General features: G+C 42.5%; 7 protein-coding genes and 2 long non-coding RNA genes across 11 annotated transcripts; 3 read left to right on the top strand and 6 right to left on the bottom strand.

Moving 5' to 3' along the window:
* Nucleotides 1-8,826: 8,826 nt before the first annotated feature.
* On the bottom strand, nucleotides 8,827-13,775 carry LOC115674836 (quinolinate phosphoribosyltransferase [decarboxylating] 1a). Of its 3 annotated transcripts, none has more exons than XM_030597385.2 (10): nucleotides 13,563-13,774; nucleotides 13,312-13,481; nucleotides 12,723-12,856; nucleotides 12,528-12,591; nucleotides 12,340-12,422; nucleotides 12,052-12,135; nucleotides 11,810-11,962; nucleotides 11,468-11,644; nucleotides 10,810-10,877; nucleotides 8,827-9,175 (listed from the first exon to the last, which is right to left on the bottom strand). In XM_030597385.2, exons 1-10 carry the CDS (start codon nucleotides 13,628-13,630, stop codon nucleotides 9,079-9,081), a joined length of 1,098 nt encoding a protein of 365 aa, XP_030453245.1. In that variant the 5' UTR covers nucleotides 13,631-13,774; the 3' UTR covers nucleotides 8,827-9,078. The 3 variants fall into 3 exon arrangements, with proteins under 3 accessions (XP_030453245.1, XP_056164705.1, XP_056164706.1); XM_056308731.1 differs by having other exon boundaries at nucleotides 9,095-10,710; nucleotides 13,563-13,773; XM_056308730.1 differs by lacking the exon at nucleotides 12,052-12,135 and having other exon boundaries at nucleotides 13,563-13,775.
* An 8,441-nt stretch (nucleotides 13,776-22,216) lies between these two features.
* On the top strand, nucleotides 22,217-23,686 carry LOC115675080 (uncharacterized). The gene is made up of 2 exons (XR_004005009.2): nucleotides 22,217-22,511; nucleotides 22,651-23,686. It is a non-coding gene; the product is annotated as an uncharacterized LOC115675080 (long non-coding RNA).
* Nucleotides 23,687-23,876: 190 nt separating this feature from the next.
* LOC130137433 (uncharacterized) lies at nucleotides 23,877-26,119 on the top strand. Its single transcript, XR_008815875.1, has 2 exons — nucleotides 23,877-25,745; nucleotides 25,880-26,119. It is a non-coding gene; the product is annotated as an uncharacterized LOC130137433 (long non-coding RNA).
* A 1,418-nt stretch (nucleotides 26,120-27,537) lies between these two features.
* Nucleotides 27,538-27,981, top strand: LOC130137316 (extensin-like). The gene has a single exon (XM_056308102.1). It carries the CDS (start codon nucleotides 27,538-27,540, stop codon nucleotides 27,979-27,981), a length of 444 nt encoding a protein of 147 aa, XP_056164077.1.
* Nucleotides 27,982-28,376: 395 nt separating this feature from the next.
* LOC115674752 (protein WVD2-like 7) lies at nucleotides 28,377-33,254 on the bottom strand. The gene is made up of 10 exons (XM_030597287.2): nucleotides 33,169-33,254; nucleotides 32,894-33,056; nucleotides 31,488-32,147; nucleotides 31,140-31,361; nucleotides 30,931-30,974; nucleotides 30,769-30,852; nucleotides 30,593-30,689; nucleotides 30,429-30,500; nucleotides 29,832-29,942; nucleotides 28,377-29,263 (listed from the first exon to the last, which is right to left on the bottom strand). The coding sequence occupies exons 2-10, from the start codon at nucleotides 32,933-32,935 to the stop codon at nucleotides 28,793-28,795; spliced, it is 1,803 nt and encodes a 600-aa protein (XP_030453147.1). The 5' UTR covers nucleotides 32,936-33,056; nucleotides 33,169-33,254; the 3' UTR covers nucleotides 28,377-28,792.
* Nucleotides 33,255-34,593: 1,339 nt separating this feature from the next.
* LOC115674929 (probable aquaporin NIP-type) lies at nucleotides 34,594-36,406 on the bottom strand. Its single transcript, XM_030597491.2, has 4 exons — nucleotides 36,099-36,406; nucleotides 35,801-36,022; nucleotides 35,205-35,402; nucleotides 34,594-35,037 (listed from the first exon to the last, which is right to left on the bottom strand). Exons 1-4 carry the CDS (start codon nucleotides 36,207-36,209, stop codon nucleotides 34,765-34,767), a joined length of 804 nt encoding a protein of 267 aa, XP_030453351.1. The 5' UTR covers nucleotides 36,210-36,406; the 3' UTR covers nucleotides 34,594-34,764.
* A 4,695-nt stretch (nucleotides 36,407-41,101) lies between these two features.
* On the bottom strand, nucleotides 41,102-43,473 carry LOC130137432 (auxin efflux carrier component 3-like). Its single transcript, XM_056308732.1, has 2 exons — nucleotides 43,390-43,473; nucleotides 41,102-42,019 (listed from the first exon to the last, which is right to left on the bottom strand). Exons 1-2 carry the CDS (start codon nucleotides 43,423-43,425, stop codon nucleotides 41,666-41,668), a joined length of 390 nt encoding a protein of 129 aa, XP_056164707.1. The 5' UTR covers nucleotides 43,426-43,473; the 3' UTR covers nucleotides 41,102-41,665.
* A 10,655-nt stretch (nucleotides 43,474-54,128) lies between these two features.
* Nucleotides 54,129-58,865, bottom strand: LOC115674611 (auxin efflux carrier component 3-like). The gene is made up of 7 exons (XM_030597095.2): nucleotides 58,249-58,865; nucleotides 57,279-58,140; nucleotides 56,797-57,103; nucleotides 56,385-56,470; nucleotides 55,514-55,671; nucleotides 54,842-54,918; nucleotides 54,129-54,693 (listed from the first exon to the last, which is right to left on the bottom strand). The coding sequence occupies exons 1-7, from the start codon at nucleotides 58,651-58,653 to the stop codon at nucleotides 54,627-54,629; spliced, it is 1,962 nt and encodes a 653-aa protein (XP_030452955.1). The 5' UTR covers nucleotides 58,654-58,865; the 3' UTR covers nucleotides 54,129-54,626.
* A 3,361-nt stretch (nucleotides 58,866-62,226) lies between these two features.
* LOC115675008 (homeobox-leucine zipper protein HOX3) lies at nucleotides 62,227-67,820 on the bottom strand. Its single transcript, XM_030597617.2, has 4 exons — nucleotides 67,522-67,820; nucleotides 66,652-66,836; nucleotides 66,454-66,533; nucleotides 62,227-62,844 (listed from the first exon to the last, which is right to left on the bottom strand). The coding sequence occupies exons 1-4, from the start codon at nucleotides 67,616-67,618 to the stop codon at nucleotides 62,520-62,522; spliced, it is 687 nt and encodes a 228-aa protein (XP_030453477.1). The 5' UTR covers nucleotides 67,619-67,820; the 3' UTR covers nucleotides 62,227-62,519.
* Between the last annotated feature and the right edge of the window lie 1,252 nt (nucleotides 67,821-69,072).

Here is a 69,072-nt window from a genome sequence, read left to right as displayed (position 1 = left end):
TAATTGTACTTTTTAAAAGTTTTGGAACTCAACTGTATTTTCGTAATAAATTTTAGGACTTTCAATGTACTGATTTCTTTTTCATTTTTTTTTTCTTGGGTGAAATAGAAACGGGTCCAAATTGGAATTTGCCCGGACGGGTGGGGGCGCGGGAAGCTTCTGGGGTTAGCCCCGGGTTTTAATTGCGTTGACTTCTGGTGAGGCTAGGGGTCGGGACCAATTTTTTGGCAAGAGGAGTCGTGGAGGAGGGGGGAGCTTTGAAGAGCTTTAATTACATCCATGTGATTTGGGGGTCATTGAAAGGTTGCAACGACGTGTGAGATGGTATAGTTGCACGAACGCTCCTTAATTAAAAGAAAGCGAAGATGCGTGAGATTGATAAAGAAGAAGGGCCTTCATATAAAAACTTAGAGTTTGGTCTCCCATCATGCGTAGTTGGTACCGTGAATAGTGCAAAAGAACAAAGGTACTATGAATAGTGCGACTCCCCCGTCATTTTTCTTTTCTTTTTTTTTGGGGTCAAGAACTTCCCATCATCTAGTTAATGCAAATTTGGATATGTGCATGACAATTCTCCTGGTAAATGTTTTGATACACTATCTTTAGTTTTGCTTTTCGTTGGAAATCCATATACATGGGTCGAGAAGTTGGTATATTTGAATATCATGTTCGCTCAATTGCACCCCTCCCCCCCTTCCCCCCTAGGATTTTGTTTTCCTTTTCCTTTTTCTCTTTTGCTTTATTTTATCGATTTTCTAACGCGGCACTTATTCAGCGCTACATGCCCTTTATATGCCACATTAGCGATGTCAGATTATCAATTCAACGATATCGGCAATAAGATTAATGGAAGGACTTGATTAAAAATAAATAAAGTTAGAGGACCAAATGTCTCGAATAATAAAAACTAGAGCACTAAAATTATGCTTCATCGGCCTTATTATTTATACAAGATCCTAAATATACGAGACATGAAAAGATTTTGCATTACCATCAAACGCAGCATATAAGATCCGGATAAACTATACTTAACAACCTTATCAATATTGTCACATAAAACGAGCATCTAATACGACACGAAGATGCGAACCGTTATCTCTAAAAATGAACATTCGATAAAATTCTCTAAAATTACACACGCACAATATAGTATAAGCAACCAAATCTATGTACATGTAAAATGCGAAATCTTTCTTGCATTTGAAGCAAAGAGAAAAAGGCAAAAAAGAGAAAAATAAAAAGCTAGAAATTACTTTCCCCACAAACTAAGCCAAACCAATCCCGCTTAAACCAGGACAAGTGTCAGCATGTCATAGCACTATAAGACTTCTTTTCTTCATTAGTAAGATACGATAATCATATGAACCATCCATTAATAAATCCGCCGTACGAGTAACAACATAAGGTACTCAGATACATGCGTGCATGAATCATAAGTACTCATCTAGGTCTTCTAAATCGAACGCAAACTTAGAGACCATTAGCAAAACACAGGTCTTCGATTCATATCTGCCTTGATGGTGAACGTAAGTATGAATATTCACGTCAGAAATCGGATCTTCCGAAAGAATGGCGGTCTCCCAACTCATGCACAAGCTCATGCTACAAAGTAGAGGGATTGCTACCATCTTGGGAACTCCAATTTTTTCCCCCCTCGAAACCCTCGATTCCCCCCCCAAGCACGAAAAATCAAATTGATCACTGATTTGCTGTCTAATCAAGAGCGCAAATGGGATCCGGATAGCCTCGGATCCCAGTAGGGTAGCTTATGATCCCAAGAAAAGAAAAAAAAGAGAGGAAAAAAACACTCATAGATCAACCGATCTTCTTATGAGATTATGACCATTCGGAGGCTTCTGTTCTTTGAGAAACTAATGCCAAGCGACTACGCGCCACGCTTCAAGTGTCCCACCCAATGAACATCCTCGAAATGTTGAAGCAATGCCATGAACCTAACTATAGTTATGTATGCCATTACGATCTCTCAAATGGTGACTCAAATTTAAGATTGTGTAATGACCCAAATAGTTCCGCACGAAACAAAAGACCTAGCTCAAGCTCGTCGATCATACAAATAGTCGAGTTCTGGCCAAGTTTATTTCATGCGTATGGCTTTTCGTTTGTCAAATCCCACGTATCGTTCTTAATCCAATTTGCTCATGAAAAAAGGCATTAAAGTATACTATATCGTTTGTCTATGGAGTTTATACTCTCTTCATATAAATGGAGTCTTCCTTCATTTCTAAATTTAAGCTTTCAAGTTGGGTTTTCCCAAATAGTTCGCTTCATTTCGGCAATCCTAACATGTGGGGTGTCCCCTACATTTGATGTATGGTAAGTGAATAGGGTAATTGAAAGTAAGGTGGCATGTCCCAATGCTAACCTGATCGGTAAGGTTGTGTTTGGTAGCATCAGCTTTGCCAAATTGGTTTGGTGAGAAGGCAACGTCTGCAACTTTTGTGCGCGTGCGGGTGGCTGCTTCTCCGGGTTTTTTCATTTTTCCTTCTTTCTTTGCCGAAAGATGCGTCCTTTCTGCCCATTTTTCTCATCAACCTTTTTTTTTTGTCCAAAGATAGAGAAATACTGATCCACATGCTTTCCTCTCCCTTGGCGTCTTCTTCTGCTGGAAATAATAATAATTCTTCAAGATTCCCTCCTTTTTTGGGAAAACTGGTTTATGAACGTAGACTTCAATAATTCCGCTCTGGCCATTACCACCATGAACAGATTTGCATCATACCCTTAACATATACAGTGGAGAAGAGATAAGAGTGTGGTAGGGAGAGAGAGAGAGAGAGAGAGAGCGCCGTCCACCTTAGACAAATTGTGATCAGCATCATCACCGGTGACTCATATCCCATGTGTTGGATATCAGCACATCATTCTTTAATTTATTTTGTTCAGTTGCTTTTGGGTTTCCAATAATGCGTCCATCACTACTTTATGAAACATAATTTAGTCGATAACCCTCCAAGATGGACTCGTCCTAATTGCCTCGCTTCTCAGTGCAGGTTAAGGTCGAATTTCTCTACTTTAATTCCTCTTTATAGGCCCGTAATTGCGTGGACAAGATTGTTGCCAGACCTCCACAAGAACAAACTGTCGTGTCTGATAATTCACTCGCCGATCCATTGTCATTCATCTGTAAAAAACGTTGATAAAGATGAAACGAAGTCTGCATTATTGTAAGGTCCGATGGGCGTAGCGGAAAACATGCAAGCTTTGCCTGCCCTACCATGCATATGCCAAAAAGCTCAGTCTAGCCTCGTCAATGTAATCTAGATATACTTTTGGATTTGAGTTGGACAAGAAAGTCCGTGTTTAGGTGCTATAATTAGTGGGAAAAGGAGGAAGTATACATCTAAATAATTCAAGTCGATAACTTATTTTAAGATGCAAATTGCATGTGATGCAACGGAGAAAACAAAGGGCTACTTCGCAGTATGATAATCAAAAGAGGTTTACCAATACAGTCCTCGAAGACAAGCAAACTGGAAAAAAGGAATTTGAATGTGGCGTTGCTCGACTTTGTTGTGAGAGAGAGAGAGACCCAAAATCTCATGCTAATAAAATGGAGAAATATATGCATGAAAATGTGGCTTAACACTTGACATTATGCAATGGACGAGCATTAGACTCCATCGGATCGTTTTCCACCATGCACACATCCATATATGCACACTGTAGTTGTACATATTCTTATCCGTGAGAGAGTCCTCAATGCCCGTTTTCCCAGTCTTTTAGGGCATCAATGGATATGGCGAAGAACCCACGTTATGATGCTGTCATGGAGTCATCTCCCACACAAGAAAGCAAAGACAGAACCTAGCAAAAGAGATGTTCAAAAGAGAGTCCAAGGGATGGCCAAAAAGCCTTCTCAAAGACCATGATTCCATACCGAGAAAGAAGAGGAGAAAACAACAGAGAGAGGCATATAATTCACCTTCGTGCGTAGTGTGGTCGGCTGCAATTTTAGACCTACGACATGACAGTCGCCACTAAAACATGGGCGTGTCTTGTCAAAGTTCTTCAAGTTTTTATCCATTTGTTTTCGTCCATGATCAGTTTGGTGAACATCTCAATCATGCCGTGATGAAAATTGCTGGAATGCCCATGCAATGCTGATCAGCCCTCCTTTTTCTGTTCTTCGTGGATTTTTACCTAGTCAATGACAAAACCAATCCATTAGTCACACGGGATGGAGCTAGGGGGACAGGATGTTGACTTTCTTTACATGGGATGAGATAAAAAGGTGATGTTAGGGTTGGTTTTGCCTTTCGGAAAAAGGCTCCCAACCTCCTTTTAACTACCGGTCAGCGGCTTTTTCCACTAGTTTCAAATGCCACGGCTGACAGTATTTGTCAAGAGTTTTAGCTATTAGAAAACGAGTGGATGATGGACATACGATCTTTACTTAATGATCCCTCTCGCGTGCGAGCCAGTTCCTAACATGGGCAATACTTGACTATTTTGTGCAAGCAAGTTGAGAACCCACCACGATCAATGAGTCTAATATGAAGTTGTGGGATTCGAACTCTGGATCTATGCTCTAAATGCTAAGTATAAAATATAGACAGTTATGTAAAATTTTATGTAAATACAAAACAGCGAACATTACCTCCTCCATTAATCTCTTCCTCCCCTCGTTTTCAATCGAGAGTTGGAAAAATTCCACTTGATCAACTCCTATATGCAATTCAAGTCAAGCTTGATCTTTCAATTGATTGAGTGGGAAGTCAAGGGGGTTCAATCCCTAGCCCTAACCTCAAGAGGTTAAGACTTACCATCATCATATTCCATTGAAGATAACTCAACTAGGAAGCCACAAAATTCATCAATTTCTGTTTTTTTTTTGTTTCACGGCAAGAGGGGGTATAGACATTCTCATTTCATACTGAGTAAAGACACTTAAAGTGTCTCCGCCCTTCGAAAAATAAACATTAGATATCCGGCCTGAATAAGTTCATATAATCGCAATCAACGCAAAAGAAGAAAAAAAAAATCACCATGCGTTTGCACCTTACACGTGATTGGATGCACCTTACACGTGATTGGATGTTCAATCTCACATTCTTTTGAGATATGTGAATAATCTATCCAACTTCTTTTAGCTGCAATAGAGTTATCGTGAACCGACTAGTAAATCAATCGTATCATCATACTCAAAATAAAAGGAAAAAAAAAAAAAGAAAGCAAGCTATCCACACCAGAGTTGGTTAAAAGTTCGAAGAGTAAAGCTGTCTCGCGATTTGACCCCGCAAGACACCAAATCAGGTAAAGCTTCAATTCGCGACTTTGACGTTTCTCAAGTCGCATGGGTCACGGTCGCCCCTTGTTAGCACATTTGAACTTAAGGAAGACCGAGGCAAAATGCCTTGTGATTTTCAACAAAGCGCAAACGTCAGAGACAGCTCTTGCTTTCTCGTTCCACTTTCCGCTAGGAGGGCGGCCAGGCAAACGAGGTTGCGTCTCCTGCCCAACTCTTTCTACAAACAATGTATTTGTACTCCCCTTTCGAGAGTCTCGTGATATCGTGACATTTGATCGTGAGATGACGATGCACGGAAAAATTATCAAAAAAATCTTAAATTCATTGTATTTGTGTCGATTTAATCATAATTTTTTTTTCGCGTTTTACCAAATAAACCGGAAATCGCCGACTTTGACATTTTTAAATAAATTTTGATTTTTTTATAACTTTTTATTTTATTTTATTTTTTCTTTTAAACTCACGACGCTCTCGCCTAGCTTAGATCTGGGCGAGGGGCCGCACGCCCTCGCTTTGGCCAGCGAGGGCCCGCGAGGCATTGCGGCCCTCACCTAGTGCCAGTGCCCGCTCTTGGTAAAAAAAATGTAAAGAAAAGAAAAGAAAAGAAAAAGAAAAAGAAATTATAAAATTTTCAAAACATTGTCGAAAATTTATTAAAAAATGTTTACGTTAACGCCGGCCGTGTTACGTAGGAAGCCCGTCCATGTCAATGATTCCTGGTCAAAATTGGTCGGATGGATTCAATTGGCAAAATGTGAAAATGTTTAGGATTAAATTGGCACAATTAAAATGTTTAGAACTGAATTGGTATAAGTGTAATAGGTTTAGGACTTTTTTGGTAATTATCCCGATGATGCGCTAATTTTATGGTTTGTTGAATGTAAGTGTGTGTTTCGTTTGTAAGTTGCTGAAGCTAGCTAAGATGGCATTTTTTTTTTTGGAGTGTCAATTCTTCTTAGTTCAATTAGCAAGTGACACTTATCTTCAGGTAAATCAATATTCCATATTTTAATTGGATTATTACCATTATAAATTCCAAAGTGGTACACTTGTGTCACATGTATCCCAAATCATATGAAAGAAAATTTTCAAACCGGTGCACTTGGGATAAATTTACCGTCTATTAGGTTCCATCCATTATCCTCGTTAAATTGACAAAATGGAAACAAAATTTCGGGAGTACTATTTATACTGCGGCTAGGTTTTCTCATTGACATAGAGAGAGAATTTTATTTTCAGAGAGTTTTGTAAGCCATGAGCTTTTGTTGTTGTTTCGACTTCTGAAAACTGTACTCTCTTTGATTATAGTAGAATCTTGTCTTGCCTCGCCCGTGGACGTAGATCACGTTGTGATTGAACCACGTAAATTCTCGTGTTCTGTGTTTGCTTTTCCGCGTTTGCTACAACAGAATGAATCGAGATTGAGAAATCTGCTAATTTGGCTGTAAAGTTCCCTTACATTTTAAAAATCTGCTCAAATTCCTAATTCTATCTCAATTTTGCCTTAAAATTTTGATAGATTTGTCGCGGGTGTACAGTTTGAGATTTTCCGTGACATGAAAATTAATTTGAGATAAATGTAGTATAGGTAGGCTGGTTTGAGATCTCTGACGGTATTGACCTTTTTATTTATAGGTTTCATGGCAAAATTGTAAAGAATCAATACTTTAAGTGCTTCCATACCATAGCAAATCATGCTATAGAAAACTCTGCGGTTATATATTAGAAGTGTGTAGGACAAGAGATGACATTCTCATGTGTTAATGATCAAAATGTACTTTCAAGTTGTGGAAATTAATTTTTTAATCTATAGTGCAGGGACAGGGTCCGCCGAACCTGCTGAAAAATCCTCCCACCTCGAAAAAGTTATCTTATGCTATTTAACTTTTGTTGTTGTTGTTGTTGAAACTTTGTTTTTCTATAGTAGCGCAACGCAGACTCCAAAAATAATATCTTAATTATTGGCTGAAAGTTTCAAGAGAACCTTTGGAATCGAACAAAAAGAAAAGAAAAGAGAAAAAATCCAATTTTTTAGAATGTAAAACTATAAAGACAGAGATTTGACGGGACGGATTTTGATGATGAACGAAGGGAAATTGAGTTTCTTGTTTGACCAGCAACATCTTCTCGAAGCAAAAATCCCCCAATCCCCATCAAAGGTCAAGCCAGTTACCTAAACACATGGTGCTTAGAAAAGGGGGCCAAAGATGGGGAAACCTTTGAATTGAAATTTGGTGTCGGTAACCTGCAAGAGGAGACCATTTCATTTTTACTCCTCTTCCTTCTCTTCCTTCGACCTAAGAGATCGAGGTATGTATTTGAACATTTTGTACGCACCTAACATGACCCAAAGGAATGGTGGTTGATCGTGTGACCTTGCATGCCCACATTCAAAGGAGCAGATTTGTCTTCAGATCGAAATCAATGCCCACCGTCGTAAATGCAAAGTCACGGTTGATGACTCACGGAATTTTGAAATTAACAATTGGTTTGATACGACTTTACTTCTGGTATTGGCCCCAAAAGAATAAAAAAAAATGAAGACTATAATAAGTCATCCATCCCAGGGGAAAAATAATGCAAATTTCGAAATTAACTCTCTGCACCGCCCAAGTACCATAAAAGGCGAAGCCAGCACAAGTTCTGACCCCTGTTGTTCAATAAAGAGAAAATGGCACAAATAGTCTTTTAAATTTGGTCCAACGTGCAATGTCTTATTTTGACTTTTTAATTTACACAATATAGTCTCCCGAAATAATATTTCTAAATGTTCGGTCTAGTCTCTAAACTTTCAATTTGTTCATTTTGATCTCTCACAAAGTCAGATTAGTCCCTCCCTACTATTCATAAGCTTTCCTAATTACACTATTGCCTAGGTTTTAGAATATATTTTCATTTCGATCCATTTCCTAAATCTAACTCCTCCTTTCTCTTTAATCTCTAGAAACATTACGGTAGTCCAATTCAAGTACATTTTATCTTACAATCTCTATAACAGTAACGGTAGATCCTTATGTAGAGTTATATCGATTGATACTCCTGCTAATTTAAGAATAAGTGTAAAAAAAATGATATTAATTCATCAAAAGATAATCGTACTTCTATTAATCTAAATCTCGTTCCTAATCTATTATATAGATAAAATTTACAAGCTTGTGCATTGCGTTTTAATTAAAATTTTAAATTAGGATATTAAAAATTGTACGAATATCAACCCAATACAACTTTAAATGAGATTCTACTTTTATCTGAAGCTAAAAAAATACTTAAATGAAACTATCATACTAATTTTAAAGACCAAAAAGGTAAAAAAAAAAGTAGAAAAAAGATAGGATATTTTTCGATGATTTATAAAATAGATTATGATGAAAACGTATCTTAGAATCTGGCAAATAGACTAGGAATCGAAAGACCAATTTGACTCTGTTATCAAAAGTTGAGGGACTGAATTAAATAAATTAAAAATTTAGGAATTATATTGAACATTCGAGAATAGTTCAAGGAAAATATTGAATAAATTAAAATTTTAAGGATGACGTTGCAAATTGAACCAAAAGTTTGAGGACTATTAATGTCATTTTGATAGATTGGTGAACTTATATATTTCATCCCCCACTCGTTAATTGAACTTTAATTAACTTTCCGCCTTCCGATTTCTGCCCCAACAACTTTATTGGCAGTCATCAATGGAAAAAAGCCGAAAGAAAAGTGGTCTAGTAGGAATTAGGAAGCACATCACATCTCACGGAAAAGAAAGATCATCCATTTCTGGGCAGATTCCTTATAGGAATGAGGTATAGAGCGACGAGTCACGCTCTCTTCGTACGCCTTCCGACTTCGAGAGCCAAGTCCGTATCGATCTTCAGGGAGATGTCGAGCGCTTTAACAGAATGCGTGAGGGCACCACTGCAAAAAATAACAAAAAGTCATCCAGGGGAAAAGTTGGTGCCCACGAGTCATCCCACATGCCAGCATGGTTGTCTAACTTTCTTCACCACGAAGAAAGACATCATCTGCCCGCAAAACTTGTCAAAAGCGAACCATATATAGCTGTCTGCCAGATGGGATACGAAAACTAGCTGTTTCTCGGTGCAATTCTTACTTAGAACATACGTTAGAGTTAGCGAATCTAACTATTACAAGTTCAAATAGCAGGATTTAACTTTATCAGAAGAATAAGCCCTCCCTAACCAATACAACTAGCATTGCCAGAATGGTGCACTGCACAGATCTTATGAGTTACCAAAACCAGCAACTGCCATTAAACCCTGAACACGGTACAAAGTGAGTATGGTCCTATCTCATCTTCTCCATCCAGAGTCGCATATGACAAAAAGACTAGAACATTTGGAAGAAACGATAATCGCAAAATAGTTACCCATGAATGAAGAAGATCAAATCAGGCTTCTCAATTACTTGACAAACAAATAAGAACACCTTAACTGCTGACAAGGGAACAAAGCATCCCCCTCACAGAGCAAATAGATTCCGCATAATTTAAACCCTCAGACTCCTCTCTATTGTCTGCTTCACCACTAAGAAAAAATGGGAACAGTGATCCACTTAATTCAACCGGTGAAACTCCTCACACTCACTTGATTGTGATCGGAACCTGTGATGTTTGGAACATCTGAATGTTTATTTTGTATTGGACAGAACCTCTTCTGTTTTGGGGATTGATTGGTATTCGTGCTTGGATGGCGGCTCAAGATCAGCCTTATGAAAAACTTATATTCCCTGAGGAGGTTCTACCCCATGGAGGCACTCTTTAATGGAACTTTAGCTTTAGCTGGTCGATTCTTTTGGCGAAGTATCAACACTACATTAGAATTAAGGGAACGAGATTCCGACATGAGAAGAGCTATTCTTTTCTGAATTTAGCATAAAGAAGGAACATGGACAAAGACATCAACTGTTTAGGCTTTTTCGCAAAGAAAAGTAACTATAGGAATTTTACATTCTTTTCACTAATCAAAAGAACATAACGTTTATTACCCAGCCAAAATAAGAAAAACGAAAATCATGTTTTATCCTTTAACGCAGACAAATTGGTCAATGCAAAGTCTTCTGCTAATGAATAAAAAGTGCATATTCAAATTCTTAAAATTGAAACCTGTCAATTGTCACCTATCACCAAGGGGGTTCCTACAGCTACGAAGGGTTTTACAGTTGCCACTGACCAGCAGCCGCCACTATTTGGCCAGCCTGCTGTGGCCAACAGAAGCACCTCCAACAGTTGGTTATTGTCACTGCCACTACAGTCGCTTACTTGTTCATGAACCGCGACTCTGACAATTTAGCAAGAAAATCCTTCATAGTGAGCACCAAACATGGAATGTCATTATCCAAGTTGTTTTCCTGAAAATGGATTCTGCTACAAACTTCTTTTCTGGATGAAAAGTTGCTTATTTGAAACAAACACACTTGAGTTCTTCTACAGGCTACAGATTCATGGAGATTTGTTACCAGAATTCGACATTTATCAAAACAAGTCCTATAAAAATTGCTGAGGGCCATGAATAGAGTCAAAAACAAATTACCTTGAGATATATGTCACACCGGTTTGTCCAATTTTATGCACTGTTTCAAGAGTAACATTTCCAGATGCCTGCCATAGCAAAGTACTACTGTCAGGTTTAAATCAGTTCACTCGGAATGCCACACTACATCAGAATCATCTGCGAAGCCCATATTACCCATTAATACGACATTATAACAAGACAGGTTATCGTGGCTACTGTGGAAAATGAGCACCTAAAATTTGCCAAGAAACAAATTGATTTAAAATAGAAGCAATTTCAGCTGACTTCACCTGACTACACGGGCTTACTTAAAGATGCAACATTGCTACATTGAAATCTACGCAAGCCCAATGCAAAGTTGCAGGTACGAGATTTGATGGGTACTAGAAGACAGTAATGCATGGTTTTGTTATGAATAAGAAGCTGGGAATACTACCTAAGAAAGACAATGTCATTAAAATGATCTCACATGTCAATCAATTTCCATCCACATTGAATACCTGGTACCTTAATTTTCTTCACATCACTTTTCTAACAGATGCAGAATAAAGAGGGAAAGCAGAGACAACAACTCTGTAACTGCAGCACCCAACTAAACAACTCAATGCATAAGCCAACTAAAGAGTGAGATAACTACAATTGATGATTATAGCATCACAGAATTTCTAAAACGTACTTCTGTCTCAAACTTCCCATTGATCAATCCCACAGCCTCTTGAAGCATAGAAACATCAACATCACCATTTGATAAGGGTATGACCATATTATCCAGCATTATCCGAGTCAATGAGGTATTGGTCTCAGATGCATAGTTTAATACTTCCTTAACTTCCTCCAGTGTCCTTGTCTCAACCTGAGAGAGAGAGAGAGAGAGAGAGAGAGAGAGAGATGATGATGTTGTAAACATCCTGAGTTACAAATTTCAAATCGAAAAGACCAGGGCCAAAGACAGCTTATTTTACTGGTCATGAGGCCAACAGGTTGAACATTCAAAAAGTAAAGTGCCAAATTCAAGTACCTCGACCTCCATTTGGAGGTTTCTTTGTTCCAAATACACGTCAACAGATCTAATGGCATTTGTGACACCCCCAGCTATAGATATATGATTGTCCTTTATCATAACCATATCAAATAAACCCATCCTGTGATTTTTCCCTCCACCAATGAGAACCTATAGAAAGATACATCACAAGGTCAACTGATGAACTTGAATATGAGACAAAGGAAGCAGGAGCTGTAAGTCCAGGAAGTAGTATAGACCGCCCACTTATCCACCAAACGCAAAACTGGAGCAGTTTTCCTTGTCTCTAGAATGCGTGCTGGGTGTGCGGCATCTGCCATTGCCTGCAGAAATAATCAACCACGTCTCATCTCACCTTTAACCAGAGTGGCAACTAAGGAACTGATTACAAGCAAGTTCTAGCTCTGTAATGGAGCATACCCTAGATTACACTTCCAGAATCATTTGCAAGGACAGTTAAAAGTTCTGGTTGCAACATCAAAGCATTATTCCATTCATTTCTACCTTCTTCAGGAAAATGAAAGTACCTTAGTTAGAGTTGCAATGCCACTCATTCTTTGCATAAAATTCAGCACTACCCTTTCAGCTACAACAACACTGTATGCTCGTCCTGCATATCCAAGCTCTTAATGGGAAGAACAAACTTGCTAAAATTGAAGTGCAAATTAAAAGTCTGTATACTTATATAATGCCGATATCAACATTGTGTATCTACCAGAAACTCTTCCAAACTGAAGACCCTTATGTATATAATCTCCATCCTTCTTAGACCAGTCTACCTGCATCATATTGAACATGAACAATCCATTGCACACAAAGAAATGAGAAGCTCCATAACATGAGAGAGAGAGAGAGAGAGAGAGAGAGAGAGAGAGAGAGAGAGAGAGAGAGAGAGAGAGAGAGGAAATACCGTGAGAGAAGGATCAACCTCATGGAATACCATCTCCGCAAGAGCAATTCCTGCCACAACACCATCCTCTTTCGCCAAGAAATGGGCCTCCACTTCCACGTCCGCAGGGATAGTGGCCATACAAGTCACATCTCCTAAAATTCCATGAATTATGCAACCCATGAGACGCCCAAGGTGAAAACAGAGTGAATGGATCACTAAATCCCCAAGCTTTATTAGGAACTGATGATCACCACAGTCACACACCGGAAAAAACAAAACATTGCAACGACACTAGCACATGTCATAATAATAAGCCTTTTAATCGCGTCCAGGTACATTCACACACTCCGAGTTCTTAACTACCTCCAGAGCAGCAGCATCCATGTCACCGCGGAAGCATAAATTCGCCAACAAACTTCAAGTAAATGATCTACGAATGCACAGATTCCCAATACAATTCGTCACTGGGTGTCGGCCCATTCACTATCTAATACACGAAAACGCCACGCTATGACCCTTGCACCCAATACTTTCTCAACAAAACGAGGAACAGCAATCACAGCAACGCAGCAAAATCGAAAGAGAACTAGGGAGGCTCATGCCAAACCTCGATCCCCAGCGTCCTCGGCCAGGGCGAGCTTGATCACGCCCTTCAGATCATACGTCGGGTGCGAAGGCGGTTTCACGGCCATCCTCTCGAAAGACAGCGCGGGGCTGTCCGTCGCAGCCGCGGACATCCTCACAACCCGCCCGCGAGAGATCGCGGAACAGCGAAGGCTGTCGAACGAACGACAGCAGCATCATTCTCCACCCGAAGCCCAAAAAGAAAGAGCGAGAAAGAAGCCCAAAAACTCGAACCTTTGAGACGGAGCCGCGCGCAAGCGATGCGAGATCGGGGAAGAAGACAGCGAGACAGTCCCCGACATCAAAACGACCGGCTCCTCGTTTCCGGTCAAGGATTCCTCCTCGTGTTCCGGTGAGCCGCGATGGAGAGAGAGTCGAACGAAGGCGCGCCACGGAAGAAACCGTCCGGATGAAGGAGCTGAGAATCAGCAAGGCTCCATAGCCCAAATAGAGAGAAAACAGATAAGAACTTTGCAACTTTGCACAGAGAGAGAGAGAGTGGGGGAAGTAGCAGGGCGGTGACTGCGATGATGTTCTTGGGTGTGCAAGAGAGAGAAGCTTTACCAGACAAACCGCCTGAATATGGGCCAATTCATGGTGTCCCGTCCACCATGCCCGTTCTTGAGGCCCATTGGGCCTCTCTCTCTGGGCCTTGCGGCAATCCATCTTCGGACATTTGGGCCGGCCCGTTTGGCTTTGTAGTGACCAAAAAAAAATTAAATTTAGGCAGGGATAAGTGCACTACAAGTCCTAAAACTTGTCACAAAAATGCATTTGAGTCCTAAAACTTGTCAAAATGGTTCATTTGAGTCCTAAAGTTAACACCGTTAGATTTACTAACGGAAAACGCTGATGTGTCATTTTTAATTATTTTTCTTGAGACACGTGGCGCCACGTCAGCAAAAATAAAAATAGAAAAAGCTGTAAAAAAAACAGAAAAAAACCAAAAAAAGGAAAAAAAATAGAACCGGCAGAGGTCGCCTGGGCCTTCCCGAAGGCCGGCGACCCTCGACGGCCCCGGGCGAGTCCCCGGCGAGGGCCGGCGACCCTCGCTCAGATCTGGGGCGAGGGTCGCGCCCTCCCCCAGATCGAGGGTCGCCGGCCCTCGCCGGGGACTCGCCCGGGGCCGGCGAGGGTCGCCGGGCTTCGGGAAGGCCCAGGCGACCTCCGCCGGTCCTTCCCGGTGGCTGTGGCGGCGGCCACCGCCGGTTCTGTTTTTTTTTTTTTTTTTTTACAGCTTTTTCTATTTTTATTTTTATTTTTATTTTTGCTGACGTGGCGCCACGTGTCTCAAGAAAAATAATTAAAACTGACACGTCAGTGCTACATCAGCGTTTTCCGTTAATAAATCTAACAGTGTTAATTTTAGGACTCAAATGAACAATTTTGACAAGTTTTAGGACTCAAATGAACTTTTTGCAAGTTTTAGGACTCAAATGAACTTTTTGCAAGTTTTAGAACTCAAATGCACTTTTGTGACAAGTTTTAGGACTTGTGGTGCACTTGTCCCAATTTAGGCACGGAGAGGGGGATGAGGATCGATGTTCGGCCCAGTACGGTACAGCTTTTTTTTCGCAACAAAAGGCGTTTGCTGCTCTCATAAAGTGGTTGGCCGGACGCCTTACGGCTGCAACGCCCTCCCCCGAACTCGGGCAGCTTTTAGGAAGCTGCGTCGTGTGGTTTTTGGGTTTTTACGGCGTAAAGCGTGTGTTGCCGAACATGTAAAAATGTGACAAGTCGGAGGCTCGGTTACGGTGCAAAGAAAGCTATGGCAAGCATATTGGTATGATTGGGTATCGCGTAGTTGTTGTTGTTGCATGTGTTTAAAATTTACAGAATCTCGAACATAGACGAGACGGCTTCCTAAATGCCGGTATAATAGCAGGCTTAATCTGTGCCAAACTCTATCGGATAATTTGACACGAATGTAACTTAAATAAGCATATTTGTAACTCTCCAAAAAGCTGAGACTTTCGTTAGTACACTGTCAAATCAAAGTGAATGTTAATATTGACTCTTAAAAACGAAGGTCGGCTCCCGACAGACAAACCTTTCAGATTAGGGAAAATGACACAAATAGTCCCTGAACTTTAACCCAATGTAAAATTTGGTCCCTGAATTTTTGATTTGTTCAATGTGGTCCCTGAACTTTTAATATGTATTCAATTTAGTCCTTGAACTATTTGAAAATGTTCAATATAGTCCTTCCATTAATTCAAGTGCAGGGACTATATTGAACATTTTCATATAGTTCGGGGACTAAATTGAACACATATTAAAAGTTCAGAGACCATATTGAATAAATTAAAAGTTCAGGGATCAAATTGAACATTATGTTAAAGTTCAGGAACTATATTGAACAAATTAAAAGTTCAGGGATCAAATTGCACATTAAGTCAAAGTTCAGGGACTATTTGTGTCATTATCCCTTCAGATTAGTATCTCCCATTAATGATAAAAGTCGACTTCGACGAAAATTGACATGCGGTGAAAACAACGCGGCATCCATTTGTCGATCAAAAGTAACGAAGACAAAAATGCTAGAATTGCCGGACCTTTGTTTTTATTAGGACCCCCGAAAACTTTCTCCGTTGGCACTTCACGAGCCGGAACGGAAACTCGCAATTCGCGCTCGGGGGTCGTATATACTAACCCAGCGAAACCCCTCCGCCGATTCGCGTGGGCCCCACGCGGGACCCATCTGATCCGACGGGCCGCCATCGGGTCGGGGCCCGTGCGCGCGCGGGGGTGCATCCCGTTCGCTCGCTCGCCCGAGGTTTTATCCTCGCCCGAATCGGTGGGGGATTCTCTGCGGAACAAAACAAAACTGTTCCATTCACCCCCACCCCCACCTCCCCGCGATCAAATGAAAAGGGATGGCCGTGCGCGCGCCACCCGCCCGTCAACGGAAAAAAACAGCCCGCGCGAAAACGGTTTGTCGTTGGGCAAAACGACACAGCACCCATCCCGCCAATCCTCGTCGGTGACAAGTTGGAAATGGTCGGACGGCCCCAGATCGTCCTCGGTTCTTCCTGCGCTCCCCCTCCTTTTCAGATATCGAAACGACAGGTGGTGGGGGAGATCGCGTCGGTCGCTCGTGATTTCTTCGCTCTGCCCCTTTGCCTTTTGGACCGTTCGAAAAGGACGAGGGGGCATCATGCGAAAGTCCCACCGCCACTGATTGTCCATGTCGAGCCGGAAAAAGCGTCCCGTCGTCCCCCTTCAGCCAATGGAAGAGCGCCTCCGCTCCCGGAACTTTCGTCGATTGTTCAAATTCGGATCCTTTTTACGTGTTCAATTCAGTCCCGTAACGTAATCGACTTACTTTAATTAATGAAGGAGGGCCGGCACTTATCTCGACTTAAGTGTTACCTGGATTGCCCGGCACTTATTTCGACTTGGCATTATCCTCTCTTGGATAGTGCTAGAAAGTTAAACAAAAAAAATTAAGGCAACAACTTGAACAAAAATGTCGTTCGATTCGTCGATCCTCAAGAAAAGACATAAGCAATCCGCTGTTGAGTGAGACATGGAAAATTCATGGAAAGTTACAATCCTTACCGCATAATAGTGTGCTTACATGTCTTCATTGATGTTTTTTGATCGAAAGACCGAGCTGATAAGTTGAGAGAGACCACATATATATAAAAAGCATTTACGACCCATAGTAGAGCGATGTTGGATAATATTTTCAACACCCCCTCTCACGTGCATGTCGGATTACGAGTGGCCCGTAGAATTTTTTAGCACGGCATGTGAAATTCGTCTGATGGCGATGGAGACACAATTGCAAAAGAGATAACATTGATTCTGATACCATGTTAGAAAATCTAATCCAAAATCTTAAACTGATAGGTGAAGGGAGACCATATGAATATAAAGACAAATAGATAGGTAGCATGAAAAGAAAAGAAACCTAGCTACGTGTCGTCCAGCTTCAAACGGTTCATTTTGGTCCCTGTTGACGGCGGATTCGACCGGATCGCCGATGATTTGTTGCGAGCTTACAACAACGTGATCTGTGAGGTGATGGAGCGGATTTAGTGGGACACGAGCCTCTTCGCTCGCGTCAATTGTAACTACGAGTTTCGTAGTAGCGATTTGGGAATGTTTTTCGGGCTCTCTCAGACTTCCATATGGGGATCTCTCCTTTGCTTATTGTGTTCTTCGCGGTGCATTTCGGGCAATGTATCGATGAATTTGTCATTGGATAAATAATGTTCATTTTAAGCGATCCTATCGCCGCTGCATCATAGGACATTGGAATAAGATCGCGATCGATGCTTTTGGCGTACAAGCCAAACCTATATCATGGACAAATTAGGATTTTCCGAGATCAAGAAGCAACCAGGAGATTCAAGCTTATGACTAATGGCGGCTCCTTACCAATTGAAAGTAACTCCTAACCAACTTGGTCAGTCACCTCGATGGTTTTGAGACTTGTCACTTTTCACCATTCTTCATGGATTTGTCTCGTCTAAGACGTCCGGAACTTCTATAAAATTTTCACTCATGAGTAGTGAGTCCGCATGTCATGCTTTTATCATCTCACTAGATTTCATGAGAAGACTTCCTGAGAAAACAATATATTCTTTATGATTTTTGCTTGTTACAGTTTTGATTTTAAAAAGATGAAAGTACACATTTTAGCATATCAATGGGATAATTTTTTTTAATCATGTTACCATATCAATTGGGTGGTTAGTTGTTACGTTTCCACACTCGAAAATAACCTTTTGGAATCAAGTTTTCCACCCGGCAATCCAGATTTATCTTTCGATTTAATTCGAAAATGCAAAAATCGAAAAGAATAACAGAAATGAAATTTCGAAAAACTGTCCCGTAGTCTATGGCTACAGTCTACCATCCCCTAGGTTAGGGGTAAGCTACTGTAATTTAAATGCCTAAATAGTTCTATGGGTCGCCATCAATCATTTCTTAAGTTGATGGGAAATTTAAAATTGTAGGTGTTAGGAGGAAGTCAAATCACCTAAATATGGGATAACTTTTCGAAACAAAAAATTCGAATTACGTCAATATCGGTCGTGTCCTGTAAGATGACCGGCGTTTACGTTAGTGATTTCCGATCAAGATTGATCGGATGGATTTAATTGGCAAATCCTAAAAACATATATTATTCAATTGATATAATTAAAAAGTTTAAGACTGAATTAAAGTAAAATGAATTTAAGATTTTTTGGATAATTTTGTGGCAGGAGGGAGAGGACAAAGACTTCATGATTCCGTGAAGTTATTGGCTCTGCCAAATGCCCTCTTAGGATGGTCTTATAAACCTTCCAACTCATGTTGGCGCTACCCAAAACTTTATAAGCTGTCACTTCTTTAACTTTTTGGTCCTAAAAACATCAAAATCGGCAAGCCGAATAAAATTTTATGTGGAGAGAGATAATACCGGTGAGATTGGGGGCACTTCAAACCACCAAAATGCCTTGCAAAGAAGAGAGTCCACCCCTGAGTAGATCTTGTATTAATGTGTTGCTTGGCTTTATTGGCATGATATCACTGGCTACTGAAATATTCTTCTTTATTTCACATTTTTCCATAATAATATACACACATTTTGAAATTAAGAATACTTAATTAAGTGGTTTCATGATACTACATCGTCATGCCATATGATTTAAGTTATGAAAGTTACATGGAATTGCTATATATAAGAGACAAGAAAAAATATTGAATTTTCCTAATTTTTATGAAGCAAAATAAACCCATTTCTGTTAATGTTTCTGGCAATAAACTCACAAACTCATACCCCGAAGCAAGTAACCACATTATGGACAAGGGCTTACATGAACAGACAACAAACACAAAAGGAAATGAGAAAGAAAGATTAAAATCGCTCATTTGAAGGGTTTTTATCCCGTCACTTGTAGGGTTTTTATGATTGCCTAACTGACTCATCCATCGTCTTAAAAATGAGGAAAATTGTCCAAAAAATCATAAATTTATTGTACTTTTTGCTAATTTAGTCCTAAATCTTTTAATCGTGCTAAATTTTTTCTGGTCTAAATTTATACCAATTGAGTCTATCCGGCTAATTTTGGCCGAAAATCGTTGACATAGATAATTTTTAATAATATTTTTATATTTTTTGAATTTTTTCTTTTTTTTTTCTTTTCTTCACTTTTCCTTCATGACTTTTTTCTTTTGTTCCTTTTCTCTTCTCTTCTTTTTTTTTCTTTTCTTTTTTTCCTTTTCTCTTTTCTGGCCTTAGATGAAGGCAGCCCTCCCATGCCGGCCTAGGTTTCCCTCACCTAAGGTCAGCAACCTCCGTCGGCCATTGATGAGGCCCAGGGGAGGGAAAAAGAAAAAAAGAAGAATAAAAAGTAAAGAAGGAAAAATGAAGAAAAGCTAGGGAAAAAAAGGAAAAATGAAAAAATCGAAAAACTATTAAAACATTATTAAAAAATTATCACGTCAGTATCGGCCGTGCCACGTAGGACAGCCAGCATCCATGCCAGCGATTATCGGCCAAAATTGGCCAGATTGACTCAATTGGCACAATTAAAAAGTTTAGGACCAAATTAACAAAAATGTAATAGGTTTATGACTTTTTGGATAAGTTTTTCGGAATCAAATGAATAATGATTATCGCTATGATGCTACGCCTTTCCACCCCGCGATCCAGATCTATCTTTTGATTTAATTCGAAAATGCAAAAATAGAAAATAATACAAAAAAATGCAGTTTTGAAAAACTGTCCCATAGTCTATGGCCTATAGTCTTCCATCCCATAGGTCGGGGGTAAGCTATTTTGATTTAAATGCCTAAATCGTTCTATGAGTCGCCACTAATCATTTCTTATGTCGATTGTAAATTTAAAATTCTAGGCGTTAGGTGAAAGTCAAATCACCCAGAGGTTAACCGATCTACAAAAATAAAATAGATCCGAAGGTTCGATTATGCGTGGAGACGGGTTAGTACGGCCACATCGCCCTTTTGGTGTATAAAATGAAGTGCTATCAGATTTCTTTGTATATACGTGTGTGTATTGTTCTCTTTGGGGTTTTGAAAACTGAAGATGTCCTTATTCACTGCCGGTAAGATTGTTACATCATGAGACGAACAACGACAAGACTACATTGTGTGGGGTGTGCTTCGTGTTCGTTTCAAATGCGCAATGCATTGTAAAGCGAATCAAATTATGGATGAATTTAATCCACCACAAACACGACATCGAGAATAATATAGCAAAGGTAGTCTTGAACCCATGGAACGTGTGGGCATATTCAATCTAAGCGGGTTGAATAAAACAAGTATACGTCCAATGAAAGTCATAATTTCCAGATTGTAGTATGATGTTGACCTTCGAAATTAATACAAAATTTCCTAAATTTGTGGAATCCAAGAAGAGATTTGAGAGAGAGAAAGTCAGAGAGAGAGAGAGCAAATGGCTCCCAAATCTTGGCAACCAACAATATTTTGTCATCTGCTGGTCACGGTAGCTAAAGATATTTTTCTCATATTGCGCTCGTGAGAAGGACTGTTTGATATGATGTTTCCATTTCCCATTCAAGAGGAGATGACCAAAGGGAAACAGAGAGAGAGAGAGGTGTGTTTCGCAAAGAATAATGGTAGATGGGAGTGGGATCATGCGTGGTTGGATGCCATAGGATCCGTTCGTTTTCGTGGTTAAATTCTTTCAGCATTTCAAGAAATCACACCAGAGCACCAGCTAAACTTCACCATCAACTGGCTCCTCCTCTCTGCTGCTTTTCAAACCCTTCTCTTGAGTCTTCCTCTCTCTCTCTCTCTCTCTCTCTCTCTCTCTCTACATGCACGCCAGTAAAAGTTGATGGTAAAATAATGCGTGTGCTCGTCAAAAGCACGAGTTGGGAGCTGGTGTGTTTGTGTTATCGAGGTGGTGCCCTGACATGAATGTCAGTACTTTTTCTGGACATGTCATGATCTAATCCGGTTAAAATAATCTAGATACTAGTAAAGTAATCTCTTGAGTGTCCTCTTCATAGTAGCAACAAATTAACTTCGGTATATAAGCATTTCCATGATGATATAATTTGGAGGAAGTCATGGGCGTGCTTTTGAAGACTATCCCGTGCTCATGTGCGAATAATTTGTACATGCACAAATTCTCTCCACGCGAGTCCATATAATTACTACCTGTGCACTTGGAAATTTTTTTTTAGAACCATATAGCTAGTGTTATAGAATGCCCGGCTGATGATTAGGCAAGACATTTATCACAAAAACAACGTATATGGAAAATTAGACCTTGCACCGCCAGTGTAAAAAAAACTTTACACAAACAGCCTTATCCATCGTTGACTTTAGGGTTTTAAGTACTAACTCTCTCACTAACCATTAAATTCATAATGGATAAGACCGCTTGTATAAAAATAATGTACACTAGCAGTTTATGCTATAATTACTCATTTTTATTTAAAATGGCTTAATAATGTTCGAAATTCCGTACCCATTATGCACAAAGGTTGAGAACATTCCATTACTGGCTGTGCACAACCTAGCGATTCCAAGTAGGAAGTCGCTTGAGATTAGTGACTTTGGATATGAGGTCGCGCTTGAGAGAGAGAGAGAGAGAGAGAGAGAGAGAGAGAGAGAGAGAGAGAGAGGCGATGACGGAGTGGGGAGAGATGGATGACGTAGGTAGTGGTGTTGAGCGGCGAAACAGAGAACGGGTCGATGATGGTGAAAAGAAGGGTTGAAGGGGAAAGAAGAAAAGTAAACAGAAGAAGATAAAAAAGAGAAGAAAGAGAGAAAATAAATAAACTTAGGCCGTCCTAATTCTTAACTGTGCCGATATTTCCTTTCCATCTTTAGAAAAGTAAATTAAAAGATGCCAATAATTTCTCCCCCCCTAAATTGCGCGGACTCCAATCCATAAACAATTGCTTACTTGTTAAATACTCTTTCTAGTTTCATCTGGGCAATAGATATCTCCTAGTTGTAGTAAAGGTTGTTAAGGTTCGTTTGCACATGCTACTTTGTCGTTCACGTATCTACCATCCGTGGGTCAAAGCTTCCTCTTCACTTGCCATGTGAATGGAGTCGGACATTTTTACAGACTACTTGCCTTTGGCTCCTTAGCATATCTCTCTCTCTCTCTATAAAATCAGGCAGGCCCTTCAAATCAAGAACCCACTTCATCAACTGAGTACCCACTTCCACCAAGGAGAGACCCGGGTACTTCGTTTCTTTCTTTTCTCTCAATACATAGATTTCTTTGGTTTAGAAATTAATTATACATGCATATGCTTTTTTGTTTCTTTGGTTTGCTGGTGTCTGAATTCAAAGGTACTAACTATAATTTGAAATTTTACAGATTTCCAAGGTGGAAGAGGAGGTGATTTCATGGACATGCACACACGGGTGAGTGTATTTCCATGCTATTCATGCCAAGTGAGCAGTCTTTTGTTTTTTAACCTTTGCTTCGTTGTCTGTTCGACCTTGAAACTGTTGTTAGGGCTTCGTGAACCCTAGGTAGTTGAGTCTCTGTCTCTCTCTCCGTCTCTAGGAGAGTAGAGAGATCGTGAAAGCATAACGATAACAAACGTCTGTTGGAGCAAGTGTGAGCTCTACAAGCAAAATCACCAGCTGGGTCATTTTGGTTTGTCTTGAAAGTGTCATACAATGGTGCAACCAGAAGTTATTGCGCTACCAAATTAGAGTTACACCTAACACACAAATAGAAAGTATATATGTTATCTTCATAGCGTAAACCAGCCTAACACTTCCTATATTTAACATATGGAACACAGCTGACTTGCGGATGTGTTAAGGTCGACCTAGAAAAGAAAGCGAATTGAGGAAACTTTTAAATCCTAGAGATAAAGAACAAGTATATACAAGTCTCAAGAGTCCTTCTACTTTGTTTGCTTCTCTGCTGGGGAAAAATTCCAGGGGGTGATTTTTGTGAACAAGTACATAGGTATACCATTATCTCAATGCAATTAAGCCTTGATTTTTGTACATACCCCGACCTTCACGTAACAAAGCACAAATTGCTTTTGGGTTCTGTTGAATCTGTTCGTTTGATAGAAAATTAGAAAGTTGGTTGGTGATGATTTTCTCACTGGTTTGCATGTGAATAGGTGATACATCAGTAGGATGATCTCTATATAATAGTAGCAGCCACGACAATTTCTAGGAACTCCTACTTGATCATTATGTCATGATTTACTAAATGAGATTGTTCAACTTATTTAGCATATTTAGAGATCCTTTTGGCTGGAGACTAAAATTATGTCTACTTGAGCTTGAGGGCGTGTTAACTAGTTGAGGCGAGTATTAACATTTGTAGGTTAAGAAGATCTCATCAAAGTGTCCCCGATATATATCATGCAAAACGATAGTTCATATGCCAAGAAAGAAACAAATAGACAACGTTCAATAAGACCTTGATTATTCTGCATTGCGGTTGAACACTTCTGCTGATTAAGTTAAAAGTCAAGTGAATCTTATAGGAAGTTTTTTCTTTTGAATTTTTTTTATTTCAATTTATATAGGGTGAAACATTTGTCTAGACTCACCTTACCAAAAAAAAAACATTTGTCTAGACTCAGATTGTAAAGAGAACAGAGTGAATAGATCACAACAGTAGATGATGATGAATTGTCATGTGATCTACCGTGACTGTCCACAAAATCTAATGGTTGTCATATCACTTCGTCCTCATATCCTGTCCATGCAACTGTTTATCAGTTAGTGTGAAGATCAGGACAAAATCCAGGGTAGGTTGTGTACTAGACATCATGATTTAGAACCTTGAATTATCAAGAATGCGACAATGAATCTGCACCATTAACTCTATAAAGTTAGCTGGACTTAAGACAATCTGTGTCCTAGAGACTTGGAGATTTGACTAAGTAGTAAAAAGTATGACGATGACCAGAAGGTAAACTAACTAAGGGGCCACACACGTGTGTCCATGTGTAAGAAATTGCAGTACAGACGAAAAAGCGTCATTCTCTGGGAAAGACTAGCCAATTGAGGTTAGAACAGAAAGGTCGGTGAACCTGGCGCGAGAACCCACTCTGCCCATTTTTCTGATTTTGGGCATCTCACCTATTTTGGGAGTTTCATCGAGTGATGCATCAAGCAGGTGTATCAAGATAATAAGATTAGAGATGAGAAGTTTTTATATTAATGTGGTATGTGTAATAAACTGAATGCGAATTATGAAAATGATGTCGATCCCACTTGAGTCCATCAAATTTGACGGTCCAAATTCAGTTCAACACATTTATTAAGTTCACCGGATAGTTTCTCAACTAAAGAAAACTCGATTTTGACATATAGGGGGGACTTTTTATTTACCAATATGATATGACCAATAGTTGGACATAAGCTAACCGTCGTTGTACCCTAACATTGTGCACACAAGCCAATGTCTAGGAAATACTTACATATATTAATTGGATAGACTGTGCATTAGGTGAAAAGCCTATATAGGTAGCCTATATATATTGAAGGTTGAGTCAATGGTCGTAACTATATTCAATATACATTTGCCGTTGGTTAGATAAAAGAAAACCCTTATCCCCTATCCTATTGGAGAAGTAAGCACCGAACAAGAAGCACCTACCAGTCTAACCGTACGTTGGTGCTTTGGTAAATCAACTCCTTGGTCAAATAAGTGGTAAAAAAAACAGATTATACTAGCTGCTAACTGGAGATAAAATCTAAAGCCTTAGTAAGGCTGACTCGCATAGTCCAGAGACATAGGTAGGCGTTGCCGACTCCTAAACTACAAAGGACAAGACTTACATTTCATAGTGACAAATGCTAAAAGATGGAGAAAAGATGAGGTACTTTCCTTGTCGTTCCTTGTAAGTCCGAATTTTCGAAGCTAAGCATGCCGGGTTTACGTGATTACAGCGCAAAAGTCTGCAAGTGTAAGGGCTGCGGTCGACTGTTAGGCTCACAAGAAGCTGGTGCACCTAAAAAAAGCATTACCAAACCTTGGTACTGCCTTAAAAAGGAAATTTGCTTGTCTGTCTGTTCCCATGGGTGTCTAAGGAGACTTTGCACATGTATTTCTTGGGATAATACTCAAGGGTAACGTGCATGCGTGAATGTTTGCAAAGAGCCGTCAACTACTTTCCCATGCGCTGCTTAAAGGGTAGCTTTAAAATGGTTAGACGTTGCATGTTAGAGCTAGGCTGGGGCGTCTTAAGGTTAGGGTTTCGCAAATGTAGAGTTTGAAGGTCGAACAGTCAACGAATGTGAGGTTATGAACGGAAGGACTGGTCATTTGGCATGGCATTGCATGGAAGTCAACACCTACTGTCTCTCTCTCTCTCTCGACCATTCTGTCGTCATCGTCACCAGCTGCAAGATCAGCACAAAGCTCGCTTGTTTGAAGACCAGCGTGGAAAGAAACGTGAGAGAGTCATTACGGACTCCGCGGCGATTAAGGTAATAAAACAACCTTGAATTCGAAAGATTTCATTTTCAACGAATGCATTTCGCCTTCATTTCGATACTTGTTCCGACTGTATGTACCAATATAATCACTAGACTGTGGTCTTCATCCATATTTTCTTCTTCAGTTTGGAGGGTGCGAGGAATGAGTAGAAATATGTTGCTTTCCACATGAGCAAGGACAACCTTACCTTATGTTTTCTAAACATTGGAGATCCCACGAGTACATCTTCTCGAGTCCTACTTCATCGACTCATTGCAAAATGCAACATCGGGTCACCTTCAACATCACGTGGCATGTGACCTACAAGTACATATACTAATTGTCATGTTATTTGTTAAAAGCAGAGCTGCAGATTATAGGGAAATTATCAAAAAAAGTTCTAAACTTATTGTAGACGGCCAATTCAGTCTTAAACTTTTTAATTGTGCCAATTTAGTCATGAATCTTTCAATTATGCCAATTTAGCCATAAACCTTTCAATTATGCAAATTTAATCCTAAACTTTTTGACGACTTGTTAATTTAGTCTTTCCGGCTAATTTTGGTTGGAAATTGTTGATGTGGACGTGGGCTGGCCGTCGGCCAAACTCTGTGGCATGGTCGATGCTGACATAAATAATTTTTGCATTTTTTAAAAAAATAATTCATCTTTTTCCTTTTCTTTCCCTTTGGCTTATGGCTAGCGACCGACCACAAGTGAGGGTCGCCCTCACCTAATCTAGCAAGGATGGCCCTCGTCAAAGGTCGTGACGCTCTCGCCAGTCCTCACCTGCGGCGGGTTGTTGGCCCTCGTCAGATTTGGGCTTTAGAAATTCCAATTGCCAACACGCACATTATAAGGCTGGTTGCGGAAACTTTTGCTGACCAAATTTGGCATGGATGGTTCCCCAAAACTTTCCCTTGATGTTCAATTTGGTTCATGAATTTTCTTTCGTCCGGTTTAGTCCCCCAAACTCTTTAAGATCGAGTTGATCAAATCCTCTTTCGTGCATGTAACAGAAAGCAAACATAATCAAGACATTTATGTTATGGAGATCGATCCCATCAGCATCCGACTTGTCCGACGGAACGTCTCTTATAGCTCCACGTCGTCCTGCCTTTCAACAAGGGTACAAAAGAAATCGATTTGCTAGATCTCCATTTGATTTGGTAATAAGCTATGCAATGTCTCTCAATGATTTTCGGTCAAAAATGACATAATGACTATTTTGAGAAATCATCAAAAGGTTTAAAACTTAATAAGCTAGATCTCCTCTCTTATTTGGTCGCTTGATGTCCACGTCATTGTATGAAGAGCAAGGAAAAATGGATTAGGATAACTAATCCTAGTTAAGCTAATTAGTAATCTCCACGTGGGGGAAGCTTTTGCCAAGGATAATGATCGAAGTAACAGCTTGGTTAAAGAAATTCATTACTTGACTTCTACATCTTATCTTAGGACAATTATATATAATAAATAATGCTATACTCAAAGATCGAATGGACCCACATAGGCTGCATATGTCTTATGTATGTACAGCCTCGTACGTTAGGTATCGGTTGTTTATATAGCCGTGTGACTTCACAGATATTCACGACCGTCCCACTGCATGCGGTGCCTATTTTGCGCTGATTGAGGGGGACGCTCGTTGATCAACACATTGGCATAACTTTAAAGAGACGTCCGAAACCACCTTGTTAGATCTTTGTTTTATCGCTCGCCGTCGCGTAATCTTGTACACTCTTCTTCCGGCCTCTTCGTCTTCCTTGAGCTGATTTTCTTAATCATCTATCGCATATTTACATGGCCGATGCTAAACTAGGACAAGCTCTTTTGACCCTGGTCTTGGCTTTCGCGATCCTGAACATCGTTGAGACCACAAGTTCTCAAGGGTCTTGCCCGGACCCATCGTGCACTAGGAATCCGCCGCCCGCATCCGCCGGTAATCCGGCATCACCCTCGGCAGCGATGACCACTCTGACTCAAACGGGATCGTACCCGGGACAGCCCGGCGCTATCTATCCTCCGCCGGTGGGGTACTTCTCTTACAGCCCGCCTCCGCCGAGAGGCAGTTTTTATGCCGCTTCTCCGCCACCCGATCCAATCTTGCCCTACTTCCCTTACTACTACCAGAGGCCTCCCCGGACGAAGACGGAGGAGTCGTCGGCCGCGGGTCTCTGGAGATCGACGGTCATGATTATTGGGGTGGTGGGTAGTTTGGGTCACTGGTGTTGTGGCATTATCTAATGTAAGGCGGTGAAAATGATGTAAAAAACGTAGAGCTGTTTTCATTTGCTTGGTATGTAGCTGTTGGAGAGTACTTCAGGTTCATAATTTTATGTTAAAGAGTCTAGCTAGACAAATAGACAATTAGATAGACGCACAACAGATGCTTATAGTGTATTTTGATGTCTGGAGGAAGGAATGCAACTGAGTTTTCCTTTTTTACCTTTTTCAAATTTCGTGCTTGTTTTTTTGGCTAAGCAAATAAAGCTTATGTTGATGATCGAACATAATACACCAAGAACGAATTAACGAGGTTCATCCTCGATCGACATGTTGTGCATCCTTTCCGTATGCAAGGAGCGAATTACTTTCAAGGGACATGCAAGAAAAGCAGCAATTAGTGGACGAGCAAGATGTTGAACATCAACAGCAGAATGAAATTATTCATTGTTCTCACTTCTCAAGAGGATCATTATACAGACAAGACTCTGCATAAAGATATGTCCCTCGGATTATTCACGAGAAATTATGATTATCCTTCCATATACAGGTATCCATCCGATAATCTATGTTGGAGAGACGAATTTCGCCACATTTCAGTTGCATTTATGGTACATGAACATGCATAAAAAGACATTCTCCGGCCTTGATAGAGAATGAATGTACTCTGATACATGAGCAGACTTGCCTTTTTGGCCATGTAAGATCTACGGGAGCCGGCTTTACCTTATTTTTCTCTACTTCCTCAGCCATCTTCTATTCAAGTGATGTGGAGGCAGATGAGTAGTAATGATACAATGACGAATTTAGGGAAGATTTTACGGAAGTGCTCTCAGGAGGTGACACTGACAGCGACACGGCCCGTCCTGCTCATGCCGACACTTTTAGTATCCTTTCTCATCATTTGATGGTTGTCTCTTTTAACTCCTGCTTTCTGCTTCCCCTCAACTCTCAGGCCTTTCACTGTCTTCGCAGTTGCCGATGCTTTTGATTTCTGCTTATTGGTATTCCCGTCGTCATGTTCTCTTCCCTTTCTTGAAGTTTCATTTGCGGTTACATCTCCTGCAGATTCAGCTTTGTTTGATGATGGTATTGAAGAGACCGCATTCAAGCCCCAGGTCTTGCTGATTGATTTGTGATCCAGCGAGGCTTCAGGTGGATTGGTTGTGTTTGGAGATACACTCGCAGCAACAACTTGGCAATTTCCAGCCTTGGAATGAATTCGGGACCTTGAAGCATCTTGCTTTGGAGAACTGGGACATCTCATAGATGAAATGCTTGACCTGACTTTGGTAGATGAAGCCTAAGACATGGAAAAGCTGCCCTGAATTAGGATGGCTGGTTTATTAAGTAAAACACAACAGAAGTGTAGTAAAAGTATAGAGGAAATTCACTCAAAATGAGGAAAAGGTGAAATTTCGAGATTCATGAAGAGGAGCACATGTGACTTTATACTTTGTTCTTCAAATTCTTATGTTATAAAATGCTTCATAATCAACTGGCTTGTCTGATATAGAAGCACAAATTCTCCTATGACCTTCATGTTAAGATGTTAAATACAATTGGTCTTGGCTGTTTGCTCAGCTTCAAGTTTGAAGTAGGAATTACAAGAAGACGCATTAATAATTTCATTAAGTGGAACTGGCTTTTATGAACCATCATAAGAAGAAGCAGACATGGAAAAGCTTTTCCCTGGTCCAGGTTGCAGAGTACCACGATTAGTGCAGGTAAAGGCTTCAGAAGATAGAAAGCCACTCCAATTCACTAAAAAAATAATTTCACGATAACTAAATTATTTCCCCAAGTGGAACTCACTCTTATCGACCATCATAAAAAGAGGAAAACATGGAAAAGCTATTGTGTTAATGCACCTTGTTGCCATCTGACCCAGATGGCAGAGTTGCGCGATAGAAAGAAGGCATAGGCGTTGCTTTGAAATTAAGGCTCTTCCGGAGTAGCTTGATATCAGCTTGTGTCTCTTCCTGCAATAATAAGAATGACATTGTCTATAGCTACAACAAAGGAAAACTAAGTGCGATAAATCATGCTACCTTTTTTATTACATACAAAGTGGTTTCCAGGCTCTTTGAGCAAAGAGAGATCATATACTATTCAATCAACTAAATCATCATTTATAGAAAAGAATGATACAATAATTGCTTATCAGGACAAGAAATGGTGATTCACGAAATAAAAGTGCAACGATTGTTTCCCTTCTGAATACATCAATCATTTGGTATCCGCCTTGCCTTGCATGACTGAAGTATTCTCAATGAAGATAAATGATATATATTAGAATAAGACTTGTCTCCCAAATTAATACAGGTGGACCATTCCACCATCCAATAAGAGTCTGCCACATCACTTTGTATAAAAATCTTGTAAACCATCCTTGATGTACCTATTATTATTCTTTGGACAATTCAGCATACCTACATAACGAAAAAAATAATAATAATTCAGCATACCTGTGCTTTTGCTTGAACCTCATGTATCTCAGCGTCCTTAGCATGCATCTTTTCGTCCAGCCTCATAAAAAACTAAATCAAGCAAATTGCAAAACCAAATTATCAAGCAGATATACCAACCGTGAATATTACCATTGTACCCCATTCTCATTTCTAACACTTACCTCTTTCCTCCTTTCTGCTCGCTGGTCACTCAGAAAATTAAAACCTTTAGAGGTGGACTTTGTTTCTGGCTTCTGTGACTGAGCGATCTGCTTTAGCCTGTATTTCAGGTCAAGGAAATAAGTCAGAAGATTCGAAGACTGATCTCCTCGAGGAATTCCGAATTTTCTTTTCAGACCTGCTTCTAGTAGAATCTGCGCTCGATTCAAGCTTCATCATTGACATGGATTGAGGTTCAGAAATCTTTTTTCCTCCTCTTTTGCTGTTAGAAATGACAGTATGAGGCCTCTATAGAATGGAAATAATATATCACGTTTCATGTAAAAGAGGCAAGAAGTACCTATTGTCTTCACGCATTGGTTTCATCACCAGCTTTTCCCTTTGCTGAGCATAATTGAGCATGCATCAACAATTAGAAGAACATATTCAGCAAAGAAGAAAGTCAAAGCATTGGACTTTGACATGATTGTTGATGTAATCATGCAAGTCATACTTCTCAATTCAATGCATCAAGTTTGGCATTGTCAGCCATCATAAACCAACCGTTACCTCTGAGTTCGAAGATTTATGTACTAAACGGGAAGCTTGGACTGCAGACAAGGTAGAATCTTTCTGTCTATTTGTTCTCGATGGAGATCCTCTTATCCTTCCACCCAAAGTTTTGTTCAAATCTTTGGATGATTCAGCAGAAATGTTTCTCTTGTCATCAGCCACTGAGAACTGAGACTTAGCTGTGGCCTCGGTGAGCTTAGTTTCTGATGCTGATGCCAACTGAAATGAGGATATAACGACAAATCAGCAACACGAAAGGGAACCAGTACTTAGCTTGGTTATTTTAACACGTTAAAATGCATTACGCGTGACGCAAGAAGCCAATTACATGAAAGCATCCCATACCTTTGGAGAAAGATGAGATGTTTCCGAACAATTCTTTTCAACCATTTGATTAGTCTCGCACTTTATATATGAGTAGATGGCCTCAGAACAATTTTCTGCTTCTCTCTCATCATAGTCAGAACTCAGTTTTGCACCTATCTGTGTCTCAGCGCAACCTATTGGCAAGTCATCATGCCCATCCTCTAAATAAATTGGCATCCCTGCATCATACTCTATAGGAATAAAATCCATGGAAAGATCATCTACTACATCTTTTTCACGGGATGGGAATGACGAAACACCTGGATCTTCTCTTTCACCAGCTCTTACTTTGTACTCTCCACTACACCCTGATCTTGCTGGACTCTCGTCAAAGCGACCAAAATAATCATCCTCGATTGCAAGCTCGAATCCTTCCCTGCTCGTACTATCTGATGTGTCATATTCATCACGCCGATGGTCCCTTCCAGTCTGCGACTCGGATGAACTCTGATGCAGAAGCGGTTTCTTCTTGAAATGGGCTTCGAGTAAAGCTTTCTTCTCGTTCACCGAACCTGGTCTGGAGAATTTCTCAACCTCTTCAAGATACCTGTTGTGCGAGAAAGAAGACCTCCTCTCCCATGCTAAAGGTTCTTTCTCAAACCTCCCAAATGAAATGGAGCCAGAGTGAATTGAATCAGCCTGCCCATAGGAATGAATGCACATTAGAAAGGTTAAAAAGAAAGAGGACCAGTTATCTGCAGGGATGGGATAAAAAGTCAAAGCTAGTACATACTATCATCTTAAAACAGAGATCCTCCTGGTAACCTTCCGCGTTGACAATCTTCCGGAAAATTTATTGGAGATCATTAAGACTCGAATTCTTAAGGAGATAGCTCTCTGTTCATACTCGCTTCCAGATTTGAGAACGAAATTGCCAACAATTTCAGGGAGATGCTACGGGCAAAATCCCAAAGCCAGTGACCCTTTTCACGTCAAGGGTGGAATAGACCATAGAAGAATTCCGAGCTATTAATTCATTCACATTGCTCTAACCTCGCGAAATCGCACTTTTACTCAGTTTCTGAATCCGGTTATTCGGGTAGTAGATAGCACAAACTAACTGGGCAACTATGGATCTATACAATGCTCTGATCCCGCGATCCTAATCGAATAAGAATGGATGCTCGAACAATATCATCTAGTAATCACAGCGGACTTGCGATAACAACTGCAGCACCTTCCTCTTATCGGATCCTCACCGCCGAAATCTCACCCCTCGCATCCCACACACACACACACACACACACGGAGCAGAGTACGAATGACTAGACTACGCGCGAGTAAGCGGAAACTGTTAATATCTAGATCAGGTCACACGGCGTCAAATCCGGCGTCGGATCCTCAGAATTCCCACAGAGAGAGAGAGAGAGAGTCGCAATGCTGACCTGAAAACCAACGCCGAACGTCTCTCCGACTTCTCCAGCCATGGGGAATCCCCCCGGCCAAAACCAACCAGAGCAGAGAGCGCCCCCGGGAACTACTACTACTCCTCAGCCTGCGCGAACGAGCATCGCGATCCGATCAGCATCTCCGCCCGCGTCACTCCCCCTTAACAACGAAAAGAGAGAAAGCATTATGTAGAAGCAGGAGCTGCTGGAGGAGGAGGAGGAGGAGGAGGTGTGCGGCGGAAGCGAAGTCCAGCGGAAGAAACGAATGATACCTGCCGATCACACGCATTCGAGGGGAGCGGCAGGATTGCGCCCGAAGCAAACCGGCGGGGAAGGACTTTGGCCCCGAAGCCGCGCCCGTCCCCTCCCCCGAAGAAGCCGCCTTCGTCCGGAAGGAAGACGCGAACGAAGCGAGAGTTGCAGAGACGAAGACGAAGAAGAAGAAGGAGAAGAAGAAGGAAGACGAGGAAGAGGAGAGGTCAGTTGCTATTATGGGACTGTTGTTGCTTTGATTCAGTGCACCGTCGGAGCTTTTCTTTTCTTTTATTTTTTTTGGGGGGGGGGGGGGGAATCCATCCCGGGTTAAATCTAAATCTGAATCTAATGGATGGAGCGCTCGTGAGAGAGAGAGAGAGAGAGAGAGTCATGTGCGCACTCTTTTGTCTTTATCGTCGTCGTCTGATCACCGATCCCCCCACCGCTCCCCCCTCCATCACGTGGATTCCTAACGTGCTCCTTTTTTTTTTTTTTTTAATAAGTACATTCAAAGTCCTAAAACTTATCACGAAAGTATAATTGAGTTTTAAAACTTTCATAATATATAATTAAATTCTAAAACTTGTTAAAAAAGTCCAATTGAGTCCTAAAACTTATCACGAAAGTCCAAATAAGTCCTAAAACTTATCACAAAAGTGCAATCGAGCCCTAAAACTTTCAAAAAATACAATTAATGGAAGGACTTGATTGAACCAATTTGACAAGTTTTAGGACTTATTTGCACTTTCGCGACAAGTTATAGGACTTGTTTGCACTTTTTGAAAGTTTTAGGACTTGATTGCACTTTCGTGACAAGTTTTAGGACTCTATCGCATTTTCTTGAAAGTTTTAGGACTCGATTGCACTTTCTTGATAAGTTTTAGGACTTCTAGTGTACTTATCCCTTTTTTTTTGGTGTGGGTCCGATCCTGTCGAATTAATAATAATCAGCGATATCAATCCCGGACATTTTCGCGTCGAGTCGAGCCGGTACAATCGAGTCCTGACCCGAGTCATCGAAAGCCTGTAATTGGATACATAGTTTGTTAGGATCGAAAGTCTTTAGGCCGATCTATTTCGAGACGATTCGGACCGGATCGATCCGTTTTGGCACGGCCCGCATGCAAACGAGCCCGGCCAAGAACTGTTTTGCTTCCCGACGGGGTGGACATAAACTCTGTTTTCGCAATTAAATTGAGGGTGCCTTTATTCCGGGGGGGAGGGAAACTACGTGACAGAGGAAAATGCTTTTCCACGGAAATGTTTCCCCCTGTTTTTTCAAGTCGAGAATTCATTTTCCCTATTTTAAGCATGCATGTTTTCCTCGACCGTTAGTGATTTTCCACCGACTAATCATTTTCAGCGAATTAAACACGCGAAAGTCCGAAAAGTCAATGCGCGGGATTTTATTTTTTTTCACTCAAATAAACACGCCCTAAACGTAACATACCGACAAGATAAGTTGCTGGGGCATCAATTCTCTCCGCCACAAAAAAAAAAATCCAAGAAAATTCAACCCCCCCCAAAACAAAGGTACTCTATATTTTCATTCTGTTCTATATATATGCAGCATAAAGACGAGCCTTCGGCAATGGATCCTATTTCCAAAATATTTACACTTCTGACTTGCTCTTCAGAAAAGACCCGCTCTTGGTCAACTCCCCGAGGGACTTATCGGTTGACCTGATCAGATTATACGCGAAGCCACCCAAGATGGTGCCGGCGAACGGCCCGACCACGTACACCCAGAGCCCCTTGTAGACGTGCATCGTGATGGCCGGCCCGATGCTCCTCGCCGGGTTCATGGATGCCCCGGAAACCGGCCCGGCGACGAACACGTTAAGCATGATCGTCATCCCGATCGCGATTCCCGCCAGTTCGCCGGTCTGCACAGGATACGATTGAACACAAGCTTAGCATCCGTGTTGATCCGGCCACTTAAGCATTTAAGCGAATCCGAATGTTTTTCCCTTTCGTTTCCAAAGCTTTCCCGTTGTTCCATCTCTTTTGTGCAGAGAGAAAGAAAATAATTCTCTCGATCGAAATCACTCACCGATCTATTATCCGTCGCGACTCCGGATACGACGAACATCAACAGGAAGGATATGATGATCTCGATCACCAGGGACCGGACATGGGAACCCGTCGGCACGGTCCCGAAGAATGATTGGGTGTCCACATCAAAGAGTAGGTAAAGCGTGCCGCTCGCAAGAATCGATCCCAGCAGTTGTGCCGCAATGTACAAAGGAACCTGCGAGGAGCTCAAACTTTACTACCAACCTTGAAACTATTTATAATAAGCAAAGACCGCATGACTGTGCAACATGACTATCAACTTTGCTTGATCAATCACATTGTTCACATTGCATATCTGCGTTAGACTTGATCTCGAACCCGAAAGCCTAGCCGATGCCAGACGGGTTCAAAGATAGATATGGACGGGGCATGGTGAAGAGCTTCTAGTTACAAAACCGGGCTCGGTTCGGTTGCTCCCCATCTAAACCCGTCCCTAGGTCGACGTGAACACGTTAGGCTTGGCTCGAAAGGCCGGCCTAGTCCGAGCTGGTCGAATGGTTCTCCTTTTAGTATGCATACCAGGGATGGAAAAAGATGGCAAGAATCTGCAAGAGAAAGATGTCAAGAACTCGCCTGCTTGTAAGGGAAATGTCTGAAGAAGGCAAAAGTGACGGTGACCGCAGGGTTGAAATGGGCACCCGAGATATGACCCACCGAATAGATCATGACCATCACGATCAACCCCCAGACCACGCAGATCCCGGGAAACGAGACCGACCCGTATATCTTGTTCACCACCACCGACCCGCACCCTGCAAACATCACGAAGTACGTCCCGACCACCTCGGCAATCACCTGCAGAAGGAGGAAGATGAGAAGCGAGCAGAAAAGAAGAAGAGCGTGCAGGAAAGAAAGCGTGCGTGTTTTTTACCTTCTGGGCGAGGGAGACGACCTCGGGGGAGGAACAGCAGTCCATGCTCAAGTGAGCGTCCGGCGAGACACCGCTCGATTCGCCAATCTCCGTGACCGAAGCTTTCGGCATCGTCTCGTGGATGTTATGTGCGGATCGGATGTTCTTGACAGTCGATTCTCGGGGGGAAAATAAGGAACGAGAGAGGAGAGAATGATTGTGGAGGAGTTTGAACGGGGCCTTGTATTCTACCTGAGAGTGTATAAATGGAGGTCAAAGCAACGGCGGTGTGGATATTGACTATTTTGAGGGCCTTTCTTTAGCCTAAAGATGGAGGAACGGAGGAAGAGGATAGCTTCTATTTATGTTGACGGTAGATCTTCCAAAAGGGGGGGACGTCCTTCTGTTTTTCTTTCTTTTTTAGGAGAAGACACAGATCGCAACGATTTCCTTACGGGGACGAAACCTATCCTGGATTGATTAACATCGGGCCATGAATTACCTCACTAATAGGGTCGACTACTAAAGAGCAGAAGATATTTTGAATGGATCAGGTGCCTAATTTACTTACCCTTGTCGATTTCTCAGTCGATAAGTCGATCTTATATGTGTGGGGTCTTGAATGTCGATTAGTACTCAACCCCTCTCTCTCTCTCTCTCTCTCTCTCTCTCGAAGTAATCTAAGTATTGTTAAAGATCACGGGGTACGCTTTTTAGCTCCGATGATGATTAGACCTGATCAATGGGCGGATTTGGGTACACCCATCTTCATTTTCATAAATCCATCTTTTATCTGGATCTAGCAAAGGGTTGGACCGAGCAGAGTCCATTGAACATGGGCTCGGCCCGATCCACTCCAGTCTTCTCAGGCCCGTCAGCTTTGGTGAGCATTTTCAGCCCAGCCCAACCCAACTTGAGGTCCAGCTGAGCTTTAGCCCGTGAAACATATGGCCCGGAGTTCAGCTCCAACCGAGCACATCGGCGATGTCCGTAACTTGTCACCCACCAATCGTGGCCATCAACTGTCGGGGTTGGATGAAAATAAAGCCCGTGTCATTATCCGCGCAGTCACGTGCCGAGCAAAGAGCGAACTATTCCTTCGCCTTTTTGCCGGTGTCCATATCTCTTTCGCAATTTCTTTCAGGGTAAAGAAACTCACGCCGCGACTCCATGGTCCCTCGACGCTGCTGGTCCATGCTTCTCTCGGCTTTTGCCGGTGGTTCACCGTACATCTCTCTGTGGCATTGATGGGAGATGCATCAGTTTATTCTCCCATCTGAATCATGCAGGACTCTTAAATATATATGCTTCTAGTTCTAGTGCAGAAGGTCCAATCATGTTGCAAGGGGTACTAATGCTGCCCCTATTGACAGAGAAGTCATGGACAAATTTGGTACGAACATAACTCTGAGATCTGTTCATGGACAAATTGCGCGACAGAGAAGTCATCGAATTACAAAACCGACTATATTAAGGTAGGAAGGCATTTCGAGTAGAAAAAAAAGGGTGCGTGGCGTGTTGGTGCCGGACCACTCTTCGTGAGCACGACCCGGGAACAATTCCCGAGAGACGACAAGACGTTAGCCGACCGTGGGCCGACCTCCGGGTTCGAGGGGGCAAGAAAGCAAGATAGAAGAGCCGAGAAGAAAACTTAATGTCAAAAAAAAGCCGGGGTCTCCATCCGCTTGTACTTTTTTTTTTTTATCCGCTTGTACTTCAAAAGAGGAAAAAGCCTAAAGGAATCGATCAAATAGGAGAAAGTCCTGAAAAGAAAACACACGCATCCTCAGTTTTCGTCAAGGTCCCAACCCCCATGCACATGCAACGTTTGGTTCCGATCACTGTTTTTGACCAGATGGAAAAAGAGAGAGAAAAATCCCCACATCACATGAGTCCATAACCAAGGGACAATCGATCACGGACCCATCGAACGCCCTTGTCGAAGCGAAAGCGTGCCCGCCCGAACATCCGAAATTCGAAAATTTCCCGACCCGTCGATGTCACGCGACGAAACGATAGTCGGATAAGAATTTTTCGCACCCCCCCTTCATGCGTGATTGCTAGATGGACACAAAACGACGTGAAATTTTCCATGCTTCCGAAGTAGATGGGTCAGATAGATTCCGGGTCAAATCGGGAGACCCCCAGTTTGGCTTCTAGCTTGTGCGTCAAAGGAGGAAGATGGAGTCGCTGTCGCTCGCTCCTGCACGACGACGACACAGTACAGTCAAATTTTACGGTTGTTTCGTCACGACCTTGACATCTTTGACCAACCGGGGGTATGGTTTGATTGACCCCGCTTACGTTGTTGCTAATCAAGAAAACAGTTCTCTCCTCCTCCTCCTCCTCCACCACTTGATCGACACCGCCCAAAAAGGTCGGTCGTCCCCTCTCGCCACGTGTCGATTCCGGAGTGGTCAAATGGCCATCTCGGTCGAATCGTGTGGGGGGAGCTCTCTTTTGCTCCCAATCAGTCACGGCAGTGGAGAGAACGTGAGGAGAACATGGCATTCGATTCCCTAATTGCATGCATTTTCCTAAAATATGATAATTAATTAATGAAAAGTATTTTTACTATCGAACTACAGTTTATATTCAAACATTTTAGGTTTGCGAGTGATATGCCATGTTAAATGCATGGGAAGGAACTGTGTACATTTATAAAGACTGATCGAACTGAAATTTCGATATCCTGTGATGTAAAAAAAAAAAAAACATAAAAAAGGCCTTTTTGCGTGGTTTGGGATTCGAAGAAGGTTGGGGACCTTGCCTTTTATTTCAAGATCCGGCATGAGGGAATGTCGGTTCTTCGATTTTTGATGTGAAGAGTGCTTCTTTTGCTTTATGGCCATAATTTAAATTTTCATTCAAACATTCCAAAAAATTACGAAAAAAAACGAAATCCCCATTTACGTGTTGAAATTCAAATCTCGGGCCTTTTGGATAACGAAAATTACAATAAGCGAACATAAATCTTTTATAAACGGAAAATTAAATGGGAAAAAAGTAATTCCAGACATATCCCAAAATCACGAGCTTTGTAAGATTAATCTCTTTTCAGAAGAATGGAAAGGAAAGAATAAGAATGTCACCAGAAAATTTACCGAAAAATAAATTAAGATATGCCATAATAATTGGATTAACTGAAACCTAGTATATATTTATATTATCACAATACACAAATTTTTATCTCGAAAATTGTCTTCCCCCACTTTTCCTTTGAAGAGAGCATATATATAAAACAAAAAATAGGTCCTGTTTTTTCAGCACGAAGCAAGTCTATCTTGCGCGAAATTCACCGCCCTCAAACACCACCTTTTCGAAAGAGGCGGTGGGGTAGGCTAGCCGGCCGAATCAAAAGCGGAAAAAGCAGAAGAAAAGCACGCTTCCCCTTTCCTTTCTTTTGACTCCTGGAGCCTTTGTAAAAGCTTTTCATCATACTTCCCTATCATTAAGCTTCTCATGAAAGCCTTTCCAAAACTTCCCCCAAGTCTTTGTCAAATAATTTCTGCCAGGACAGATATCCCGAGCCCCCACCGGGATGCGTTTCGGTACGTTCTCGTAAAAGCAACTTTTAAAATAAGGTAAAACTGAGAAAGAGGGAGAAGGGGCCGGGAGGGCAAGCACGGCAGGATTCGACGGGCGGCGTCGGCCAGAGGCGATCTTGCAGATCCGAGGAGTGGCGAGACAACAAAAGGTGGGGCAAGGCGATGCCGAGGTCTGAGACCCTAGGCGACAGGCGCCGATCAGATCTGAGCTTTACTTGAGCACTTGCGTCAATGCCCTTGTCTGTCGGTAAAATTTGAGATTTATATAGCTTGATGAGGGCAAAATTGAAAGAAAGGACATTTATCAAATCCATGAAGAAGCATCTTCATAATGCTAAAAACCCAAAACAGGTCCTGAGGTGTCTTAAATAGCGAGCGACGTACACAGAACCACAAATCAGAAAGACCGATCACCGTCGATAACTGCGACAATCCAATCAAATGCATCGATGGGGCAATAAAGAAGACAAACCAAAGAGAGAGGAGCGAGCCAAATTCCTCGTTCATCTTCTTCGTTTATTCAATGGAGGAAACTTTAGGAATCGGAATAACATAAAGAAAGCATATCGCATCTAGAACCTCCTTCCACTCCCTAATGTCTCCATTAAACAAAGTCTAACCTATAGCTAGGTCTCTGTTTTTTCTTTAATGGAGACAATGATCCTATTCTACAGGGATTAAGGTTTGGATTGCAATCTCTATAGCTCTAAACACTTCGGATTATTGAGGAACAAAACTTCTCTTTGTCGCTCAATTGTTTTCCCATGAAAATCCTCGCAAGTGCTTCCCGAATCGACCCATTTGTCGACCATGAGATCGTGAAATATGCTTCGATTGACTCCTTTTGCGACTTTGTCGGCAGGGAATAATCTAGGAGGATGCTTTGTAATTCGAGAAGAATGTAATAGACAAGCGCGATTGGCAGGTCTATCAGCATCCCGTATATGATCCCGCGAAAAAAAGTTTTTGCATGATTTGAAAAGAACATCAGGTGCTCGGCCGCAATGGAAAAGAAAGAATATTTGATGCGTTCAATGTCTTTGAAAAGTTCAATGGTTTTAGGACTGTTACGCGGTGCTGAGAATGGTTGGATGAACATTGTACTCCTTCGCGAACACGAATGGGACAACTATTCCTTGTGGAAGTGCCGCCTGTTATCATTTGACGATCGTGAGAAATCATTTTCGCGTGAATTGATCTCATGACGGTGCGTTGAACGGGAATTGAGTGCGAGATCTCGCGCTTCTAGATGCGCAAAACCCTGTTCTTTGAATTCCTCGATAGATCGATGAGGGGGGTCAGAAACACACTCCGGTCGGGCCGGCTCATGGGTCTCCGGGGTAGGGTTTGGTTTGGTTTGGTTTGGTTTGGTTTGGGTGGTGGCCACAGAATATATGGCTGTGCACTGTGAGCTGCTGTTTGCAGAACTACTCCCACTTAATGTTCCAAAAAATGGAGAGAGAGAGAGAAAAGAAGTGGAAGAAGAGAGTGCGATTCATTAAAGGTCAATGTCCCACACACATGCTTTCACACAACCTAAACATGGGCCAAGACAGTAGAGGAGGAACAATCATTGTTTCTCTCGATCGTGAACTATTCTCTCTGTCGTGGCTAATCAAATGGAGACGAGTTTGGTTCAGTGAATGATCTGGTTGCGGAACGGCCAAGACATCATTCAATTTGCTGAAGTTATGTATCAATATGGCCGAGAATATGCCCAGGAAAAAAGTACCAAACAAAGAATGTTGATGGAGATATCTAAGAGAGAAGAAGATAAATGAAAGAAAGACTCACCTAAGCTGCACATGGCCATTCCCAGCCCAGCATCGGACAGTGTGGAGATTGACTCGAAAGTCCCATCTCTCTTCAATCATACAACAGTATCCGTCTACAGCACCGACGTGCTAAAAGATAAATCATAGTACTTCCATACGATGACTATGTTAATGTGTATTATGAATTTTCTATGTAGGTCTAGTGATTTATTACCGATTAGTGTGATGAATTGGCGATTTTAATCATCCTGGGACGACAAGAAAATCATCGCGAAAATATAATCCAGGAGTAGACATTGGATAATTCGGTATGTACTAACCGGAAGGCAATCAAGGACCATGCGAGGCCGACGAGGCTTGAGTAGGTGTTGGGGTTCCTAATCAGCTTCCTCCACACCATGATCAAGATCAGGCAGTGGTCATCACGCTCATCGACGGCATCTGCTGGTTGTTTCCCGGCGTCGCTGTACCCCGACTCTCCGGTGGTGGAGCTCGGGCCGAGCTTTGTTGGGCCGTGCGGGCCCCACCGCCTCCTCTTTGATTCCCTGGTCCCTCTCATCTTCTTTGCCCACAAAGTTGAACTGATTTTGCCCCGTAAATCCCACTGTTTCCGGACCACCTTGCACCCAAAAAACAAAGCTCAGAAAATCGGATAAGATTGAGGTGTCTCATCAAAGAAGTCTTGGAAGGGAAACTATGAAAAGACGTCTAATAATTATCTAATGACAATAACTCCATTGCGGAAAATTTAAAGGTACTGGAAAATGACAATATTATTTAATATTTAATTGAAATTTAAAAATGAATTGGAAATTATCGTTGGTAAAAGGAAAATCATATTTTTTTCTAAATAGACATATAGCAATCGAGTGCTAATGACTTGTGCGTGGATAGTTGGGGAACCACGCTAGAGGCCCCGGCTCCTGGGCACAAGCACCAATCACAAGTCCACGGAAGCTAGGCCAAAAAACTCAGTGCTCGTGATCGGCTCCTAGGCACCTCGGCCCTAGTCCATAGAGGTTAGACTCGAGGTGTAGGTGCCCGTGCCCGATGCCTTGGTGCTCGTAATTGGATCCAGGACCGAGCATTGGCACTGGGGTCCTTGAGCCCGGCCTATGGATCCCCAAGATCTCGGCACCTAGGTAGATCGAGGTTGAGCCTTAGAACCTAGCGCCCGAGTCCACAGAGGCCGGGCTTGAAGACCCCAGTGCCCGTGCTTGGGCCTAGTCGCCAAGGTCCTCGACTCGCCCCTGATGGATTCGGGCACGAGCATTAGAGACCCGGGTATAAGCACCAGGGTTTCGGGCCCAACATGGATGGACTCGGGCCTGAGCGTCGAGGACCTAGGCACGGGGGCCAGGGACCCTGGCCCGGCCATGATAAACCTGAGGCCGAGCACTGAGGACCTAGGGGACGGCACTAGGGTCTCGAGCTTGGCCTCGATGACTCGGGCTTGGCCTCGATGGACGTGGGCTTGCCCTCAATGGACCTCGGTAGACCCGACCCCGGCCCCAGCCTCTAGACCCGTGTCCACTGCCAAAGGCCTAGGAACGATCGTTGGGGTTCCTATGCACAAGCACGTAGTTTCTAGGCCAAATGCTGACATCTTATTTCCAATTTTTTAAAAAGGCATGAGATTTCCATTGACACTTTTTCTAGGTAATTTTTTTTTTGTCTGTCCTATTCTAACTCTCAACTCACTCTCAGAATTTTGTCCTGCCTCTTTGCAGAGCGTGGGAGTCGAAACCTACATTTAAAACTAAACGTCCCAACTCCTAATCCCCCTAAAAAGGTAGGGAATCGAACTCCTCACCTCTCCCTTCCCAAGTACGAAGGGTGGCTACTGGAGCAAACTCCAATGGTTATTTTTCTAGGCAATTTAAATGTCAAAAAATGAGAAAAATATTTTCCACAAAACAAATGGAATTAACTCTGGATTAATTTGATGGTGGAAAAGGGTTGAGTCGTTAGACTAGAATATATATATACTTTTGGTTTCGCCATTAGGCTAGTAATTGTTGGCATCTATCATCCGGATCTCCTAGACGCATTGATCGAACGGTCCGAAATGATGATCCGGAGCCCCAAAACCCCTACCGCTAAACACGCCACGCCCACCCACTTCTGTTGCTGGTGAAGCGCCGGAGCTCCTCATGAATATGTGGAGGGTCGAGCCACGAAAGGACCGGACCAAGTGCACATCAGAGGGTCCAAAGTTGGACCCCCCTCGGAGTCAATTCATGTTGTGAGCTCAGGCTGTAGATCTCCACTCCGGTGAGGTTCGAAGGCCTTGGCATCATCCCTAAGAACAAGCCACTGCCAGGCCCTAGGCTGAAGGACTGCCTCGACGCGTTCGGCTTCCTCACGGTGACGTGTAGCTTCCTGCCATTGTCAACCTCCGGTATGGGCCTCGAGGAGGTCCCGACTGTCGAGCGAGATAGACGTCCGGCTCGACATTGAACGACACTATGGACGCTGCAGTCTCGGGGAACTGCTCCAGGATGATGAGGATCTTTGCACCCTGTAACGACGCACTGCAGCACGACGAAGCGGTGAAGCGGAGAGGTTCATGGCAAACGAGTTGTTGGTGGAGATGAAGTGGAAGGAGAGGAGCGGGACGGCAAAGGTGGCAACGCGGCAGTCAATGCCGCAACATTGGTCTGAGGAGAAGATCCTCGACCACTGCACAGAGTCGTAGGTCAGGGTCACCGCCGCGTACGGCGGCGCCACCATGGCCGGCACCAAGTAAAGTACAAAATGGAGGCCCGATGCTAGAGAATGAAGCCACATTAAGAGAGACAGTAACCATCATCCCATTTTATACTGTGGATCGGCGACACGACACATCATTTTTCTTGATGCTCAAATCATAGTTTTATTCGATCAACCTAATAATTTGAGGATCTCAAATCATAATTTGAGGAGGGAGCGCGAGTTCTCAGAGTGCAAAGGCGTAGGCGTCGGAGGCGGCACGTCTGGGAGAAGAGAGAAGTTGGGAGCGCGAGCGCGTAGAGGAGCGTCGGCATCGGCGTTGGCATCGGCGTCGGCGTCGTCGGCGGAGGCGGAGGCGCCGGCGTCGGAAGAATCGGAGGGAGCGCCAAGTTCTGAGCCGGGAGGAGAGAGAGGGGTTGGGGCGCGCGAGTCTGAGAGATGAGAGGAGAGAGGCGCTATATTTTCAAAATATTGGAGGTCTGACCGGGTGGGGCCCGTGCGACACGTGTCGCACGCTGGGATACTCGTTTTTTGCCACGGTGGAATACGAGTCCTACCTAATATTTTCTCTAGAGTCTGGGTCAAGAAAGTTAAATAGAAGAGTCAAAAGAAAGGTCACGTCAAAAAACAAAAAACCGGGTCCATCCATTTGTGCTAATAATAAGGAAAGAAACGAAGGGACTCGATTGATCGAATAGATTACCATGCACACGCGACTTTTGGTTTCGATCACTCACGTGAGTCCATAACCGAGGGACGTGTGATCATGGACCCGACGATGCTTTTGTCAAAGCGAAAGCGTGTCAACCTGAAATTTGAAAATTTCCCGACTTATCGATGTTGCGCGACGAAAAGGTAATTGGATAAGAATTTTTTGGACAGTCAAATTGGGAGGAATCTTGCCAGGTCGTTCAAACGCGAGGGACCGACACCTTTGACTTTGGAGATCGCTTGCGAGGATGCATGACAAGGAAATCCCAATTTGGTTTCTAGCAAGTGCGTCAATGGAGGAAGCGAGTCGTTGTTGCTCACCCCTACACGACACGGTCAAGTTTTGCAAGATTTGTACAACCTTCACATCTATTTTGACCCGCTTATGTTATCACTAATCAAAGATAGTCTCTCTGTTATTCGCTCCACTTGATCGATATGTTAGTGGTCTGCCCTAAGAATCAATCAAGGTTGATACTCTAATATTAGTTGTGGATTAGGTTGTGTCGGAAAACCGATCTTCACTATACTTAGGTAGTCATAATGTCTTGCTAGAGACCGCTTATGACTTGTGGGCCAAAAGAGTTTTGGGCACATTGCTAATGTTTAGTGAACCTACAGGGTCGCACACAATAGCGAACGGACTTAATATTGTCTATGCGCCTTGAACTATTTAAGAAGTAGATTTTAATTTATTCTCCTATTTAAATTATCTATGCGGTCATGCGCGTTATGAGATAACGATTAAACGTACGATTGAAGGTGGACGGTTTGGCGAGCCCAAATAGCCCGGCCCACTTCTTTTAATTCCGCTAGATAATGAGGCTGTATAAATAGATAGAGAATCGTTCTCTGTCTAGGGTTTTTCGATAGAGTATCGAAAATCAAAAGGCGTTCAAGAAAAAGGAACTTCAAGATCTTTCGCTAGCACGTGGATCGTTGGAGAATTCCGTTCGTGTGTGTGGATACCGGTAGAGGCGCAACACTTGGGGCGTTCATCCAGACACAATCAGTTGCTGATTTATCTTCGATCTGCAAAAGGTACGTATCGAAATTCCTTTTCGATTTCAATATACACATGAATCCTGTCTAGGGTTCTATATTCCGCTGCGTTGTTTTTCGTTGATGAACCCTTCACGATACCCACCAAAAGAGCCGGTCCTCGTCATCACGTGTCGACTTCAGAGTGGTTAGATAGCAATCTAGGTCGAATCATGTCGAGGCCTCTCTTTTTCCTCGAGAGAATTACTGAATCGGTCATGAATCTATTATACGGATGCCAATTCAATCTTAAACCTTTTCGATTTTATCAATTTAGTCCTATACCTTTATGGGAAATTCTAAGATAATCCTTTTTGTCAATTCTCTTTGGAAATCGTTGACATAGGCGGTCCGGTCATCGTCGGCCATCCTACTTGATACACCGTTATGTCAGTAATTTTATGCGAAAATTTGGCCTGAAGGATTACATTGGAATTACGTGCAAAGATTTATAATTTAATTGACAAAATTGAAAAGTTTAAAACTGAATTGGCATTCGTACAATAGGTTTATGATTGATCGGACAATTCCCCTTTTTTGTTCCGATCAGTTGCAACATTAGATGCCCTATACATGCAAATTTCTATATAGTATGCATAAAGAAAACGTACGGAGAATCTAATTGCAATGATCTTTCGAGCAAGCTGGACAGTATTACCTGTCTATCATCTTGGAAAAAAGGGCTAATTGCTTATGCATCGATTGCGGATCATTGCTCCTTCATTATGCATAAGTTTCACACAGAGTGAGGGAACTTGAACTATTCAAATCATAACGTCATTCATTTAGATTAAAAGTAACTTTGAAGGCCGCCTCGGTCGCTCTGCGAGCGATATGCCTTACTGAATGCATGGGAAAGGAATTGTTCACATTTATAAAGAATAATTGATCTGAAATTTCGATATCTTGTGGTGTAAAAAAAAAAGCAAATAACGTGGAAAAGGCCTTTTTATGTGGTTTAGAATTCGAAGAAGGTCGGGGACCTTGCCTTTTTTATTTCAAGATCTATTACGAAATAAAATAAAATCCCAACTTGCGTGTCGAAATTCAATTTTCGGGCATTTTGGATTACGAAAATTACAATACGCGAACCATAAAATAAAAAAAAATGAAAGTAGGTTATCAAACGGATTTCTGTTTCAAATATTTTCTCGGAAATAGAACCCTATCTTTCGAATTCCTCGATAGATTGACAAGGGGGGTCGGAACCACATGTCCGGTTGGGCCCGCTCATGGGTCCCCGGGGTCAGGTTTGGTTTGGGTGGCGGTGGCAGAATATATGGCTCTGAACTGCGAGCCGCAGCTTGCGGGACTACTCCCACTTTATGTTTCCAAAATTGAACATAGAAGAAGATGAGGAAGAAGAGAGAGTGCGTATCATTAAAGGTCAATGTCCCACACACATGCTTTCCCACAACCTAGACATGGGCCGACACTGTAGAGGAGGAACAATCATTGTTTCTCTCGATCGTGAACTATTCTCTCTGTCGTGGCTAATCAAATGGAGACGAGTTTGGTTCAGTGAATGAACTGGTTGCGGATCGGCCAAGACAGCATTCAATTTGCTGAAGTTATGTATCAATATGGCCGAGAATATGCCCGAGAATATGCACCAAACAAAGAATGTTGATGGAGATATCTAAGAGAGAAGAAGATAAATGAAAAAAAGACTCACCTAGCTGCACATGGCCATTCCCAGCCCAGCAGCGGACGGTGTGGAGATTGACTCGAAAGTCCAATCTCTCTTCAATCGTACAAGAGTGTCCGTCTACAGCACCGATATGCTAAAAGATAGCCCAGAGTACTTCCATATGATAACTATGCTAATGTGTATTATGGATTTTCTATGTACGTCTTGTGATTTAGTGCAGATTAGTGTGATGAATTAGCAATTTTAACCATCATGGGAGGACAAGAAAACCGTCGCGAAAACATAATCCAGGAGTAGTCTTTGGATAATTCGGTATGTACTAACCGGAAGGCAATCGAGTACCATGTGAGGTTGATGAGGCTCGAGTAGGTGTTGGGATTCCTGATCAGCTTCCTCCACACCATGATCAAGATAAGGCGGGGGTCATCACGCTCGCCGGCAGCATCTGCTTGTTGTTCCCGTCGTCGTTGTACCCTGACTCTCCGGTGGAGGAGCTCTGGCCGAGCTTGTTGGGTCGTGCGGGCCCCACCGCCTCCTCTTTGGTTCCCTGGTCCCTCTCATCTTCTTTGCCCATAAAGTTGAACTGATCTTGCCCAGTAAATCCCATTGTTTCCGAAGCACGTTGCACCCTAAAAAAAAACTCAGAAAATCGGATAAGATTGAGGTGTCTCATCAAAGAAGTCTTGGAAGGGAAACTATCAAAAGGCGTCTAATAATCATAACTCCATCGAGGAAAATTTAATGGTCCCGAAAAATGACAATATTTTTTAATATTTAATTGAAATTTGAAAATAAGCTGAAAATTATCTTTCGTTATTTGAAAAGGAAAATCATATTTTCCTAAATATATCTATAGTAATCGAGTGTTAATGACTTGTGGGTGGACAGTCGAGGAACTAGGCACGAGCATCGGGATCTGGGCTAGAGCCCCAGCTCCTTGGCACCCTTGTCTTGGTCCATAGAGGTTAGACCTGAGGTGCAGGTGCTCGTGCCCGATGCCTTGGTGCTCGTAGTTGGATCCAGGTCTGAGCATGGGCACTGGGGTCCCCGAGCCCGGCCTATGGATCCCCAAGACGTCGGCGCCTAAGTAGATCGAGGTCAGGCCCTAGAACCTAGCGCCCGGCCCAGGGGGCGAGCTCGAGGACCTAAGTGCCCTTGCCCGGACCTGGTCGCCAAGGTCCCCGGCTTGGCCTCGATGGATTCGGGCACGAGAGTTAGAGACCCAGGCATAAGCACCAGGGTTCCGGGCCTAACATGGATGGACACAGGACCGAGCACCAAGGACCTAGGCACGAGGGCCAGGGACCTTGGTCCAGCCTCGATAAACTCGGGGCCGGGCACTGAGGACCTAGGGGACGGCACTAGGTTTTCAAGCTTGGCCTTGATGACTCGGCCCGACCTCAATGGACGTGGGCTTGCCCTCGATGGACCTTGGTAAACGTAGCCCCACCCTCTAGACTCATGTCCGCTGGCAAAGACCCAGGAACGAGCGTTGGGGTTCATGTGCCCAAGCTCAGAGTTTTTGGGCCAAATGCTGACATCTTATTTCCGATTTTTTAAAAAGGAAATTATTTTCTTTGAAGTATAAGGTTTCCATTAATTTATTTTTCTAGGCAATTTAAACGTCGAAAAATGATAAAAATATTTTCCACGAAACAAATGGAATTAACTCTCGACTAATATGGTGGAAAAGGGTTGAGTAGTTAGACTAGAATATATATATATATATATATATATATATATATATATATATATATATATATATATATATATAGATACTTTTGGTTTCGCCATTAGGCTGGTTATTATTGGCATCTATCATCCGGATCTCCTTGACGCTATGATCAAACGGTCCGGAATGATGATCCGGAGCCTCGAAGCCCTTGCCGCTAAACACGCCACACCCACCCACTTCTATCGTCGGTGAAGCGTTGGAGCTCCACACGAACATGTGGAGGGTCGGGCCACGAAAGGACCGGACCAAGTGCACGTCAAAGGGTCCAAAGTTGGAGTGTCGGGGCACTCCCATCACCGTGCAGAAATCCAAGTTGTTGAAGTTGGACCCCCCTCGGACTCGGAGTCAATTCACATTGTGAGCTTAGGCTATAGATCTCCACTCCATTGAGGTTCGAAGGCCTTGGCGTCATCCTTGAGAACGAGCCGCTGCCGGGCCCTAGGTTGAAGGATCCCCTCGACGAGTTCGGCTTCCTCACGGTGACATGTAGCTTCCCGTCATTGCCGACCTTCAGTATGAGCCTCGAGGAGGTCCCCCGACTGTTGAGTGAGACAGACGTCCGGCTCGACATTGAACGACACTATGGACGCTGCAATCTCGGGGAACTGCTCTAGGATGATGAGGATCTTCGCGCCCTGTAACGACGCACTGGAGCACGTCAAAGCGGTGAAGCAGAGAGGTTCATGGCAAACGGGTTGTTGGTGGAGATGAAGTGGAAGGAGAGGAGCCGGACGGCAAAGGTGGCGACGCAGCGGTCAATGCCGCAGCACTGGTCTGGGGAGAAGATCCTCAACCACTGCACAGAGCCTTAGGCCAGGATCACCGCCGCGTACGGCGGCGCCACCGCGGCTGGCACCAAGTAAAGTACAAAATGGAGGCCCGATGCTAGAGACTGAAGCCACATTAAGAGAGACAACAACCATCATCCCATTTTATACCGTGGACCGGCGACACGACACATCATTTTTCTTGATGCTCAAATCATAGTTTTATTCGATCAACCGAATAATTTGAGGATCTCGTTAGTGAATGTTTTCAATTACTATATAAGATAATGGAAAATTAGAAGAAACGATGGTCCAGACACTTTTAGACAATGAAAGCGCAATAATTGTTAATGAGAGAGCGCTAGGGGCCCTTGGTAACATCGATCGTAGCACTAAATGGATGCGCATAAATTCCTTAGCGGTGAGAAAAAGCGATATCACGAAAGTCATGAATATGTGTACTTACATCACCAAAAGTTGTTATGAGACTAATGAGCACGTACTGGGTACGACGGGTCAATTTGTTACGTAAAGAGAGAAATTGTGCGACGAGTAGGAAAAGGGCGTGTGGGCGTATTAGTGCCGGACATCTCTTCATGAGCACGACCCCGGATCGATTCCGGAGAGATGGAAGAGACGTTAGCCGACCTTAGAGTTTGGGTCAAGAAAGTTAAATAGAAGAGTCAAAAGAAAGGTCACGTCAACAAAAAAAAAAACCGGGTCCATCCATTTGTGCTAATAAGGAAAGAAACGAAGGGACTCGATTGATCGAATAGATTACCATGCACACGCGACTTTTGGTTTCAATCACTCACGTGAGTCCATAACCGATGGACGTGTGATCATGGACCCGACGATGCTTTTGTCAAAGCGAAAGCGTGTCAACCTGAAATTTGAAAATTTCCCGACTTATCGATGTTGCGCGACGAAAAGGTAATTGAATAAGAATTTTTTGGACTGTCAAATTGGGAGGTATCTTGCCAGGTCGTTCAAACGCGAGGGACCGACACCTTTGACTTTAGAGATCGCTGCGAGGATGCATGACAAGGAAATCCCAATTTGGTTTCTAGCAAGTGCGTCAATGGAGGAAGCGAGTCGTTGTTGCTCACCCCTACACGACACGGTCAAGTTTTGCAAGATTTGTACAACCTCCACATCTATTTCGACCCGCTTATGTTATCACTAATCAAAGATAGTCTCTCTGTTATTCGCTCCACTTGATCGATACCCACCAAAAGAGCCGGTCCTCGTCATCACGTGTTGACTTCAGAGTGGTTAGATAGCAATCTAGGTCGAATCATGTCGAGGTCTCTCTTTTTCCTCGAGAGAATTATAAAATCAGTCCCGAATCTATTGTACGGATGCCAATTCAATCTTAAACCTTTTCGATTTTGTCAATTTAGCCCTATACCTTTTCGGGAAATTCTAAAATAATCCTTCTGGTCAATTCTCGTTGGAAATCGTTGACATAGGCGGTCCGGTCATCGTCAGCCATCCTACTTGGTACACTGTCATGTCAGCAATTTTATGCGAAAATTTGCCCTAAAGAATTACATTGGAATTACGCGCAAAGGTTTAGAACTTAATTGGTAAAATCGAAAAGTTTAAGACTGAAGTGGCATTCGTACAATAAGTTCATGATTGATCGGACAATTCCCCTTTTTTGTTCCCATCAGTTGCAACAGTAGAGGCCCTATACATGCAAATTTCTATATAGTATGCATAAAGAAAACGTGCGGAGAATCTAATTGCATTGATCTTTCGAGCAAGCTGGAAAGTATCACCTGTCTATCATCTTGGAAAAAAGGGTTAGTTGCTTATGCATCCATTGCTGATCATTGCTCCTTCATTATGCATAAGTTTCACATGGAGTGAGGGAACTTGAACTATTCAAATCATAACGTCATTCATTTAGATTAAAAGTAACTTTGAAGGCCGCCTCGGTCGCTCTGCGAGCGATTTGCCTTACTGAATCCATGGGAAATGAATTGTTCACATTTATAAAGAATAATTGATCTGAAATTTCGATATCTTGTGGCGCAAAAAAAAAAAAGCAAATAACATGGAAAAGGCCCTTTTATGTGGTTTGGAATTCGAAGAAGGTCGGGGACCTTGCCTTTTTTTATTTCAAGATCTATTACGAAATATAATAAAATCCCAACTTGCATATCGAAATTCAATTTTCGGGCATGTTGAATTACGAAAATTACAATACGTGAACCATAAATTTTTTTCAAACGGAAAATTAAAAGGGAAAAAGTAATTCCAGGCATACCCCAAAGTCACTAGCTTTGGTAAGATTGATCCCTTTTTTATAAACTTGGATGGAAAGAGTACGAATGTCACCGCATAAATCTAACTTGAACATAACACGAAACATGGGAAAATCTGCCCAAAAAAAACAAAACATAATATGTCGTGACTATATTTCTTCTCTCTTTTTTTTTTTTTATCACAATACACAGATTGTTGCCTCGAAACCGGTCATCCCCTACTTTTTCTTCGAGGAAAGAAAATATTTTTATTAATATAACAAAATGAAGCGGTCCCTTTTTTTTTTGGGCCAACATATAGCATGTCTTCCATGGACGAAATTCACCGCCCTACAACACCTTTTTCAAAGATGTGGGGGGTAGGATCGTTTAGTGGGGGGGAGCATCAAAAGCGAAAAAAGCAGATCAAGAAAAGAACACTCCCCTCTTTCCTTCCTTTTGACTCCTGGAGCTTTTCTTGAAAAAAGCTTTGATCACATTTTCCTCTCGTCAGCTTCTCATGAAAGCCGTTTCCGGTACTACCCGAAGTCGTCAAAATAATTTCTTGCCCGAACGGCCAATCCCCAGGCCCGCCAGGATGCGTTTGGGAGTGCTTTAGGAGAACGGCTTTTACATTTATTTAGACGAAATTCTTTGACCCGTGGTGCTTTCAAAAGAACCAGAGGGAGGGTTCGGACACAACTGACTTTCGGTCCATTTTCGTAAAGCGGACTTCGAAAACAAGGTAAAACTAACAAAAAGAAGGGACGAAGGAGAGGCCAAGCATCGCAGGATCCTACCGGCGTTGACCAGAGAGACAAGGCGACCGCAGGTGACGAGTTGTACGAGCTTCTCAAGGCTTACGACCCCTAGGAACGGCGAGATGACTAGAGGTGAGGTGAGGCGAAGGCAGCGGTATAGTCACGGGAACCTAGGCGACGGGCGCCAATCGGATCTGAGCTCACTTGAGCCCTTGCATCAATGCCCTTGTTCGTCGGTCAGATACGTTTTGTCGGTGAGGGACAAATTGAGATTTAGATAGCTTAATGACGGGCAAAATCGAAAGAAAGCAAATTTATCGAATTCATGAAGTAGCATTTTTGGAATGCTAAAAGTTCAAAACTGGTCCTAAGTTGCCTTCGAACTCTTGACTCAAACTCAAAGCTCAACTTTGCACCGAAAGTCCTTGAAATTGTGCTGCCAAATACCAAAACTTTGACTTATGGGCCTTCGGAGGAAACACACTTTTGTGCTTTAGAAAAGGGAAAAAATAAGAAGAAAATAAAATATAAAAGAAAAAAGATAAAAAGGCCATGAGCTTTTCAAAGTTCCCATGTTTTTTATTCTGGCTTTCCTTGCATTAAAGTGTGAAAAAGAAGATATTATAAAGAAAATATTCACAAAGTTTATATTATCACTTCTAAGGATCTATCCAAAATAGCACGGAAAATGTGTAGAAGCTTTGTTTTTTTTTTTTCTTTTTTTCTTTTCCATAACCGTCCTTCGGTTTTATTTCTAATTTTTCTGCTAGACTATTATTTGACGCGACTCCATCATCACTTGAAATGTCACTAACTTAATTTAGCATAATGAGTTTAGGCAATGACCATAGGCAAACAAAACATGATCGCAAGATTCCACACCTAAAAACCACGCTAAAAATCGTTACAATTTCCCTATCGGCCTATGTCGCGAGGCTATCTCGCGGGACAAGCCGATGAACCCTTTCGACGAGTAGAGAACCTTCAATAGCGAGCGACGTACACGAAACCACAAATCAAAGAGACTTACCACCGCCGACAACCACGACAATCAAATTCGAATATATCGATGGAGCAACAAAAAAAAAAGGGAAAAAGAAAAAGAAAAAAGAGGAGGAGCGAGCCAAATTCCTCGTCCATCTTCTTCATTTATTCAATGGAGGAAACTTCAGGAATCGGAATAATATAATGAGGGTATATTTCCATCCAGAACCTCCTTCCCACTCCCTAATGTCGTCCCCATTAGACATTAGACTAAGCTATATATATATATACCTAGGTCTCTCTCTCTCTCTCTCTCCTTTCTTTTTTTCAATAATTCAACACTTGCAAAAAACGAACAATTCGGACCAACCCTAATTGGCCCCTAATGGAGACACAATCCTAATTTCCCGGGGATTGGCCCTATGTCCGCACATCTTTGTCGCTTCGTTCTTCCCCCCATGCGATCCCATGAAATCCTCACGAGTGCTTCCCGAATCGCCCCCACTTGTCGGTCGATCTTGCAAATCGTGTGGGATTATGCCTCGATTGGCCTCCTTTTGTGACTTTGTGCTTGGAGGCGGTGGGGGCGCGGAATATTTAGGGAGGGAACTTTTATAATCCGAGAAGAATGTAGTAGACAAGCGTGATTGGCAGGGCTATCAGCATCCCGAATATGACCCTGCGAAAAAGAGAGTTTGGCAATGTTTTTCAAGAGAATAATAGGAGAGGTGCTCGGCCGCAATGGGGGGAGGGGGGGTAAAAAAAATCGGAAGATTTGATGCGTTCGATATCTTTGAAAAGAGGGGTTCGATGGGTTCGGGACTCACGCGGTGCTGAGAATGGCCGGATGGACGTTGTACTCCTTGGCGAACACGAACGGGACTATTCCTTGCGGGAGCGCCGCCTGTTTATCATGGGACAGATCGTGAGAAATTTTGGTTTCGCGCGAATTGATCCCGCGGCGATGCTTCGAACGGGAATCGAATGCGAGATCTCGCGCTTCTAGACACGCGAAACCCGGGATTATTGTCCAAAAAGTCCTAGACCTATTGTACGGCAGCTAATTCTATCATAAATATTTCAATTATGCCAATTTAGTGTTAAACCTTTTGAAGATTTGTCAATTTAATCCTAAATCTTTCTTTTGTGTCGATTTAATCCTAAACTTTTTGAAGGTTTACAAATTTAGTCTTAAACCTACTATTTGGCTATTTGACCGGAAAGACTACATTAGCAAATTGCCAAATGATTTAGGACTAAATTGGCATAATTGAAAGGTTTAATACTGAATTAGCCTCCGTACAATAGGTTTAGGATTTTTTGGATAATTTTCTCCGTGAAACCCTGTACTTTGAATTCCTCGATAGCTCGAATGAAATTAACGAGGCTTAGGATACATGTCACGGCATGTTTGTTTTCCTCTAAACGTTTCTGGCAATCGCTTGAAATGACAAAGCCCGGAACATCAAAACCCTTGAAAGGAATGGATCGATGCCTACCTGGACGATGGCTATATGGAGTAGGGTGCCGCGCAATCCGATGGCGGCGGAGGCGACGGCCATCACGGCCGGGCCAGTGAGGAACCTCACGGCCATGGCGAACGTGGCGACGGAGTTCCCGCACGCAATTAGCTTAGGCTGAAGAGCCATGAACAGACCTGCAAACCACAAACACACCTTAAGATATCGAGATCAAATCGAAATCAGCATAAAAAGCAGCCCGAACCGAGGGACCATCTCATAAAGATGCATCGAATCTAAATGAAAACTCTGCGTGTATCACATTTTTCTTTTTCTTGCAACTACTTCAAAAGCAATAACATGGACCGAAATGGAATCTGAAATCAACCGATGCCCACCGACCCTAGGACCGCAAGGCGACGAGGGGGGTCGGACCCACGTGTCGGGTTGGCCCGAGCCACTCGTGGGTCCACGGGGTTTGGTTTGGTTTGGTTTGGGTGGTGGTCGCAGAATATATGGCTGTGAACTGTGAGCTGCTGTTTGCAGGACCATTCACACTGTATGCTCCAAAAAAATGAACATGGAAAGGAAGAGGAAGAAGAAGGGAGAAACAATCATTGTTTCTTGATTGTGAGTATTTTTCTTCTTCTTTTTTTGGGGTTCTAATCGAATTTGGAGTAGAGTTTGGCTCAGTCAATGTCTGGTTGAGGATTGGCCAAGGCATGACTCAAGTTGCTGAAGTTATCTACATAAGCACGACCGAAAGTGTGAACCAGACAAAGAACAGAACAGAAAACGTTGACGAAGATAACCGAGAGAGAAGGACATGGAGATGAATGATAGGAGAGAAATGATGTTAATCAATCAAAGAAGAACAGGAGAAAGGAGAGAGAGAGAGAGAAAGACTAACCTAAGCTGAACATGGCCATTCCCAGCCCAGCATCGGACAGTATGGAGATTGACTTGTCTACGATCTTGGGCATTCCCACATCCCACCTGCAACACCACGTCCAGACAAACACCACCACCCCCAATCATCGTCACCTTTCGCGCTAACGACTAAAGCATTATTATCTAAAAACCAAAGAAATCAAGACCAAGAACCGGAACTTGAAAGTCCCATCTCTCTTCAATCATACAAGAGTATATTCCACGTGATTTCTTTATTGAAGTGTGTTGTGAATTCTCCATGTGGGTCTAGTGATTTGGTACCCATGAGGGTAATGAATTAGCAATCCTTTTTAGTATGGACGATAGGAAAGCCCATCGTGAAAATATAACGCGAGAGTAGTCTCATTGGATATAGTTCAGTGTGTGCTAACCGGAAGGCGATCAAAGACCATGCGAGGCCTATGAGGCTCGAGTAGGTGTTGGGGTTCCGGATCAGCTTCCTCCACACCATGATCAAGATGAGGCGGGTCATCACGCTCGCCGGCGGCATCTGCTTGTTGTTCCCGGCGTCGCTGTACCCTGGCTCTCCGGCGCCGGTGGCGGGGAAGCTCGGTCCGAGCTTGTTGAGCCGCGCGGGCCCCGCCGCCGCCCCCTCTCCGATTCCGTCGTCCCTTTCGTCTGCTTTGCCCGCAAAGTTGAACTGACCTTGCCCGGTAAATCCCGCTGTTTCCGGAGCACCTTCCACACAAAACACGAAGCTCAGGAAATCGGATAAGATTGAGATGTCACATTAAACAAAGTCTTCAGAGGAAAAAAATATAGAAAGACGTTGTCTAACTAAGAATCTAATAATTAGGCTGCTGATTACTTTAATGGTGGAAAAGGGACAACGTAGTTGGATTAATATATATACTTTTGGTTTCGCCGGTGGGCTGGTTATTATCGGCGACTATCATCCGGATCTCCTTGACGCTCTGATCGGACCGCCCGGATTGATTATCCGGAGCCCCAAAATCCCCGCTGCCAAACACGTGGAGCCCGCCTACTTCCGAAACCGGCGAAGCGCTGGAGCTCCACACGAACATGTGGAGCTCCTTCGCGTCGTAATTGTTTGCTTTCACCACGCCGTGAGATTGCTGCGCCTGCGGCGGCGGCTGCTGCTGCTGCTGCTGTTGGTGGTTGGGCTTGCTGCTCTTCGCGAATGTGGACGCAAAATCGGGGATCGGAGCCGGGTACGGCGCGGACGCAACCTGGGCTGGGTAGAACCCGAACCTCGGGGACGGCAGGGAGTTCTCCTCAAAGTTCGACGGCCTCGGGGTCGGGCCGCGGGAGGACTGCACCGAGTACACGTCCGAGGGTCCAAAGTTGGAGAGCCGAGGCACGCCCATGATGGAGTAGAAGTCCGAGTTGTTGAAGTTGGACCCCCTCGGAGTCATGTTCCGTGACGAGCTCACGCTGTAGATCTCCACTCCGCTGAGGTTCGAAGGCCTCGGCGTCATCCCCGAGAACGAGCCGCCGCCGAGCCCCAGGCCGAAGGACCGCCTCGACGCGTTCGACTTCCTCACGGTGACATGCAGCTTCCCGTCGTCGCCGACCTCCGCATCGGTCTCGAGGAGGTTCCGGCTGTCGAGCGAGACGACGTCCGGGTCGACATTGAACGACACGATGGACGCGGCGGTCTCGGGGAACTGCTCCATGATGAGGATCTTCGCGCCCCGGTACTCGAAGAGGAAGAGGAGGAGGGTGTACCAGATTATGCACTGCAGCACGACCACCTGAAGCCGGTAGCGGACGCAGAAACTTAAATCACCTTTTCACATGAGATTTCAAAAGGAAATTATCTAAAATCACCGAGCACCGAGCGGCCAGGGCCGCGCTCTGACCTGGACCATGAGGCTGCCGGCGTCGTCGCCGTACATGGCTCTGAGGAGAGGGATGCCCATGACGAGGGTGTTGGGGAGGGTGGAGAGGGAGAACACGGTGATGGACCAATCCAAGGATCCGCGGGCGGAGAGGTTGGCCCAGAGGGCGAGGAGGAGGAGGAGGATGAGCTTCTGGAGGGTGTCGGCGGCGATGAAGCGGAGGTTCATGGCGTACGGGTTGTTGGTGGAGATGAAGTGGAAGGAGAGGAGTGGGACGGCGAAGATGGCGACGAAGCGGTTGATGCCGGAGCACTGGTCGGGGGAGAAGATCCTCCACCACCGCACGGAGCCGTAGGCCAGGATCATCGCCACGTAGAGCGGCACCACCGCGGCCAGCACCGTGTAGAGGTCGTGCCACGTGATCATGGCGGCGGTGATCAAGCAGGCACACGGAGGGAGAGAGCGAGAGAGAGAGAGAGAGAGAGAGAGAGATTGAACTGTACTGTTACGTACTGTGTGCAGGAGGCAGAGTTCTTGCTTGCAGCAAAGTGGAGCTTCTGTGGGAAGTGTGAATTTTGGCGCAGAAAACGAAGCCAGAAGCGAGAGAGAGAGAGAGAATGATGCAATGTCGTAAGCCTTCGAGGCATAATACTATATACACGCGGAGGGGTGAGCGGGTACGGGTCATGGGCTCGTGGAGCGAACTTGACCCGCTTTCGTTTGGTGTTGCTAGCTCCACGTCACGTTTGTTCATGACCTCATCAGCTTTTGACCCACATGCGGACCCAATCCTAGGACGAGAGTATCTCGACTCGATTGCACAAGTGCTTCGGTAGTTTGGCGATCAACCGAGGAAACTCTACAACTTCCAGTGCGCCGAGTATTCCCGTGTCATGCACGACCACTGATTCGAAAAATTGAATCGGTCCAAATTAGATATGCTTAACGACAGTTGCTTGGATATATTGAGTTTATTAGAAGACAATCGATATTATAAGTGGGGCTCCACGGAGGGGGGATGTTGCTTCCCCTCTTCACCTAATGATTGTAGGACTTATCAAAGATGGGATGACCTTATGAAATGTGTAGTCTCGTAAAGATACAATAGTACACGAGTCATTTTCGCGTACCCCAAAAAAAAATATCTCTCTCCCTCTCTCTCTTCACATCACCTTGTCTCCAATCGAACACGTATAGCACATCAAACGCACACAAAACAAGGATCTAACGCCTACCCGTTTCTGCTAAAACCTTGACCCGCCAAATTAAATTATTCACTTTATAGTCTAAAGCAACGATTTCTTTCGTTTGGGATAACGACCATACAGCTTCTGAATTTTGACTCAATATATAATGTGATCTCTGAACTTTTAATTTGTCCAATATAGTCCTTAAACTATAGCCTAATATTCAATGTAGTCCCTATATTTTTTGTACATATTCAATGTAGTCCTCAAACTATATAAAAATGTTCATTATAGTCCTTCCACTAAATTCAAGTACATTGAACATTTTCATATAATTCACAGATTAAATTGAACATATACTAAAAATTCAGGGACAACATTAAACAAATTAAAAGTTCAAGAACCACATTGCATATTGAGTTAAAATTCAAAGACCACATTGAATAAATTAAAAGTTGATGGACCATATTGCATGTTGGACCAAAATTCAGGGACTGTTTGTGTCATTTTTCATTTTCCTTTTGATAGTAAGCGACAGTGTCCAACTTTTTAACAATTTATTCTAGCTAGGATTAGATGAACAATGTTAAAAAAGAAATCTCTACAAAAGTTTATATTCGTTCATCGCACAAAGACCGTAACATAATAGCTATTAGGATATAATATAATATAATATAATATAATATAATGGAGACGCAATTAATTATTGTGCGCTGTTTGGTTTAAGTAATGCAATGCGTACTACACTGTTTGGTTTCGCGAATGATATGTGTTAGAAGGGGTGGTATAACACAACCGGATGACATGAAATAGTATCTTATCTTGGAAATTTTAAGCAATCAGAAGCTAAGACTATGCTAATTATCATATTATGAATGATTTCTAATATAATAAATAGTCATGTATTGTGGAGACAGCATAACTATCGTTACATCATATGCTTACTATGGATAAAACATGCGATTATCACAAAATAATTGTAATTGGTGTTCTCACTTAAATAAATAATCTAAATTATTATAGTTATAATTAAAATAAATTTAAATGATAGCTAATAATCTCAATAGGTATAGCAAGTGGGAGATTATTAGCTAAATCTTATAAAGCGCATGCTTTTGCTTTTTTTTTTTTACATTCAAAATACCTGAAGTTTTCACAATTAACTACTACACATTGTATTGTGAGGGATGAAGTCAATTTTTATCTCCTGTATTATTGGATAAATACATTTAAGGGATAAAAATTGACCGACGCAATGGAAAATAATATACCGGTATAGCAAGTATATCTATACCGGTAAGACGAACTATACGACATATATAGTATGCGATAGAGAAAGTTAATTTGCATATTAAAAAGCAATTGTTGCAAAATAACATTCCTCTTTTTTTCTGAATTTCCATGGTTGGACAATGTAAGAAAAGATAGGAGGAGTGCATGTGGGGACATAGAATGGAGCAAAATGTGTCGGCCCATTGGGCCATGGCCTCGCGACCACAGGCCCATTTCACTAAGCCCCCCTTAACCCCAAAATAGCATGCACAATTCCTCACGCCTACTTATGTAAAATTATATTTGCACCTAGTTTTATGTCTAAGAACTGAAAAAAAGCAAAAAAGAAATTTCGCGGTTAGTCTCCTTTCCCCCCAAGAGTCTCCCATCCCGATAGCGCTACCGGAAGATGATCACGGGCGCTTGAAAGTAAACCCGATCATCTGAGAGGCCCGGATACCCAACGCCATAAAAAGAGAAGTTTTCATAAATTAGAGGTCCCGCTCGGATCGATATCGAGATAGTTCACATGAAAGAAATCGCGACATGCGAAGGTGGGGTTCATGAACGTTCTTGTTAGCGGGTCGTTGTTGTGGTAGTTCTATGCTGACCAAGCAAAAATCGGGTCACGTTTACCAAAACCCACAGAAAATACAACGCCTCTCCGGCTAATGCCAAAAATTAGGACTAGTCAAACATGCGTCATCCAAAGTTTTAATATGATTAATCACTAATCGCTACGTCTTGGCCGGCGATTCGGCCAACAACAGTTTTGATTTGAAGCGACCATTTTAATTATATCACCCGACGTTGCAGACATTAGTCAATCCTGATCAACTATGATTATAGCAATACAGTATGCAACACAACTGCAGATTGAAGTCACGACATGCTTGGGTTGACCTTGTTGATTGAATTCGCATGTAATCAAAGACTAATCTATATATATAGGTAGTCGAACTGAACTGCCATGTCCGTCAAAGGAGTGTCGCGTGTGATTACAGAGTTGACTAAACTAATCGGGCCTTGGACAAAGATTAAGTGCCAAAAAGAAAATCGTTTCGATCCTGTCATTTTCTGTAGTCATTCAATACAAAAATTACAGGTGCTTGATGAATGACGGGACTGTTCCGTCACTTACTGAACAATTTAACATATCGGTTTTGATCATCTCTAACATTATTCATCGACGATGGTTGCTTGCATTCTCTCTTCTTTTGCTCACACATAGGACATATGTGGTCGTGCTATGCAAAGCGACGAAACATAGAACAGAAAGCGGAGAAAGGGTACGGGAAATTTACGTGGCTCGGGTGATGGCCTGCTGCACGGGCCGAGGAGGAGGAGGAGAAGGAGAAATTTGTATGCGAGCATTCGGAGCACAATAAAAAAGGAAGAGCTCTCGAAACCCTAGCTTCCAAATAAACCCGTCATCTCTCACACTCTTTAAAGATAGTACAAAACGAATAAGAAAATGTGCCAAACAACCTCACCAAGAATTCTCAATAGGGTCACTTCAAAAATTTATCGGATCAGGTCAAAAAATCAAACCTGGCATGTAAATTATTCATAGTCAAAGGTTAGCAGATTATCATGTTCCTCCTCCAAAATTTCGCTAAACATATATGTCATATATGATTTGATGAGTTCCAACTTCCATCAGCATCTCTCCCTCTCTCCAAGCTTAATCAACGATGTCTTAAAACATTTGTTAAGCCCATCCCCAACCCAAGCAAGAGCGAATCGGTTAAATTATGTCCCCCGAAAACCTAACTATCCACAGCTCTATGCAATAATGTAAAAATTGCTATATATGGCTTTCCACCCTCTGTGCTAGCAAGCCGCCGATGGCTGCCTCGACTGAAGCGCGGGCGCCGACGGTTGCGACGCTTTGGACGGCACCGCAGTGGCGGCGGAAGGGGAGGAGGTGCCGGCGTTGGGGGCGGAGGTGGAGGTGACGCGCTCGCAGCGAGGGCACATGGTGAGGGTGGAGGCCGGGAGGGGCTGGCAGGTGTGGGGGGAGATGACGGTGGGCGGGCCCACTTTGAGGGCGCGGAGCTCCTCGACCTCCCTTTGCAGCCGCCGGTTCTGCTCCGTCAGCGATCCGAACCACCTCTTTAGGTACTCGCACTCCATCTCCGTTTGCTTCAACTTGCTCCTGCACACGGTTATAAGCGGGTTTTTCTTTATGTAAAAATTTGATAAGACCACCGTCAATTACACTTAATCATAACCGTTTGTTAGAAACGAAAGTTTGGGCTATCAAGAACCAAATCGATTAACATATACATTTGACCAAACAAACACTCCATGAACGAACATTTATGATTGTCATGTAGGGCAGTGAATGACATTACAATGAGAAAAGCCTAGCATAGAATCCGGATTTATCATGTAGGGCTTATGCGACCATGATAGAATTTGATCAATGTGGACCCGAGTTCAAGCAAGCCTTTGCCCATTATCAAGCAAAAAAATACATATGAAGAGGAAATTAAACATGCTATTAAAATGAAGACGAGTAAAAGCTGGCACGACCAATTTGACGACAAGAAGGGAAAAAAATGATTTTTCTGTTCTTGCTGTCATAGCAGAAGAACTTTCCATAAATCACACAATACACATGTGAGCATGCACTACGACTCTATATTTTAACTTCCATATTGCAGATAGATTTCAAGTATATACACACTGTACCGCGTCATATACACACTATATATGAAAATTCCAAAATCTACCAATAATACCAGTCCATACTAAATTAAATCACGTCTTTTACCATATAGCAAATCCATACATAGATTCAAAATATAAGCAGAACCGGTGATTTCTGTCATTGTCTTTCAAGCGATACATACATACACATGAACAATCACACATATCTGTCATGAACAACGATCCGAGTGATATCTGCACTTGTACACGTCTCATCATTGTTTTCCCTAGACATACTTACTAGAAATGTCCAATATATATTTCATTGTAAACAGGGTCCTATTACCCTATTCAGAACGTCAATGCACAATAATGAACATTCCAAACGAGGCAGACAGATGGGTAGATGAAAACCCAGAATGCATATATGTATATATCAGTGTTTTTTTTTGTTGCTAAAAGTATGTATATATCAGTTGCGTGTGTGAGTATGTGCAGCAACAATAATGACATTGTACCAAGAAAGATGACCTAATTATTGCACCATATTAGGGTTAAAAAAGACAGAGAGAGAGAGAGAGAGAGAGAGAGAGAGAGAAGAAGAAGAAGAAGAAGAAGAAGACGAGGAGAGTGCGTGCATGGCCAGTCAAACTGGCATTCGATGATGAGGGGAAGAGCACACGAGGACGACGACAACACATGGATATCTGCAAAAAAAGACATCCCCCCCATTATTAATGTCGCCCTCTCTCTCTCTCTTTTTCTATAAACAAATGGGTGTTGCACTGCAATGTGCAGACAGCCATCATAGACGATGTCTCACAAAAGCCGATCTCTGTCTCACGAGATGATCACATCATTAACTTGTTCATTAAATATCCTCAACTACTTATTAACATTTCCTTTTCTTTTTTTCTTGCGGGGGGTGTGTCGTCTTTTGAGAACCATGCAACCGTCACTTTTGTTGACCCGACACCCGCGATTTAAAAAATTGCAGTAGAACCGTATATGTATAAACTACGTTTGCGTAATGCTGTTTTGTTCGTGTGCATGTTTTTCTTTTTCCTATTTTTCTCCTCGTATCAACAGATGTTGAACAACCTTTCCCTTCTTGTTTTCTTGCCCAGGACTCAGAAGAACCGAACAAGGATCGAATTTTTTCGAGGGTTTCTGAGGGTAATGAGGCCTGAGGGGTTCGAGAATAAGAATGAAAGGTTAATCAAGATGAAACCCACGTCTTAATCGAGCAGAATATGTATTTAATACATGCATATATATAATATAAATTTTAAGTTGTTTGTAAACTTTGAATTTTGGCGCTTGATGGACAAAATAATTTTTGCTGTTAATAACCACATGTGAAAAGAAAAAAGATCACTTATGCAGTCCTAAAATGAAAATATAAATCTGATCATGGAAGGAATTTACTTGCTTAAAAAAAATACTGCATATGTAGCTAAACCGTGCTAGTAGAATCTGTTTTTCTACCAGTTCGTACAAAATGGATATTCAAAGGTACTAAATTCAATTGTTGCTGAAACTGAAATTACACAAATTATCTCTGTATTGATTTTCAATTGCTTAAAATAGAAACTTTCAGTATAATGCTAGAGCTTACCAAGACCTTAATTATAATTACAAAAGAAAAAGAAGGATTTATAGCAGAATTTGGGATCTATAGTTTTCCAGGCAAAAGAGATAAGAGAATATCAGGCAAATCTCGAAGAAAACTGAAAAACAATTTGCCAAAATAAGCCTTCATCAATTTTCCCAAAAAAGGAAAAGCTATCTTAAAAAAAAAATGCAACAACATATACCATACAATACCGGTTTACCAAATTAATATACTAAGGTTTAATTAATATTATAGACTCTTATAGGGTGCCAAACATTGCGTACTCTCGTTTAAAACCTTATTCGCGACACGGCACATCACTTCATAAAAACGCTTTGTAAATCAACATTGATATATCTATATTTCCAAGATTAAAAAAAATCACAACTCTATTTCTGTAAAACTGACAGCTAATTTCGATCGATAAAAATGCGGAGATTATGAAAGCGTGTCGGTCGAAAAAAGAAACCCAGAGAGAAATGCCACCCAAGACGTCGAAGCACATTACATCCTGCAGGTACGACTTTTTTGCCCTCGTCTCGTGACTTCACCGCTCAAATTTAGCAAAAAATTTACATGGACAGAACACACGAAACTCAGTCAACGAATCGTCAGTTTCACGTCCCTTTCTTCCTCCTCGAACAGAGAGAGTTAAAGGCATATAGAGAGAGAGAGAGGAGTAACATACAACTTGATTCGTTGCAGATTCTTTAAGGATTATTTTCCAGAGGAAAATAGACGGGGAGTAAATGCAGAAGCAGGTTAATGCAGTGCGCGCAGAGGTTGGAAAACAGAAATGGGAGAACAAAAAATGAAACGAAATTTATTGATGAGTGTTGACCAAGGGGGAAGCTGTTTACGTAGGAGAGCATACACAGGCGCTTTTGCTCATTCCGGTTGATCAATCCAATGGTCCCTCTCCCTCCATCGCCCCCTCGTCTTTCGCTCCCTATTTACTCTCGACATTGACCGAAACAGCCCCTCCCACTTCACCATCATCAAATCATAGTTTCAGGGCTTTGTACGTGTCTACAACTGTGTCGTCCTCATAAAGACAAACCCTTTTCTTTTCTTTTCTTTTCTTTTTCTCCCTCCCTCCTCCCCCTCCCTCCCTTTTTTTCTTTCTTGGCATTTCATTTGGGAGGGATCGCTTTCTGTCGTTAAAGCTTGTACGTTTTTTCTACGGGTTAGAATCTGATTCAGATTACACAGACAGAAGAAGCACCCACTTTGTGACGATAATATTCTGTCAACGATCTTAATATCCTGACCGCTTTTTAGTCCCAACCACTAGCACCACCAATTCTCAAAGCCCCCAAACCCCACCAAAAAAAAAAAGAAAAGAAATTTAAGAAAACAAAGGCGTTTTGCAAACACCCATTTGTTGAAAATCAGTTATTAGATTCCAAAATTTAAGAAAACAACGACGCTTATATTGTTTCACTCACGAAATACGTACATAACATGTAGAAAAGATCGAAGTAGAGAAATACGAACCTGGCCCTACGGTTTTGGAACCACACTTCGACCTGGCGTGGCCGGAGCTTCAGTTGCATTGCCAGAGCCTCCTTTTGCTTCTGTGAAACCAGAACACCACCACATAAAATCACGCATGCGTCTATGACGTTCTTGATCATAGCAGTAACAACGATGATGATGCTTATAATTAAAAGAAAGTTGGTGATGTGTTTTTACGGGGTTAAGAGTGTGGTTTTGCCGGAAGCTCTCTTCGAGGAGGCGAGACTGCTCCTTGGTGAGGCGGAGCTTCTTGCGAGGAGGGCCACCGTGGCTGCTCTCTTCCTCGTCCTCCATCCCTCCGCTCATTGTCATCCACTCCTCCTCGCCCCCTGACGGCACCTGGTTTATGTCCAAGTCCCTCACTGCATCATCACCCAACATCTATCAATATCAGATGGTGAATTTTTTTTTTGTTGAATTGATTTTATGTGACAGTTGCAGACCGATGATCTAAACAGTTTAAGCTGCGGTTCAATATCTAAATACACTGACGTAGATGAAACTCTAGTAATACGGATAGAGCACGCACAAAGTGCACCGAATCGATCATAATCCGGCGAATCTCGACATGTTTATAGCCTGAAATGCGACATAAAAGGAGAAAAAGAAAACTAGGGCTAGGTAATGATCAAAATAACAGTTTAAGATATATCAAAACCTAAATAAGGAAAAATATTTCAAGGATGTGAATAAGCACCCATAAAGGAATTTCCTCTTTATTTTACATGGAAATTCCGCGATCATGCTTTATTTGCGTGGAAACTACTTTTCGGTGAATATATCTCTCTCTTAGAGCCTGAAAAGGCAATAAAATCTATGATCAAATCGAGACTAAACTCGAAGAACAAGAAGAAGAACAAGAAGAAGAAGGAGAAGAAGAAGAAGAAGAAGAAGAAGTAGTGAAAAAAGAAGAAGAAGAAGAGAAGAAAAAGAAAAAGGGACAGTGTTGCTGCTGCTGCTTTTTTTTTTTTTTTATGAGAACAGATTTCTTTTCAGATGAAAAAGAAGAGCTGATAAGATAAATCTCTGAAATCGAGAGATGCGTACCAGATGAAGGAAGAGGAGGAGAGGAAGAGAAGCCCGGAACAGATATGGTCAACTCCAGGCTCGAACAGCTTCTGGGCATATCTCCCAAATCTCCCATGGATGTGAATGTTTCAGAGGACGGAGAAGGAGAAGAACAAGGACGAGAGAGAGAGAGAGGATGACGAAAAAAGGTTAATCTTTTGGAAGGCAAAAGGTAAAGTGAAGCCCGAAAGAGAGAGAGAGAGAGATAGCAGACGACAATGGAAGAAAACTGGGGGTCAAAAGGTCAAATAAATAGAGTGAAAAGGGCAAAAAAAAAAGGAAGATATATATATATTTGACAAGAAAAGCGGAAGACGAAGAAGGACAAGAAGAAGGGGAAGAGGGTTTCGTCTTCCCCTTTTCGTGTTTTTTCTTTACTTCTTTCTTTTTGGGTTTTTGTTGTGTTGTGGGCTTGGGAGTAAGGGTAGGGTTTCTCCAAACATTGACCGCGGCCCTGAGGTCAAAGGGGGGTCCGACCCGTCCGATGAGCGCCACGTGTCCGACCGAAGGGTGGACAAATCACAGAGAGAGAGAGAGAGAGAGAGAGAGAGGGTAGGGAGGGGTGGGAAGCTGTTCGTGAAAGTCTCTTCTGGGGGGTTGTCGGTTCAAAAGGTCAGCTCGTGAAATGATTGGTAACACAGACTACTACTGTAGGGTTTTTTCCTGAGGGCCAAACGAAATATAGTGTGTATATTTGTCTCCTCCTGATCTTATTGCCTGCTGCAGAGCCTGAGAGATCTCATCCCCTAAACCCGACCCCACCCACCCGTCCTCCTCGGTAACAAGGGCTTCGGGATACTTATGAAGCATGCTTAACGAGAACATACTTAATTTTCAAACTATTAAGTTGTTCGTATCTCGGGTATGGTCGACGAATTACAAATACAAGATTTCCTTGTTTAGTTGTTCATCACACGGCGCCCCTAGAGCACATTGAAACCAATCTGTTCTCTTTTTCCCCCTTTTTTCAGTTTTTTTTCCGACCCCCCTCCCCCCCCGGGAAAAATAAGGGTTTCCGACAACCAATGGTTACCGGGTAACTTCAAATCAATCCGTTGAATTATCAAATTAAATGACGTGACGTATCATGAGTGAAGACGTATTATGAGCAAGTCAACTACGGTATTCATTAGGAGTCCAGGGCATCATTAATGTTGATTTTATATGTTCATCATTTTTTTCTTACACAGAAGTGTAACTCCAAAGAGTCAAAAGGAAAAAAATTACTTGTGAATATTTTTTGCAGCGTTTAGTGTTCGAATTTGAACTCAAAATTATCAATGTCACCTCCTAACTAACTTGACACTCTTCGAGCTATTGTTCCATAAAATTATTTTCTAAGACTATAGTCCTGGATAGATTTTATTACGATATGGTGAAATCATGTAAAATATAATGTAGTAAAAACTGACAGAGTTCAATTTGAAATTGTGTATGTATCTTCGCCTATCAATATTGTCTAAAGATTGAAAACAAGACGTTTCTCTATCATTAAAAAAAACCGATATGCAAATTTGCCATTGATGATGT

The sequence above is a fragment of the Syzygium oleosum genome, unplaced genomic scaffold (genome assembly GCF_021117445.2).
Source record: "Syzygium oleosum isolate NSW1041296 unplaced genomic scaffold, Sole_v2.1 Sole_v2.02, whole genome shotgun sequence".
In the NCBI taxonomy this organism is placed as follows: domain Eukaryota; kingdom Viridiplantae; phylum Streptophyta; class Magnoliopsida; order Myrtales; family Myrtaceae; genus Syzygium; species Syzygium oleosum.
The sequence above is the reverse complement of the archived record's forward strand: the minus strand, read 5'-3'. Positions and strand labels throughout refer to the sequence as shown.

Excerpts from the sequence above, each read along its gene's own strand:
- LOC115674836 (XM_030597385.2), bottom strand. The coding sequence starts at position 13,630 with ATGTCGGGGACTGTCTCGCTGTCTTCTTCCCCGATCTCGCATCGCTTG. Across the intron at positions 12,423-12,527 it reads TCAGTTTGGAAGAGTTTCTG|GACGAGCATACAGTGTTGTT; the intron begins GTAGATACACAA and ends TTGGATATGCAG. Across the intron at positions 10,878-11,467 it reads ATGGGAAGTTTGAGACAGAA|GCATCTGGAAATGTTACTCT; the intron begins GTACGTTTTAGA and ends TTGCTATGGCAG.
- LOC130137316 (XM_056308102.1), top strand. The coding sequence starts at position 27,538 with ATGGCCGATGCTAAACTAGGACAAGCTCTTTTGACCCTGGTCTTGGCT.
- LOC115674752 (XM_030597287.2), bottom strand. The coding sequence starts at position 32,935 with ATGGCTGGAGAAGTCGGAGAGACGTTCGGCGTTGGTTTTCAG. Across the intron at positions 30,690-30,768 it reads GCAGATTCTACTAGAAGCAG|GCTAAAGCAGATCGCTCAGT; the intron begins GTCTGAAAAGAA and ends CCTGAAATACAG. Across the intron at positions 29,264-29,831 it reads CTGGGTCAGATGGCAACAAG|GCTTCATCTACCAAAGTCAG; the intron begins GTGCATTAACAC and ends TCCATGTCTTAG.
- LOC115674929 (XM_030597491.2), bottom strand. The coding sequence starts at position 36,209 with ATGCCGAAAGCTTCGGTCACGGAGATTGGCGAATCGAGCGGTGTCTCG. Across the intron at positions 35,403-35,800 it reads GACATTTCCCTTACAAGCAG|GTTCCTTTGTACATTGCGGC; the intron begins GCGAGTTCTTGA and ends AGCTCCTCGCAG. Across the intron at positions 35,038-35,204 it reads TCGCGACGGATAATAGATCG|ACCGGCGAACTGGCGGGAAT; the intron begins GTGAGTGATTTC and ends TATCCTGTGCAG.
- LOC130137432 (XM_056308732.1), bottom strand. The coding sequence starts at position 43,425 with ATGCCAACAATTACTAGCCTAATGGCGAAACCAAAA. Across the intron at positions 42,020-43,389 it reads GCCTAATGGCGAAACCAAAA|GTGGTCCGGAAACAGTGGGA; the intron begins GTATATATATAT and ends TTTGGGTGCAAG.
- LOC115674611 (XM_030597095.2), bottom strand. The coding sequence starts at position 58,653 with ATGATCACGTGGCACGACCTCTACACGGTGCTGGCCGCGGTGGTGCCG. Across the intron at positions 54,919-55,513 it reads TCCATATAGCCATCGTCCAG|GCGGCGCTCCCGCAAGGAAT; the intron begins GTAGGCATCGAT and ends CATGATAAACAG. Across the intron at positions 54,694-54,841 it reads CCGGCCATTCTCAGCACCGC|GGTCATATTCGGGATGCTGA; the intron begins GTGAGTCCCGAA and ends TCTTTTTCGCAG.
- LOC115675008 (XM_030597617.2), bottom strand. The coding sequence starts at position 67,618 with ATGGGAGATTTGGGAGATATGCCCAGAAGCTGTTCGAGCCTGGAGTTG. Across the intron at positions 66,534-66,651 it reads AAAACCACACTCTTAACCCC|AAGCAAAAGGAGGCTCTGGC; the intron begins GTAAAAACACAT and ends CTGGTTTCACAG. Across the intron at positions 62,845-66,453 it reads TTCCAAAACCGTAGGGCCAG|GAGCAAGTTGAAGCAAACGG; the intron begins GTTCGTATTTCT and ends AACCGTGTGCAG.